This window comes from Aythya fuligula, chromosome 5, assembly GCF_009819795.1.
Source record: "Aythya fuligula isolate bAytFul2 chromosome 5, bAytFul2.pri, whole genome shotgun sequence".
Lineage (NCBI taxonomy): Eukaryota > Metazoa > Chordata > Aves > Anseriformes > Anatidae > Aythya > Aythya fuligula.
The window spans coordinates 1-57,910 of NC_045563.1; the positions used below are offsets into that span (position 1 = coordinate 1).

General features: G+C 44.5%; 1 protein-coding gene, 1 long non-coding RNA gene and 1 pseudogene across 3 annotated transcripts; all 3 read right to left on the reverse strand.

Moving 5' to 3' along the window:
• Nucleotides 1-9,530: 9,530 nt before the first annotated feature.
• LOC116489976 lies at nucleotides 9,531-12,469 on the reverse strand. Of its 2 annotated transcripts, none has more exons than XR_004253325.1 (4): nucleotides 12,411-12,469; nucleotides 10,096-10,136; nucleotides 9,777-9,830; nucleotides 9,531-9,676 (listed from the first exon to the last, which is right to left on the reverse strand). It is a non-coding gene; the product is annotated as an uncharacterized LOC116489976 (long non-coding RNA). The 2 variants fall into 2 exon arrangements; XR_004253324.1 differs by lacking the exon at nucleotides 12,411-12,469 and adding an exon at nucleotides 11,585-11,635.
• A 5,108-nt stretch (nucleotides 12,470-17,577) lies between these two features.
• LOC116489440 lies at nucleotides 17,578-22,081 on the reverse strand. The gene is given in 2 exon segments (XM_032187837.1): nucleotides 17,578-17,617; nucleotides 18,786-22,081. Coding segments are annotated over 2 exon segments (3,336 nt in total).
• Nucleotides 22,082-26,165: 4,084 nt separating this feature from the next.
• LOC116489345 lies at nucleotides 26,166-45,648 on the reverse strand (annotated as a pseudogene).
• Between the last annotated feature and the right edge of the window lie 12,262 nt (nucleotides 45,649-57,910).

Here is a 57,910-nt window from a genome sequence, read left to right on the forward strand (position 1 = left end):
GAAACTCGAGCCAATTTATATCCTCTAAAAGAAAAAGGAGGGGATGGGAGGCACAAGATAAACCGAGAATTAGAGATTCCAGCCCCACTGCCTCCCTATATTCCACCACCCCCACCTGCAGCCCCTCCAACTCCCGGGCTTCCTAATCTGCAACCCCGGGGAGACTCTGATAGCAACTCTGATTCTAGCACTCAGGGACCAGTGACTAGGAATATGTGGCAGTCCCCATTAACTCCGGGGACGTCTGAGATTTTAAGAAAGAGACAGGAGGAGGGTAAGTGATCTTTAATGGCAACTGGCATAATGTTTGCAGCTGCTGAGGAATAATTCTAACTGGAATAATAACTGTACATTGTATATTGTATATATAAAAGCCCGGGCATTTTTGTTAAAGTGTTCTTTTATACATATGTTAATATGTAAATATAAGAACTGCCATTGAGGTGTATGTCTAAGGGAACAAAATTTGCCCAGGCATATTATCGGCTCATCAGGTTTAAATGTCCCCAGTGTAATTGTCTACAGGCAGTTAATTTACAGTGGTTTGATTTTACTTGTGTATCTGTATATTGTGGATTTTGGAGGGATTGGGATTGACTAGTAAAGAGCTTCTAGGAAAACGGTGGAATATTAACCACTGTAGATTACAATAGGAAAAGTTCAAAGCAAAGAAATCCCGAGGAAAAGCCTCCTAGGATGTATACTAACACATTGGAGGGATATAGTGGGGTGAGAGGGTACAGAAAGTAAAAGAACTCTTATCAAATATTGTAATCAGTGGTGGCCACTTTATAAACTAGAGGATGGAGCGGAGTGGCCCCTAAATGGAACTACTAATTATAACACCATATGACAGTCAATGTTTTTGTGGAGAGAAGGAAAACAGGATGAAATGTTGTATATTGATGTTGTTTCATCATCTTGGAGGGAAAAGGTATGGAATTAAGTTGGCCCCTGACTGAGCCTTTGATGTCGGCATTAGAAAAGTAAAGGCTAGAGAAAGATAAAGGAAGTGTTAAAAGGTTTGTGGAAAGTGTTAAAGGTATTCGAAGTTGAATGAGCAGGGAAAGGTGATGTAGGTATTATCTAAGTAACAGTCTAGAAGTTTTGGTATATTTGCATATTTGCTGTGGTGTTTGTTCAGTTTCCCAAGCATCAGGGAGGGGGGAACAGCCTGCTCCACGAGGGGCCTCTCCAGCGGCCGCAGAGGGGCTTCGGCTCCAGCGCCTGGAGCGCCTCCTCCCCCTCCTTCTGCACTGACTTTGGTGTCTGCGGGGGGGTTTCTTGCTCTCCCAACTGCTGTTGAGCAGCAGGTTTGTGTTTGTTTCTTTGTTTGTTTGTTTTCGTGGACGTGCTCTCACAGAGGCACGGACTGTGTTGCTATGGCTTGGCTCTGGGCAGCAGTGGGCCCCTTTAGGGCCAGATGAAATTGTCCCTTATCTACCACGGGGAGGTTTCTGTTTTTGTTTTGTTTTGCTTTGTTTTGTTTTTTCACGGGGGCTGCCACTGCAGTTTCGCACCCCCACACCCCTCACACCCCCCGAACCTTGCCATCAAACCCAATACACTGGGGCAGCTAAGTCATTACTGACTTGTAAAGTATCAGGGATTAAATTAACTAATGAAACCCTAAATGTGATGGGGGTAGAAGGGACTGGGATAACAGTGCCACTTTTGGGGGATACCAAGCTGAGACTAGGGGATAAAATGATCGCGGGGCAATTATTGTATGTATCCAAGGCAGAGACTAACTTGTTGGGAAGGGATTTGATGATTAAATTGGGCATTCAAATAGTAAATTGTTAGACTGGAATAACAGTGTTATTAATGGAGTGCTCTCTGGCCCTGAGAGCAAATATACATGTATATTCACCTCTGACTGGAAAGACCCTGAAATGGGGGCGGAAGCAACAATATAGGTGGACAATATTACCTCAGGGATTTACAGGGCCACCTATCTGGGTAAATTCTAAAAAAAGATTTTGGAGCAATTACAACCTCCCAAGGAGGTATTAATGTTATAAATATGTGGATCATTTTAAGGAAAATCGATACTCCCTGATGGGAGAGAAATGTTGAATAAAGTGATAATGAGGCAAATATTAACTGTTTTACATCAGAAGAATCATTGGGAGGTGCAAGCAATGTGTGATGTTGTTCTAAGAAAGCATGTCTGTGTAGAAATATATACTTTAGGGAAGCATACATGCAGAGGATGTACTACTATATGTCAAAGGGTAAATAAAAAGGTCTTCTGTAACCTATCTAGAGGGGGACGGGAGCCAGGGGTTTGACCTTTCCAAAGTATACAGGTAGACTTTACTGAGTTACATGTTTGTCCTAATCGACCACGTGACTGAATGGGTGTAAAGCTTTACTGCAAGGATTAAAGCAGGCCTTAGAGATTGAGTGGGATTTTCACAGCCCCTGGCACCCCTCCTCTTCTGGAAAGGTAGAGCGAATGAATGGTGAAATTAAGAAACAACTAACAAAACTTATGCTGGAAACTAAGGCTTCTTGGGTAAAATGCTTACCTCTTGCACTGTTAAACATATGGACACAGCCCAGAACTGATATAGGAATTTCTCCTTTTGAAATGCTATATGGTATGCCCTATGACTCGGAATTGCCACTTGATCACCCTCAATTCTAATTAAGACTTGGAAAGAGACTTCTTTAACACCACGATGGGGAAGGCCCCTATGTTGTTTTGCTTACCACAGAAACGGCTATTCGAACTGCGGAGAAAGGATGGACGCATGCCGGCCGAGTGAAAGGACCTATCCGGGAACGTAAATGGGAGGCAGCTCCAGGCCCTGACGACTTGAAGCTGACGCTAAGACGGACTCGATAAGTATTGTGTATTATCTGTGTATCGTGGGAAGGGGAGGAGGCCCTGTTTCGAAGGCTCCCTAGTAGGTTCCCCTGAAGAACACTGCTGCTGCCAAGAAGAACCGATACCTTGTAGTTCGCTGCAACCGAACTGACAAGCGAGGCAGAGAAGTGAAAACGGTGGGGGACTGAGGGGCCGACAATTTAGATGGGCTCCGACCACCTCCTACGATACATGGGAGTCAGTATCATCGTTTTGGTCAGCTATGGGTCTGCGCATCCCCACCAGCCTTTTAAATGGAGCTTAATCAGATGGGAGGATCAATTCATCATCCAGCAAACAACGACAGCGGGTACTCCCAGTTTCCGCATCACATTATGTGACCTGGCGTCAGTGCAGCCATGCTTTAACCTATCAGGATTTTATTTCTGCCCAAGTTCTAACCCAGGAAAGGGGTACTGTAATTATCCAAACACATATTATTGTGCATACTGGGGGGTGTGAAACCATTGCTACGGACTGGACACTCGGGGCTGGTCGGAATACATTCTTACAAGTGGGATATGGGCCGCAAGGTTGTAACTGACAAGTGGATCCCCGTTACAGGTGGCAAGGGCATGGTATAGGGTATACAGGAACCTTCCATGGAAATAAAGAAATTTGCAAGATACTAGCTGGGTACTAGGAAAATGTCAGATTTTACGAACACAGAACAGATAGGGGAGGACTCATACTAATAAAAAGGAGGATGCTGATAGGCCCCAGGCAGTAGGAACAAATGAGGTATTGTCAGAAAATGTCCAGGGAATCCAGCCTGTGGAAAATACTACAGTGCAACCCTCAGCAGCCCTATGAGCTCAGGTAAAGCCAAGAATGATAACATAGATGAGAATAACATATGGGGGGGGGTCATGAATGCTAGCTACCAATTATTAAACAAAACAAACCCAAATGTAACAAAACACTGTTGATTATGCTTTAGTATAAGGCCTTCATATTATGATACTATTGGGGATCCTGGGGAGCCCATCTGCACAAACAAGAACAGCCCTCTACATTGCAGTTGGGGAAAAGACATGAGGGTAACACTAACACAAGTCACTGGAGGTGGTAGGTGTGTGGGCACGGTTCCTAGTGGGAAGTGTCACCTATGTAATACCATGGAGAATGGAAAACAATCAACCGAGTGGCTAATCCCAGCCAACAACGCTAGGTGGGTTTGTTCGTGAGTGGGCGTAACTCTTTGTCTATCACTAAAACACTTTAATGCGTCTCGTGATTTTTGTATACAGGTGATAATTATACCAAGGATTCTATACCACCCTGAGGATTGTATGTATACCCAGCACACAGTGGCAAGTTATCATCTGGAAAGACGGGAACCATTCACGGCTCTAACTTTGGCCACCCTAATAATCCTGGGAGGAGCTGGAGTGGGGACCAGGGTAGCCTCATTGGTTAAACAAAATCAAGAATTTACTTCCTTACGTGTTGCTGCGGACGAGGACCTGACCCAAACTGAACAATCCATCTCGGCCCTGGAAAATCTATCAGGTCACTTCAGAGGTAGTGTTACAAAATCGTAGGGGATTAGATTTGGTATTTTTCAACAGGACGGGCTGTTTGCAGCCCTGAAAGAGGAATGCTGTGTATGCTGATCACACTGGAGTGGTAAGAGATACAATGGCAAGACCCAGGGAAGGGTTAGAAAAAAGGAAACGGGAGAATGAAGCCCAACAGAGCTGGTACGAATCTTGGTTTAATTATTCACCTTGGCTTACTACTTTATTATCAACAATAGCAGGACCTTTGTTGTTATTAATAATAGCACTAACTTTTGGACCATGTATTTTTAATAAATTGATTGCGATTGTAAAGGGATGTTTAGAAGCGGCACATCTAATGCTCATACATGCCAAATACGAGCCAATAAGTACCAACAAAGGAATCAAGGAAACATTAGTTCTTAGTAGCCAGGCATTGCAGAGATTCAATGAACAAAATGAGTAACTAAAAGAAAAAGGAGGGATTGTAATACACAATAAATGTTTGTTCATTGTCTTTTGTATTATAAAAACAAGGAGTTCTGTTTGAGGAATGGGAGTTGTGAAAACTCCTTTGCTAGACACTATGAAAATTCTTTTGCTTAATGTAACAAAATAGAGAACTCCCTCCCCTTCTCTCCTTCTGCATCTCAGTAGCCTCTTTTGTTAAAAAGAACACTGCTGCAAAGTTCATGTAACTATCTCCTGATAAGTTGTTAAACTAGTGTATCAACATCCTGCCTTCCTGTCTCACGCTGGGCCAACATGACCAAATAAAGAAAGAAGTTGAACCACAACGCTGAGGAAGACTACGGCCTTCATCTTCACGACCACCAGAGGGACAGAGACGACCCCCTAGCAACAGTGCGCGCAGTCGCAGAATACACCAGGATGTGCTGCGTAATCCTGAAATCACCAAGATATAAAAAGGGACCGTGGGGGGGGTGAGGTGCGCGCCGTTGGTGGAGCCGAGACTTCCCCGGCCGCCCAGCGCTGTTTTGCTTGCTGTTGCTTACTCAATAAATTCCTTTCTATTATTAATGCAATGCTCTCTGAAAATTAATTAAGGGGGCAACTTATAACAGGCCCGGGCGGCGCCGCGCCGAAATGGGCCCGGGCGGCGCCGCGCCGAAATGGGCCCGGGCGGCGCCGCGCCGAAATGGGCCCGGGCGGCGCCGCGCCGAAATGGGCCCGGGCGGCGCCGCGCCGAAATGGGCCCGGGCGGCGCCGCGCCGAAATGGGCCCGGGCGGCGCCGCGCCGAAATGGGCCCGGGCGGCGCCGCGCCGAAATGGGCCCGGGCGGCGCCGCGCCGAAATGGGCCCGAACAGACTTATTCTTCAGTGATGAAGAAGGTGACCCTGCTCAGTCTCTTGGCAGTACTGCACTTACGCGGTCAAGGAACCATGCTCAACTGTTTCCCAAATACAACTACCTAGCAACACCTCATAAACATACTTCTAATATGTCAATTCAAGGACATCAAGACTAGAAGGCTGCAAGGTCTAAAGACTCAACAGACAGCAAACACACAGGCAAAAGCTCCAGAAATACAATAAACTGTCCCTAAACCTGAAACAGAATACCCCTTACATGCCCACTGCTGCCATTTTCAGATACACGCTCACACAGGGAGCTTCAATGATACATTTCTCCTAAACCATGCTCCATCACTTTGCCACCAAGGTTGTGACTTTGATAAGATTTGACATAAAGGCAAAGACTCACAGAAAACCCCGTAATTCTGCAAAAATCATAAGGGACCCAGAAACACAAAGCAAACACACAAAGTAACATCACCATACTATCCGTAACACTGCTATAACTACTACTCACCTGAGGAAGAGCTGCATGCAATACAGGCACCTACTACTAGATTGCTTTACAATGACAGATCCTACCAGTTGCCACCTCAAAAAGATAGGAGTACTGGTTTCTACTTGAAAACGCATCAGTCCATAGACTGACCCACCTAAAGAACCCTCCAAACAACTGAAGGAAAACCAAAGCACTTACCCTAAAGTGCAGCCCAGGCAGAAGGAGCTCTCTCATGGCATACCTGCAACTCAGTTACCATTAGGTCCCACCTGGAACCTGAAGCCAATCACCTGGGAAAGTGCAGGGGGAAAGCACAAAAAAGCAGAAAGAGGAGGAGCAGCAGCTGTGGTTTTATTAACTTCTTTATATGGCTTAGCTCAACAGCATGCAGAGCGCAGACAAGAGAACTGGGGTGTTTCTAGAAACAAAAATCCCCATGCTTTTGCTACAGCTTTGAATATTGAAAGGAAAATACAAACAAGCAAGTAACTCCTTTTTTTTTTTCCACCTGGAATTACCTCAATCTTTCATTTACAAAGAAAAATCTAGGAGCAGAATAGATTACATGCCAAAAGAAGAATTCGATTCCATTCCACTCGCAGGAGAAATCACTTACTTCAGCAGGCTATCTGAGAACCAAAAGGCTATGCTGATGTGTTAAAACACACTACAGGACACTGGGGCCGGGCCCTCCGCTGCACCCACTTAAAACCCATCCCTACACTCACCAAGGTGCAACCCCAACCCGAACACAGACGCAGCATTTCAGCCTCAACACAGTTTCCAGAACTGCTGGAAAGCAAGCTTCATCCTCAGCGAGGCGTGCCCAGGCTACACAGGACAGGGCTGCGGGCAACTCTTTGCCTACCGAAGAAGACTGCCATCAGCACCTGCTTTGTTCCGATTCTAAAGACTAACATCACAGCCCACGTCGCCTGGGACACCTGATAAACAGAAGAGAAAGCAGCCATACCGTTTTCAAGCCCTCCCTGCACGTGTCGCTCCTCGATGATCTGCAACCTCTTCTCAAATCCTCAACCGCTTCTGTGGAGAGCCTGCCATGGCACCTGCAAAGCAAGACCCTTCGCAGTCACCTCGTGCTACTTGGCAGTTCTGCTCCAATCCAGCTCACAAACAGCCCGCCCTTCCCGTGCTGCTCTTCAGAGTGCAGCTTGGCCCCACTCAGCCTGTGCGACACACCTGTGAAACAAAAAGAAAAGCATAGGCTGAAGCAGCATCCAAAGACACAGCACAGATAGGACAGTTACTCTCATCTGCTCCCTAACCTCTGCCCCCTCACCTGCCCTCGAGGAAGATGCTTCCATCTGCTCTCTTAGGCCAGCTACAACACACCTCTGAAATACAAACAGGATTTTTACTGTACTTTGTGCAGTTAAGTAACTGCAGTGACAACTGCACCACTAAAGTAACTGCTAGATCTGCTCATCGCTCACCTTGCTAAAAGAAGCTGTGGTCAAGTCCTGTGTTGTACACTGTGTTGCAGCTTTAGCAAATGAAAACGGTCACAAGATAATCATTCAGCTGCCAGCATTAGCACCCATCCCTCAACAACAGAAGGGACCCCATTTACAAATTATTGTTTCAAAACAGCAGCCCCCTTACCTCAGCACCTCAGAAGTAGATCAAGCCAGTCACTGAGCTGCCTACCGAGTGCTGAACAGTTCCAGAAGGAGCTCTTTCCTGTGAGCAGTTCCTACTAAGGTACACACTCTACTGGGGACAGGAAAGATATAAAAATAAAAGTTTCAAAACCCCGTATCTGTAAGCTTTCATGATTCAACAGTGCACCGTTCAAGCATTATGGGAGCAGCTGCTCGCAAGCAGCTCAACTCTGCCAAATCCACATCTACCAACCTCCAGAGATGACTGTGCCAGCTGCCCGTCAGTACGCGCCCAGAGGCGGACCGGATGTCTTTGCCAATACAGTCCGGACAATGTATTAGTACACCCATGCACTGCCACGTTAGCTGTCATCACTAACTGCCAGGCAGGACAGCTCCAGACCAAACACATACACACACAGCCACGCCACAAACACTACAAACAAAACACACAACACAAGGCGCAAGAAAAAGTGACCCCCGGAGGGAAGCCCTATGGCAACAGCAAGTCACAACAGGTGCTCTGCACCAGACCCAAGGAGAGACTCAAATGTCACGACACGCGACTGGAAGACACTGCCAGAACTGGGGTGATGGAGGCCTAAAAAGCCTTCCTTCAAGACAAGAGACCAGAAGGATGGGGACTGAAAACCCCATATGATTCAAAGATTGAAGCCGAAATTCCTTTAAGCGGTATATTCTTTATTGCAGCGCTGGATGCACGGGGGGATCTCTCCACCTATCGTGCATACCCAAAGCAGAAAGCAGTCTTGAATTTATACAATCAATCTATCAATATTCTACCGGCGCCTATACATATTCATTGCCTACCCCCGCCTTCCCTCGCTTCTCATGCTAATTAGCCTTTTGGCACCTTGCGCCTGAGCAGAGCCTCCCAAGAACTGTGGGCAGGGGCCTTTGGGACGTGGGCAGGGGTCTTTGGGAGGAAGACCCCGAGTCTTCCTCACATTGTACTTTTCACCTTTGGTCAGGAATCCACTGAGTTGGCATGTTTCTTAATCGCAAGAGCTGGCTGTTGCTAATTCTTCCCTTTGTTGTCTCTTTATAATGAATTCCAACGTCCAGTTTTGAGATTTATAGTCCTTACATTTGTTTCTCTGTCCGTCTGCCGCTTCCTTATCGTGAGTTCCGGTGTCTTGTTTCGAGATACACAGTCCTTGTCTGGGGACTGTCCTTGCCTCCCCAATACCTCCTTAATCACATAAGACGACGCTTAGGAAATCAATTCCCAAGCAAGAGCTCCTGATGCGGCCCAGATGACTTCCACAAGAGCGAGGATGGAAACAGATGCGATCTCAAACCGAATATGACGCACGAGACCTGAAACAGAACTGCACTTCAAGCAGCGACTGCAAGACAAGAAGTGCTCGGATCAGAGCCACGATGACAAAACAAGCACTGAGGCCCTTCAGCACCGCTACCAAGTCGCCTGTCTGGTCAGTCCAGTGTAAAAAGCTAGAAGGATATCAAGACCCGAGAAGCACAGAACAGACATTGCAGAAGCAACACTACAGGACAGACGAACAGAAGGAAACTGTCCTGCCTGGCGCACGCACTCACGCTACAAAATAATCCCGCTGCTTCTATTAGCCTGGTGACCCGGCCACAAGCAGCCTGAACGTGACCCAGCCTGAACCACCCTCACCGTGGCACCAAGTCTATTCAGCCAGCATGGCATCCATGCTCCTCTGGCTCCCAGCTCCCATTAGCCACCCCAGATATGCAAATACCAGGTGCCCCCCAACTTAGCTCTCAGGTTGCTGCATGGTAAATTCCCTCCGCCTCAAGAAATACACAGGCACTGGTCGTCATCTTAGTCAATTGCCAGGCTCATCATCAGCTGCAAAAACAGAGTACCAGCATTCACTAGCATGCCGGTCATGATGCCCACCTTCTCCACAACGCTGACTACTGCTGATGCAACATACAACTATGCTCACCTGTTCCTCTCCAAATCCAAGCTCCAACACTGCAACCAGTATCATCCACACCACCTGGGAAAACAAAGGGATTAAATGATCGTTGCGTTCACAACACATCACCCAGTGGTGGTTTTTTTGTTGTTGTTTTTGTTATTGTTGTTTTTTGTGTGTGTGTTTCCTGTATTTATTTATTTTTTAGTCTGCTTTAGCTCAACGGCATGCAGAGTGCAGACAAGAAAACTGGGGTGTTTCTAGAAGCAACAATCCCCACGCTTTTGCTGTAGCTTTGAATATTAAAAGGACAATACGACCCAGCAAGTAATTGGAACTTTCTTACCTGGAATTAGCTCAAACTTTTCTTCACGTTGAAAGAAAAATCTAGGAGCAGAACACATTATACACCAACAAAATTGAGTCCATTTTGTAATACACAATAAATGTTTGTTCATTGTCTTTTGTATTATAAAAACAAGGAGTTCTGTTTGAGGAACGGGAGTTGTGAAAACTCCCTGCTGAAGTAAGGAGCTGTATAATGCTTTGCTAGACACTATGAAAATTCTTTTGCTTAATGTAACAAAAAAGAGAACCCCCTCCCCTTCTCTCCTTCTGCATCTCAGTTGCCTCTTTTGTTCAAAGACACTGCTGCAAAGTTCATGTAACCATCTCCTGATAAGTTGCTAAACTAGTGTATCAACATCCTGCATTCCTGTCTCACGCTGGGCCAACATGACCAAATAAAAAAAAGAAGTTGAACCACAACGCGGAGGAAGACTACGGCCTTCATCTTCACGACCACCAGAGGGACAGAGACGACCCCCTAGCAACAGTGCGCGCAGTCGCAGAATATACCAGGATGTGCTGCGTAATCCCAGAATTACCAAGATATAAAAAGGGACCCTGGCGGGGGTGAGGTGCGCGCCGTTGGTGGAGCCGAGACTCCCCGGCCGCCCAGCGCTGTTTTGCTTGCTGTTGCTTACTCAATAAATTCCTTTCTATTATTAATGCAATGCTCTCTGAAAATTAATTAAGGGGGCAACTTATAACACATTTCATCCCCAGAAAAAAAATTACATGCTCTCATCCCCTCCTGTACCTCAGCTGCTTGCCTACCCCACGTGGCACACGCTTCCATCTGTTCTCTTTACCCACTTATAGCACCTCTAAAAGGCAAACTGGAATTTTACTCTATTGGCTGTAGGAAAATAACTGCAGTGACAACCGCGCCCCAAACTGAGCCAGCAGCCCCTACTAAACATCCCTCTACTAAGTGAATTCCAAGCACTTAAAATCCAGAAATCCATAGACTCCAGCCTGCCTAAACAACCCTGCAACGGACAGAAGGAAAAACAAAGCACTGCCCCCAAAGAGCAGCCCAGGCAGAAGGAGCTCTCTGATGGCATGCCTGGGGCTCATATAGCATTTAGCCCCGCCCAGCACCCAAACCCAATCACCTGGGAAAGGGGAGGGGCAAAGCACATGAAAGTAGGAAGAGAGCAAAAGGAGCAGCTGTGTTTTGTTTTGTTTTCCTTTCCTTTCCTTTCCTTTGTTTTTTAAAATCTGTTTTATCTCAAAAACATTCAGAGAGCAGACAAGAGACCTGTGGTGTTTCTAGAAGCAAAAATCCCCTTTTGCTTTTGCTGCAGCTTTTAATGTTGAACTGATAACGGCACCAAGCAAGTAACTGAAACTTCTTCAACTGGAATTAGTTTAAACACGCTCACCGTCATCTGCAAACACAGAGAACCAGCATTCACTAGCCCTAACCCTAACCCCAACCCTCACCCTAAACTCTAACCCTAGCCCCAGCCCTAGTCCCTAAGCCCAACCCTGGTTCCCGAGAACTTCATTTCCAGGCGTGCTCTGGGCGCTCAACATGGCCTCCCGGAGGTCCGGAGTCCCAGAACTACATTTCCCGGCATGCTCCGGGCACCCAACATGGCCTCCTGGAAGTTCGGAGTCCCAGAACTACATCTCCCGGCATGCTCCGGGCAGTCAACACGGCCTACCGGAAGCCTGGTGCCGGAAAACTACACCTACCAGAATTCCCTGGACAGCCAGCACGGCCAATCAGAGGCCGAGTTTTCGAGAACTACATTTAACAGCACTCACTGTAACCCTAGCCCTTCCCGCCCTTACACAAAAAAGCCTCAAGCCCTATCCCTAAACATCCTCGAAACCCCTACGGACCTAACCCAAACTATTTACCACACTAAACCCCTGAAGTCCTATGCCTAAAACCCCTAACCCAATAAATTAAGACGCTCAAATCCCAAACCCGCAAAATTGAGATGCTCAAATCCCAAACCCAAAAAAATAGGACGCTCAAATCCCAAACCCCCTTCCAAAAAAGAAAAAGAAAAATCAAGAAAAAAAAAAATCAAACAAAACAAAAACAACAAAAGGGGTAGATCTGGTGGCATCTGCCCTGTAACCCTGCAAAAATCACGAGGGACCTAGAACAACAAAGCAAACGCACAAAGTAACATTGACATCCTATCCATAAATGTGCTATAACAATTAATCACCTCCAAAGAGCTTCAAGCAATAAATGCACATACTACTAGATCGGTTTCCTCTAAAAGATCGTACCAGACCCTGACCCACCAAAAGAACCCTGCATGTAGCTAACAGAAGCATCAACAAAGCACTGACCCCAAAGAGCAGCCCGGGCAGAAGGAGCTCTCTGATGCCGTGCCTGGGGCTCCTATACCATTTGGCCCTGCCCAGCACCCAAACCCAATCACCTGGGAAAGGGGAGGGGGCAAACCACAAGAAAGAGAGCAGGAGCAGCAGCAGCTGTGTTCTTTTATTTATTTATGTATTTGTTTGTTTTTGTGCCTATCCCTAGTTTACAGCATGCAGAGTGCAGACAAAAGAACTGGGGTGTTTCTAGAAGCAAAATTTACCGTATTTATGCCTCAGCTTTGAACATAGAAAGGACAATACAACCAAGAAAGTAAATGAAATATTTTCCACGGGAATTAGCTCAAACTTTAGTGTTAGGTCAGAGGTTGGACTCAATGATCTTGAGGTCTCTTCCAACCTAGAAGATCTGTGATTCTGTGTGATTTACATATGAAGAAAAATCTAGGAGCGTAGGAAATTACACATCAAAAAAAACAACGACGTAATAAGCAACGCGCATGCACGGCCCCACGGCCGCCTGCAGTACTCGTTTTCCACCAGCAGGAGGCGGCAGAGGGCGCCCCCGGGCCCCACCGCGCATGCGTCCCCCTCGGCCGCCTGCAGTACTCGTTCTCCACCAGCAGGTGGCGGCAGAGGGCGCCCCCGGCGTCACTGCGCATGCGCGCCCCCCGGCCGCCTGCAATACCCGATTAAAACCAGCAGGTGGCGGCAGAGGGCGCCCGCGGGCGCCACCGCGCATGCGCGCCCCCCCGGCCGCCTGCAGTACCCCTTTCCCATCAGCAGGCGGCGGCAGAGGGCGCCCGCGGGCGTCACCGCGCATGCGCGGCCCCCGGCCGCCTGCAGTACCCCTTTACCACCAGCAGGTGGCGGCAGAGGGCGCCACCGGACCCCACCGCGCATGCGTGCACCCCGGCCGCCTGCAGTACTCGTTCTCCACCAGCAGGTGGCGGCAGAGGGCGCCCGCCGGCGTCACGGCGCATGCGCGGCACCCGGGCGCCTGCAGTACCCGAATAACAGCAGCAGGTGGCGGTAGAGGGCGCCCGCCGGCGCCACCGCGCATGCGCGCCCCTCGGCCGCCTGCAGTACCCTTTTCCCAACAGCAGGTGGCGGCAGAGGGCGCCCCCCGGACGCCCAACGCGCATGCGCGCCCCCCGGCCCCCTGCAGTACCCTTTTCCCAACAGCAGGTGGCGGCAGAGGGCGCCCCCCGGACGCCCACCGCGCATGCGCGCCCCCCGGCCGCCTGCAGTACTCGTTCTCCACCAGCAGGTGGCGGCAGAGGGCGCCCGCGGGAGGCCTTGTCGGGCGGATCACAGCTCGCCTACTGTGCCATTCGGAGCTTGTGGCTGTATTTTTTCCAACCCACACCCCGCGGGGCAGCTTGTCTTACAAAGAATTCTCTCTGTTAATATTCTCTTTAAGGCGGGCACGAAGCATCCACTGCTCTTCTAAGCAAGCAACCTTCCTTCTGTGCTCCCTTCGGGATGCAGGACTATGTGCACTCAGATTTATTCCACTCAGTTTTCTTCCCCTTTTCATTGGCACAGTCTCCAAGGACGCCTGGCTTTCTTCTCACAGACTCGCGTCCGTTTCAGTGTAAGGCATCTTTTCCCTCCGCTGCTCTAATCCAAATTCAAATTATCCAGATAAAACAATAGCGAGGTAAGAGAGAACTGGCTGAGTTCAAGTCACCATCTTTCTGTAACTAATTTAGCAGACAGCTGTACCACATCAGAGGAGGAGGTTTAGATGCTAACCAGGTCAGGCACATCACGGTCAAGTGAGCGCCCCCGGAATCACTAAAGAAACTTAAGGAAGAATCTACTAGAAGAAAGCTGTCTCCTCTTACCACCACCTATTTAAAAGATAGTGTAGTACAGGCAGTTCTACGTGCATAAAACCACATACACACAGTATACCTGACCCAAGTAAATTCCCTCTGAGAAGTCCACCATTAAGCAAAAGAGGTGTATTGTGGTGACATACAGCTGCCGTGTAATGATCCTGAAGGGATGAATCGCCCTATGTATTCCAAGGTACTCCTGTGGGTTTTTTTTTGTTTGTTTTTTGGTTTATTTTTTTTGTTTTTTTCCCCCCAAGTACGTTCAACGGTACAGATAAGTACGTTCCCGCTAAGAAAAAGAGTTCAGAATTGTTTATAACGAGTTCGTTCCACGTGTCACTTTCTCACTTAACGTAATAATAAAGATACGCTGCTGCTTTTGGATTTCATTTCCTTTGATTTAAAGATCAAATCCGAATTTCCTTAAGTGGTATATTCTTTATTGCAGCGCTGGATGCACGGGGGATCCTTCCGCCTATCGTGCATGTTTGAAGTGACAAACTATCTCGTATTTATACAGCGAAACAATGAATATTCAATCAGCACCTATACATATTCATTACCTAACCCCGCCTACCCTCGCTTCGTATGCTAATCAGCTTATCAGTCCTTGCGCTTGCGCAAAGCCTTCCAAGAATTTGTGGGCCAGGGTCTCCAGGATGTGGGCAGTGGTCTTTGGGAGGAAGGCCGTAGGTCTTCCTCGTAATGCACTTTCTTAATCAGTTGTTTTCCAGGCTGTAAAAATGCTGAGTTGTCTTTCGGTTTAACTGGGGGGTCGGCGGATAACAGGATGTCTCAGTTAACAAGACATAACAGACAGTTGACTCAAGTTATCTCAAGTCTTAGCCTGACTGAGTGTTAACGGATAATGGGGTGTTTTCAAATAACAAAATGCTTAAACGTAACAGAAGGTCTACAGATAACAAGATGTTGTTTACTTTGTCCTTGCTAACTTTTAATCACAAGTTCTATTCTATCCTAAAGTAAGTTTATACAATATCAAACCACAAGCTTTATTCTATCCTAAAGTGAGTTTATACTATATCATTCCCCCCTTTTCTGGAAAATCTAGTAAATTCTTTTACTTAATACGAAAATTTTCTTCCCAGTCTTTATGATATGTACCCCTCAATACCTTACCATGCACATTTGTCAGGGAGGTTAACATGGACATTTGTCGTAACAATTTCCAATTCCAAACAAGTAACACAAAAGACAATATTAAACTTATACCAACTAATATCAATAAAACAATAATTGGGTGACTCAATGTGTTCAAAATTCCAGTTACAGTTGGCGACCATCCAAAAAGTGTATCCCACCAGTTGTGACTTGTGTCCCGTTTTACCCTTTGCAAAACTCTGCTTATTTCCTTTGTATCATGATGGACAGTAATTAGAGTCTTCTCTCCACTTTCCTGAATACCTTTTAAAATTCTAATCAGGTCTTGGTGTCTAACTAGTTGCTTCACTAGTGTGAGGTTCATCCCAATAGGTGTAGGTAGTAACTTATGATACATTGTGTTGTTAGACTTGATCAGCTGGTGGGATACCACTGGTGCCAAATATAGAAAATCACACCCGACGATTCTAACAAAGTTACAAATACAAAAATTAGAATGATTTCTGTTATGGAGAGTTATATTCTCCTTGTCTATTTCTACAAAATCACAAGCAGTTCTTAAACACACGCACCCTTGACCAACATATACAAGCACAGTCTTTAGACTAGTATTTGGATGAATTTCAAAGTGGCAGATACCTTGCTCCGTGTCAAAACATACATCCTGAGCATCAATTGTATTACTTTCACAAATAAATCCTTGTTGTTCCCGTGTAACACATGATTCTAGATTTACAGACTGCCATTTCCCATTCTCCATCCGTGCCCATGTTCTATGCTCCGAAGGATAAAGCACTGTCTTCTCATGGTTTAATCCTAGTGCAAGGATTGGGTGAATAACATGAACTGTAGCATTACGTATAGTAAGCACGAAGGCAGTAGCCATGTTAACAACGGGATCATAAGTAAAATTCACCAGGGTCCACCAAGACTGGAACTTCTTCTCAAAATCATTGGCATTGTCCCAAACTGCTTTTCGGATTTCAGCTGGAAAAATGCCTTCACTTCCTTCCCTAATAATCAAGGCAGCCGTTGCCTGCAACCATAACTGTGCTTGCATACAACTAAGAGCTAAGGATACATTATCTTGAATCACACTAAGTGCATCTATTATTAGTTTGTGATCTTGGTCTTCTGCATTTTCCCATTTCGGTAACACCTTTGAAACTTGCCATTGGCTAGTTCCCAATGCCAATAAGGATGATTGTAAGGGTTGTTTTAATTTTGTCAAATCACTTGTTGCTGTGGCTAGCTTATTCATTAATATTTCTGAATCAATGCCATTTAAAATTCCTAACCCTGTTCCTAGCATTCCAGTTAAGTCTCTCCGTGTCCTGCCCCTGAAATGTACTTGCTTCTGTGACCATATTGTCCAGTCTTCAAATGATGTCCTTAAGAAAGGAGAACAGGCTGGTTGAACTGCTGAGATGTTGATTTGTATTAGCAATTCAACACGCTTGAGTGACCATTCTGGATTAAATAACAATTGCTGTTGGCCCGTGTTCCTTACTACATACGGGCCTGTTTCATAAATTTTGGGTTCCAGTTTGATTAGAGGTGGGGCATGGGTTGTAGAGGGTCTCACTGTTGTAGGAAGTGTCGCATATATTATAAAATTTAACATGAGGCCCTCATCATTATTGACTTTGGACTGTCGGCCATTATTATTATTCCAAAAACAGCTAATTTCTACATCCTCTGTTAATATAAAATTATACCAGCAATCCAATTTACCTGGGCGAATACAACCCTCCTGTTGTTCATTTTTGGAAATTGGTTTAACTAAAATCCCCGTTGCTTTCTCGTCAGTCGTTCCATTAAACATTTGACACCCTATTTTAATTTCATCCCCTATGGTTCTTTGGTGTGTCCACCCTTCCCCTAATTTTCGCCATTCTGATGGTTTATATAAATAGTTACCATTTGTTCGCCAGACGACCATGACTGATAACTTTCCATTAAGATTCTTATCCTCTGTTGTTACGGCTTCAGTCCAAGGCCACCCACCATTCTCTATTATCACAGAGGCATCTTCTTGAATCACAATTACAATTATAAGCCATAAAAACAAAACACTTCTATGAACAAATCTTCTGCCAACCATATTACCAAATACTCCCAACCTTAATGTCCTCATTTTGTTCGAGTAAGCTTTAGTTTCAGTTCGTCGTCACCTGGTGTTACTTTCCAAGGAGCTCCTGGAGCCTTCTTCACTCGGGAATAGTGGATCCAAGCAGCTTGTTCTCTAATCTTGATAGCAGTGTGAGTTGTCAGCAACACTTGATACGGTCCATTCCATTTTTCCTCTAGGGGTTGTCCTGAAAAAGTCTTTATATATATATAGTCCCCAGGCTTAAAGGGGTGGATTGGTTGATCCAACCCTCTAGCCCTGGTCCCTAAAACAAATTTATGTACTTTATTTAATTGTTTTTGAAGTGCAGTTATATAAGCATATAAATATTCTGATCCCAGCTGCGTTAGATCCTCTCCGCTAAACAGAAATTGATATGGCCTTCCATACAAAATTTCAAAGGGGCTCAAATTCTCTTTTACTCTAGGTTTAACTCTAATTCTGAGTAATGCTAAAGGGAGGGATTGAGGCCATGACAAATTAGCCTCTTGTCCAATTTTAGCTATTTGTTGTTTAATTAAATGGTTCATTTTTTCTACCTGTCCACTTGCCTGTGGTCTATAAGGAGTATGCAGTTGCCAATCTATCTTTAAGATCTTACTTATCTGTTGCACCACTTGTGCACAAAAATGTGAACCTCTATCAGAAGACATTGCTACTGGAATCCCGTAGCGTGGTATTATTTCATTTAACAAGACTTTAACCACTTCTCTTGCTTTATTTGTTCGACAGGGAAAAGCTTCAGGCCATCCAGAAAACGTGTCAGTCAAAACCAGTAAATAACGATACCCCCCTTTTCTAGGGAGTTCTGAAAAATCAATTTGCCACTGTTGTCCTGGATAATTTCCTTTACCAATTATTCCAAATTTTATTCTATTCTTAGTATTGGGGTTGTTACGTAAACAGATGCTACATTGTTGAGTTACTTGTTTTATTGTTGTGTATAAATTTCGTCCCACTAATGTCTGACTCATGCTCTTATGCAATGTGTCAGCTCCCCAGTGTGTTTTATTATGTTCTGTAAGAACTATGGGCCATATCAAATTAGAGGGTATTATCACGCGGTTATCTTTTAAATATACCCATCCATCTGGTTTCTTTTTACCTTTCAAATCTTCAATTAATTTTAAGTCTTCTTTTGTATAATTTGGTTTTTGGTTCCTGTACATAGTTTGGATTTTACCGTCTGGTATCAAAGACAATGCCTTCACCTTAATTATTTCAGCTGCCCGTTTAGCCTCCTGATCTGCCAATCGATTTCCAATTTCAAAATCAGCATTCCCCTTTTGGTGTCCCCGACAATGCATGATAGCTACCTTTTCTGGTTGTTTTACTGCCTCTAACAATCTTAAAATCTCTTCAGCATGTTTTATCTGTTTTCCCTGGGCAGTCAACAATCCACGTTCTTTCCAAATTGCTCCATGAGCATGTACCACGCCGAATGCATATTTAGAGTCTGTCCAAATATTTATTTTCCTTCCTGCTGCCAGTTCCAGTGCTCGTGTAAGAGCAATTATCTCTGCTTTCTGGGCGGATGTCCCAGGGGGTAATGGTTTAGACTCGATTACCTGTTGAGCAGTTGTAACAGCATATCCTGCCTTACGTTGTCCTTGTTTTACAAAGCTGCTCCCATCAGTATACCAAGATTCATCAGCATCTTCTAAAGGTTCTTCCTTAAGATCGGGTCGACTAGAATACACAGTCTCCATTGTTTCTATACAATCATGAGTTATAGGTTCATCCAGAGTTCCGCTAAGGAAAGAAGCTGGATTTACGATGTTAGTGACCACAATTTCCACATCATCTTGTTCTACTAATATTGCTTGATATTTTAAAAATCTTTGTGGTGAAAGCCAATGATTTCCTTTTTGTTCCAAAACTGTTGAGACCGTATGGGAGACTAACACTGTCATTTTCTGTCCCATTGTAAACTTCCGAGCTTCTTGTATATTGATAACAACAGCTGCAACAGCTCGAAGGCATCCGGGCCATCCTTTACTTACTTCATCTAGTTGTTTAGAGAAGTAAGCTACTGCTCGTTTATAGGGACCCAGTCTTTGTGCTAGTACTCCCAAAGCTATCCCTTGTCTCTCATGAGAAAACAACCAAAAGGGTTTCGAGAGATCCGGTAATCCCAAAGCCGGAGCTTGCATCAATTCTCGTTTAAGTTGTTTAAAGGCGTTTCGTGCTTCTCCAGTCCAGACTAACTTTGACTGGTTAATCTTTATCAATTCATATAGAGGCTTTACCATTAGTCCATAATTATAAATCCAAAGGCGACACCAACCTGTCATTCCTAGAAAGGTTCGTAGCTCCTTTACCGTTTGGGGTTCTGGAGTCCGGCAAATGACTTCCTTACGTTCAGTTCCTAGTTCTCGCTGACCTCCCGAAATTCCAAATCCCAAGTAGGTCACGTGTTGTTGAACCAGCTGGACTTTCTGTTGAGAGACTCGATATCCATTTAAACCCAGAAAATTAAGGAGACTTATAGTCCATTGAATACAACTCTCTTTAGTCTCGGTAGCTATTAAGAGATCATCTACATATTGTAACAAAGCCCCTTCAGTGTCCGGAGGTATCCAAGTTTCAAGTTCCTTTGCTAATTGGTTTCCAAAAATAGTGGGGCTATTCTTGAATCCTTGTGGTAGCACTGTCCACGTTAACTGTGTCTTTCTGCCTGAGTCAGGGTTTTCCCATTCAAAGGCAAATAGGTTTTGGCTTTCAGTGGCTAAAGGTAGGCAGAAGAAGGCATCTTTTAAATCCAGTACGGTAAACCAGACTTGACTATTCCTTAATTTAGTCAGCAAAGTATAAGGGTTTGCCACTACTGGATGTATATCCTCAGTGATCTTATTTATGGCCCTCAGATCCTGAACTAGCCTATATCTTTTTCCATCTGCCTTTTTAATTGGCAATATGGGTGTATTGTATTCTGATTCGCATTCAATCAATAATCCATACTGTATAAATCTATCAATTATCTCTTTAATTCCTTTCCTATCTTCTATCCTTAAAGGATATTGCTTAACCTTAACAGGTTTCTCTCCTGGCTTTAATTTAATAATTATTGGGGTCACATTTTTAGCTCTTCCAGGAACTTCAGTGGCCCAAACTCCTGGATATACTTGATTTATGATCTCCAAGGGTATTTCACTTTTAGGGTCTGTTTGTATTAGTGCCAAGCTTAACACATTTATTAGTTGTTCTTCTCCTATCCTTAATTCCATTTTCCCCTTTTCAAAGATAATTTCTGCTTCTAATTGTTCTAACAAATCTCGACCTAATAGAGATTTTGGAGATCCAGGCAGGTATAAAAATCTATGTATTCCCATTTGTTTTCCCAATTTATATTTCAATGGTTTTAAGAAAAAGGCTTTTTCCTGTTGGCCAGTGGCTCCCATCACAGTCACAAAGTCTTTATCTTCTGGTATTAGTTTCTGGTTCAGCACTGAGTAAGAAGCTCCCGTGTCTATTAAAAATTCCATCTCCTGTTCCAATTTCCCTAGCTTAAGTTTAACCAGTGGATCTGCTAGGGTAGAGTCCCCCGGTCCCCCTCATTGGTTCGTAATCATTACTAGCTTGTTTCCCTCTTGCCGCTTCGGGCATTCATTTTTCCAATGTCCTACCCCTTTACAATAGGCACACTGCTCAGCCCGCAAAGAGGATCGCATCATCCTTCCCCCCCTTCCCCTGCCTCGAAGAGGCTCTTCCTGTTTTCGCAGGGCTGCCACAGTGGCAGTTGCAATTGTTTCACCTAACTTTTGTCTTTCATTCCCCTCGCGATTTCTAAACACCCTCCAGGCTTCTTCTATTAATCTTTCTAAATGCCTTACATCTGGTTCCTTCATTTTCTGAAGCTTTCTTCTAATATCTTCTGCTGATTGACCTAAAAATAGAGATACTAACTGAAGTCTACCCTCCTCTGAGGAAGGGTCTATAGTGGTAAACTTCTGCATTGCCGCCCTCAGCCTTTCAAGAAATTCTGACGGGGTTTCTGAGATTCCCTGTTTTATTGTATATAGTCTTGACCAATTCACAGACTTTGGTATCGCATTTTCTAAAGCAATCCTAATCCATTCTTGATATCGTTTTAGCATCCTATAATCATTCTCATCATTATAATCCCAATTAGGATCCGCCCTAGGCACATGTACTTCCACTGTGCCGGGCAGAATTCCTGAGGCTACCTGGCTTTGTACCAGCGTTCTAGCAGCTTTAACTATTAACTGTTTTTCAGTTTCTGATAATGCAGCCAACATTATCTCTATATCCCTCCAATCCGGGTCTAAGTTTTTCACAATCAATTCAAACCTTTTAGCCACCGCCTCTGGATCATCTCGATACCCTGTCACTGCCTCTTTCCAAGAGTCTAGTTCATTAGTTGTGAAGGGTACTTTAATTCTAGCAGGTCCGTTAGCTCCCATAGCCTGCCGCAGAGGGGCTTGGATTATCGGTCCTAATTTACTCCGTGTACGAGCAGTTATCGGAGTAAACCCCTTAGATTCTATGTCATTTTCTACTTTTTCAACTTCTATTCCAGTATGTACATCACCAGTCATAGGTGGCAAAACATAATCTTCCATCCTTTCCTCTGGCTCATTTAATTTTAAACATCTCTGCCCAATGCTACATGCCGAACAACACCTCCTTATCTTCCCCGCTCCATTCCTCCTCATATCCTTTTCAATTGATAAGATTAAAGGGTCTTGTGGAGCCAGATTAATGCCACACTCCTTCTGCCATTCTGTGTGGTTTCTCAGAGTAAAAAACATATCCGCATATGAGACTTCATCCCACTTTCCTTCCCTCCTTAAAAATAACATTAATTGCAATAGAGTGTTATAATTCAAAGTCCCATTTCTGGGCCATTTTTCTCCTTCTTCTAATTTGTAAAGAGGCCACCACTGATTACAATATTTTATCAGAGTTTTCTTATTTTCACCTCCACCCGGGACCCCTCCTATATCTTTCCAATGACTTAAAATACAGCCCAATGCACTTTTCTTAGGAATTTCACTGCTTTCTCGCCCCCCCATTTTCTAATTCACAATTTCAGAATATATGTATCACTTACAAAAATGTGGGCACGCAGGTATCTTTCAATAGCAATGTCACAAAACTACTATTATTACCAGGAGATATTGCCAAAGTCACAATAACAATAATCAGAGTCAAATTCCACATGCCATAGGTCAGAAAACCGAAATATGTAACACTGTAACGATATCTTTCTTATAACAACGTCACAAAACTTATTATTATCACCAAGAAAATAGCCAAAATCGCAGTAACAATAACCAGAGTTAAATAACACAATCCATGAGTCAGAAAACCAAAATAGGCAACACAATTCCAGATGGACCTTAAAGCGAGCTCTTTCCTTAAGGTCCCCAAATATACTTATGGTTCTTACCACAAAGTATATACCAAATACTGCCTTGCAGAAGATCACCTTCCGACTTACAGACAGTTCCAGATCCAGATGGACATCAAGGTCCCCAGATATACTTGTGGTATTATCCACAAAGTATATACCAAACACTGTCCTGCAGAAGATCACCTTCCGACTTATCGGACAGTTCCAGACGACCGGTCTACCAGAAAACCAAACCAGAATAAAGAATATACTCACTTACAATGATGGGGTCCTTGTCTGCCTCCGCAGTGATCCGGTGAGTCGAGGAGTCCCTCCGGGAAATCCCGGGGGTACCCTAGGAAGTCCTGTCCCCAGCGGGTCCTGCGGACCGGCAGAGAGGTTGTCCCATCTGGGGTGCCAAATTGATTTAAAGATCAAATCCGAATTTCCTTAAGTGGTATATTCTTTATTGCAGCGCTGGATGCACGGGGGATCCTTCCGCCTATCGTGCATGTTTGAAGTGACAAACTATCTCGTATTTATACAGCGAAACAATGAATATTCAATCAGCACCTATACATATTCATTACCTAACCCCGCCTACCCTCGCTTCGTATGCTAATCAGCTTATCAGTCCTTGCGCTTGCGCAAAGCCTTCCAAGAATTTGTGGGCCAGGGTCTCCAGGATGTGGGCAGTGGTCTTTGGGAGGAAGGCCGTAGGTCTTCCTCGTAATGCACTTTCTTAATCAGTTGTTTTCCAGGCTGTAAAAATGCTGAGTTGTCTTTCGGTTTAACTGGGGGGTCGGCGGATAACAGGATGTCTCAGTTAACAAGACATAACAGACAGTTGACTCAAGTTATCTCAAGTCTTAGCCTGACTGAGTGTTAACGGATAATGGGGTGTTTTCAAATAACAAAATGCTTAAACGTAACAGAAGGTCTACAGATAACAAGATGTTGTTTACTTTGTCCTTGCTAACTTTTAATCACAAGTTCTATTCTATCCTAAAGTAAGTTTATACAATATCAAACCACAAGCTTTATTCTATCCTAAAGTGAGTTTATACTATATCACCTTCTTGAATCTCACTGGTGTAATTCCAATGGTCAAACAACCTCTTCCAGAAAGACCAGCCCACTGCTTCACAGGAGAAGGAAAAGATGTCTCACACGCTGGCTAGTACTAAAAAGAGTAATGGGAAGAGAAGTTCAGGCCATCAACGTAAGTATGTTTCCCTGCCTCTTCTGCTGGCTGGTCAAGTGGAATCCTCAGGACAGCCCCAGTACCTTGTAAAGAGCTTCTTAACGCCAGCACAACTTCAACCTGTCTTTTAAAAGAAAGCTGTTAAAGGAGCAGGAGACTGTTTTTAAATGAGAACAACCGAAAATAAAATTATCTGAAGAGCCACTTACCACTGGCATATTACCGTTTAAAAGGAAAATATTAATTACGTGCAGGTGCTCCAGTCTTCGTTGCATTTTCTGTGATTCACAACATTACCTTTGAACAAAAGAGTAAGAGGAACGGAAGGGAGGATATTAACTCGGGTAACCAAGGATTTGGTAAGCTGGAACTTGGTGTCTTTAACACTTTAGCCTTGGAGCAAAAATGTACGCCCTGTACAGGCTGAGCTGACTGATGAGGCAGGTGCTCCAGGGTACGTGCTACCGGGAGGTAAGTAACAAACACATTCCGCAGCTATTACCAGAAGTGGGGTTTCAGGATATGCAGACTGGTTTCACAAAAAATATTAGCGGTCTGTTGGTGACAGACAATTCGAGGAATTCAGCGCTGCCCATTACAGACTCCTCAGATCAGCACTTAACGAGAATTAATAAAACGGTTTATTTTTTTTTTTTTATATATATATATACACACACACACACACACACCCACCTATGTTCTAAAAAATGTATACAGTTAAAATATCAAATTAGTGATCCGGTAACAACACTGTTCAAAACCAATCTCTTTTGTATGAACATTAAAATAAATGCACACTTTTAAAAGCATTTCTTTTTAGTGCTTCCAAAGCACAGCGTGTGCCAAGGCAAGGCCACCTGAAGAATCTCCGTCCTCCTCACGGGATGAAAGAGAACTGAAGTCAGGGACCTGGGAAGCCTCAGGTGCGCTTTCATAATGTCTGCAGATAAAAACAGAAGAGAGTCTGAGGTAGATTGTTTAGTAACCACCAAGTGGTAACAGTCACAGGGCTGTCTTTAGCTTTCATTAACACAACAGCAGTTTCTTTACTCTCGATCTACGCTGAATCTCAAGTTTAAAGGCATGGCTAGCAGTTCTCGGGAACAAGGCCCTCGTCTCTGTGCTGGCAACATGCAATACTACCAGTGCAGGTGTTTCTGGGAGTTTTGTTTGTTTGTTTGTTTTTTTATTGAAGGGGGGGGGGGGGGGGACACAAAACAGATGGGATCTCTCCACAATGCAGACACTGTGTGCATTTGACAGTGCCCCATTTTAGTGCGATCCACTGCCTATTGCACGTAAAACGGCTAATGACAGTATTCAAGTGAGTAAGTTCTCACCACCTGCAGGAGGGGCAGCAATGGTTATTTTTTTCAGCCTGTTGAGCAAAGAGCACCCTCCACAGGAAAAAAGCCACACCTTTCATAGCACGTCCTTAAGGTTACAGCCCAGCTTCTGCCGATAGAGGTTCGTAAAGTTAAAGCTCTGCTGCTTCTTCTCGGACTCTGACAGTAAGATCACTTGACCGCCAGGATGGCGAGGGCAACAGCTACGTCCTCTTCCACGGCACAGCAAACTCATTCCCGGTCCGTATTCCTCTGGCTGGTACACTATTATCTACCGTTCACCTGATTAACTCTGTTGGGTAGGCTGTTGAACTCTAGCTCCTCTAGCGTTCTCTCTAAGTGCTGTATTAAGACACGATTTTTAAACCTAGGGAAGTAATTTCATTTCTTCTTCCAAAAACAGCAGTTAAATAACTCAGTATTATTTTGCCACGACAAACAGTATTAGCAGAGGCTCTCTGTTTCCAGCATGGAAGAGCTTCCCTCATTTCTGACATCAGAATGGCAAATTTAATTTGATACAGCCACCTTTCCCCAACCCACGCAAATTCTGGGTCTTTCTTCCATAACCACCCGTATCTTTCTATTTCACACTTCAGCTCTAGGTAACGACCATTTACTTCAGAAAATACAACGGCAGTTTGACCGCTGAAACTGTAATAATTTAAGTATGTCAAAACAAAACACTTGTTTTGGAAAAGACTGAGATTTGCTATCATGAACAACGTTAGCGTTTAACTCCGAATCATTCGTATCTATACAAACCTTGCTCCTTCCCTTATAGCAAATTCAATGAAATACTTCTGAGTTTCCATCCGTCCTTGTACGTACCTCCTCAAGAAGAGAGAAGATTTTTTTCACGATCTTAAAGAAGAGATCCAAACAGATATTAGAAACAGATCTTGTAAATGCATTTTCAGTAAATCTCAACAGCCAAAGGAAAAACAACAAAGCCTAGAGTTTCCCATTTCTGCATACAGTAATGCACGTAAGAAAAAAAAGCCAGCATACCAATAATTTGAAGTGATATCGATTAGCTGATATTCAAATGTAACGCTGAATTTTGTTCTCCTAAAAGAGCAGTATCTAGAAACACCTGCCCTTGGAAAATGCAGACTAGGTTTAATCAGCAGAGAAGCCTTGCATCTCCACGAACACGCTGCCATGATCAGCAGTTAATAGAAACAAAGGGATACCGAGCCATGTTTCAACCTAGAGCTGTCATTTTTGAAAGCAGAGGTTTAAGATAACTACTCTTTACAAGATGACCGATCTATGTGGAGCATGAGCACGATTGTCTCGTATAAAGTTTAACAAAAAAAAAAAAAAAAAGTAGCGCAAAAGAATGAACCGGACACCTTAGATGTGAAACAACAGTATTTTTTCATTGGTTTCTGTGTTTTCTTCTCTGAACCAACTATGAAAACACGAATGGTGCTGTGACTAAGCCTGCTTAAGAGTGCTGCAGTAAGGACGGTGAGGATATAAAGTTGGACTGTGAATACATGTACTTACTTTCTTGTTCTTCCACTACTTGTGCACGAGTAATCAAAAATCATTCCAAATCTGAGGTTTTATTTTCAAAACAGATCCTCATTTCAAGAAAAAGTCTGCTGTACCCCTAGCCTATTTTTAATACACTAATAAAGAACTTACTTCTTCCACGTTTGCGAACCTCTTTCACCACTCTGATTTTAATACCAGCATCGCTTCCCTCCAACATTGTAGGTGTTATTTTAAATCAATTTGGCACAGATTCAGAAGTAGACTCCATCACTCGTTTTTGGTCATCTCCAGCCACGCCGTAATTTAGAGGCCCTCGAACAAGTGCATTGGTACCAGGTTTACGATCCAAGCCATCTTTGCATCATTTAAGCAATTGAACTCATCATATAGAGAGTCTAAGTCACCAGGTGACATTTCATCCTCTCCCTTAACAGCTGGAACCGAAGAAGCCATTTGCACAGACAAGCCATCAATTTGCTTTTCCAGCAACTGACAGTTTTCTGCTTTCTTCTCTCCATTACCATCTTGGACAGTACTGATACCAGTGTCTGAAAATTAAGAAGGAGCTTAGTAGTGCATATAACTGCAGGATCAAAAAACACAGAAGGACGTTATTCTGCATCCCTTCTTGTTGAAAGTACTGTGGAGAGAGTTACTCAGCACTGTCAGATCACTTCAGTAGTTTTATTCACCCTTTGACGCAACCACAGGAATACCTCCTTTTGGGCTGCTACCGTCTCATATGACTGTCGTGAAGTTATTTGCTGTATTCCCATTTCAGTGACTAAAGTAAACTAAAGTTTCCCCTCCTTCCCCCAGTTCCAGCAAATTTTTCTTTCGACTCTGCTGCAACAGGTGGGTAAATTACTATTTGTGAGAAATTTAAAATTTTTTTTTTTTTTTTTTTACACACTTTCCTTCCCCACTTCTCCCTTCCCCACTATAGAATACACAAATGAGAATTAAAAGCTGAAATGAAATCCTTGCTACCGCCAAACCATCGTGGTGAAAGGTTTCAGCACTTTTTAGAAACAGTTCCAAATTATTGCTCATTCAGGACTTCGTTACCTATAGCAACAGCCTGTTTGTCTAAGCCGACCAAAGAAATTCAGTCCCAATTAACTCTAAAAAACTTACGTGTCCTTTTGAATTAACACAGAAAGCACGGAGACCTTTTTTTTTTTTCCTGCACACTATGTCCATTTATGACCACACAAGTTCCTGTACTACAACAACTCCAACATACTTTTATTTGTTGGCATGCCTTTGAGGTTCAGATATGGTGACGGAGATCCAGCAGCACAGGGTGGCCCTTTCCCACCAACATGGTTTGTCACAACAGTGACTGTGGCCGTCGCAATAGCGGCGACGTGCTACGCCTTCTCTCTTTAGTGATGCTGGAGTATTGGGCTCTCCAGGACGCTTGATCTTATTCTGAGGCCCAGCAACAAATTTATCTGCTTCATCTATCATCGTACCCTGAAAAGACTTTTTTTTTTTTTTTAATATAAGTAAAAAACAATTGCTTCGTCAATTCACTACCAGAGTATTTGCCTCCGTGTTACAATTCAGTTACTTTTCAAATAGTGATACAGCAGATAGCAAGACTTCTCCTACCTTCTCATCCTGTTTGAACAGACTGCCAAGTGTATGAAGAAGCCTTTTTGGTTGATCTGGATCAATCTCCCGAAGGGGTGAAGGCATCATTTTCAACTACTCCTGATGATTTCCCCTTTGAGCAACAGGAACGCCGTGAAGGCAGTCTGCAGCAGAACAAGGTATCTAAATTTAGTCTACCTTAAGACTAAGGAAATACAAGCCTCGCATGCTTCCATTTCCAGTGTTAGCATTTAAGATCTAGAAATCACTATTTCCTCCCTCTACAAAACAAAGGAAAAGCAAAAGGCAAATAAAGCCCCTCTTTCCTTTCACCATCACTATAAGAACATCTACTGCATCCTGTTGCACAGGAAAGCTCACCCATGAAACTTAATTTTCAAATTCCAAGCACGCACAACATGTTTTGTGACAGAAGGCAGAAATTTCATTCTTTTCCTTCGGAATCTAGGGAAGGACGACTGACCCAAGAAACGATGCAAAGTCTACTTCCTCTCCCACACCGAGGACAGAAACACTACACTTAGGTGAATTAAATAGCTGTACCAGAATATTAATAAATGTGTCCATTTACCTTCATCCTGCCCCACGATATCCCTGCGTGTTTTCAGAAGATTGGTTCTCATTCCGGTTAGCTGATCTAGAAGACTGTGACAAGACATATCATATGCATTTCTGAATGCCCGTGGCTTCAAATCCTAGTTTTATAATAAAACAAGTAACTTTCAGTTAACCCGCGAGTTCTCACGCACAAAGAAATTGCTCTGTGGGCTGTACTACCGTTAACTACTAAAAAAAAAACAAAACAAAACAAAAAATTCCAAAACAACTTCAGACATTCTGAACGTATTCTGAAACAACTTTCTTTCCATCTCTCTGGAAAGAGCTTTCCTCCTATCTGTGACAAAGGAAAAAAAAAAAAAAAAAAAAAAGTTGTGATCGCGGGAGTCGTTACACAAAGCCACACTCTGTGAATTCACTACTACAGTTAAGATCATTTTTAGTCAAAAATACCTCGGCAGCAATGCTATCACTGCAAACATAGCGTTGCCAAAAAAAAAAAAAAATTCAACTCAAGATATAGGAGAGGGCGAGCTAAAAGCACAAATAACATGACCGATGGAGGCTGCAACAACCACCTGGTAGATGGTTGTCCACAGCCCCCGGATTGCATGGTCGTCTTTCCTGACAAACGAATACTGGAAGAACAGAAAAGATACACCGTGTGTCCGCAAAAGCCTTCGGGGAGACTACTGAAAGGAAAACCAAACCAAAAAATAAGGAACAGCAAGTGGCGTATACGTCAGTTTTGTTAACAGAGCACCACTAATGTACCAGGAATTTCCACATTCTTCGCCCCTCCTCTACCTTGAAAATGTCACCCAATTCTGTCAGTGTCTTCACCATCAGCATTTATTTATTTATTTCGTTTTTCACGTGGACATCCGAGGAAAACATTTCGAGTCCCTGTCATCGAGGAAGAAGGGGGGGGGGGGGGGGGGGGGTGGGGGGGAAAAAAGAGAGATGAGGGGGGAAGAAGCACTGCCATTCCTTTCCTCGGTAACGCGAGCAAAAAGCTCAGGCGCTCAGCAACAACGTGCTTTGAAAGATAAAACACAGAAGAAACTGCACAGTCACGTGTATTTGTACCTGCTCATTTATTCATCTGCCAGTGTATTTTAGTACAAACGCTACAGAACATAGAAACCGCAAGGTTACTACTACCTTTTGTGACCGACGCGATCTTTGGCAGGAACAGCTATCGAAAAAGAACCAACAAAATCCCCTTCGTCGACAGCCATCCGAACCTTTATCGTCTAACAGCAGCCCTACAAACATCCCCTGGGATGCTCAACTCCTGAAACTTTCTGTTCAACTTGAGGCAGAACAAGCCCTTACCCTGGGCACCTTCACCCAGCTCTCCACTGCTAGCAGAGTAGCACCCTGATACTGTCCAGGACGCGCTGCAGCAGCCTACTCGCTTACGCGTATTTACTGCAGCCTGGTTCGAGACGCGCACAGAGGGACCCACGAAAAATCCACCCTTTCCTTCAGGGAAGTAAATACATACATACATACGGACGACACGGTAAGGAAGTGATTCAAAGATCGAAGCCGAAATTCCTTTAAGTGGTATATTCTTTATTGCAGCGCTGGATGCACGGGGGATCTCTCCACCTATCGTGCATACCTAAAGCGGAAAGCAGTCTTGAATTTATACAATCAATCTATCAATATTCTACAAGCACCTATACATATGCATTACCTATCCCCGCCTTCCCTCGCTTCTTATGCTAATTAGCCTTTTGGCACCTTGCGCCTGCGTAGAGCCTTCCAAGAATTGTGGGCAGGGGTCTTTGGGACGTGGGCAGGGGTCTTTGGGAGGAAGACCCCGAGTCTTCCTCACAGTGTACTTTTCACCTTTGGTCAAGAATCTGCTGAATTGGCATGTTTCTTAATTGCGAGAGCTGGTTGTTGCCAATTCTTCCGTTTGTTGTATCTTTATAATGAATTCCAATGTCCAGTTTTGAGATTTATAGTCCTTACGTTTGTTTCTCTGTCCGTCTGCCGCTTCCTTATCATGAGTTTCAGTGTCTTGTTTCGAGATATACAGTCCATGTCTGGGGATTGTCCTTGCCTCCCCAATGCCTCCCCAATACCTCCTTAATCAATCCCCCCTTTTCTTTTCCCATGCAAATTCTTTTGCATCAGATACTTTCATTATTTACAGTAACACAACAAAGCAGGCATCTAAACAACATGCACACAAATATTCCTAACCCTACTAATGCGATTAGAGCAATGAACACTTGTTTCAACCATTGAAAATTGGGCAACCAGGAGGTTAACTTATTCCATATTTCACTAAAACTCCATGAAAGATCATCTTTACTGATCTCATGTAGGACCCTTGTCTGCTTCCATATTTCTTCCAGGTCGGTAGAGATCCTTCCACTCTGATCTACATACACACAACAACTTGTGTTTATTACTGTACAGACTCCCCCTTGAGCGGCCAGTAACAAGTCTAGGGCCATCCGATTTTGTAATACTACCTGTGATAAACTAGATATCTCTTCTTGTTGAGCCTTTATAGCATCCAGAGTTTTGTTTTCTAACTTCTCTATAATTGCAGAAATATTAACTATTGCCTTTTCCAATTCACTCACTCCTAACCATGGGATAAACCATCAAACAAAACTATGAAAAGCGGTGTGTCTCTCTATCAATGGATTGTTAATTTTTTGTCTGATTCTCCGCATATGATTTCTCAAGTAGGCTCGAGGCACTACATCATGTACTGTCATATTGGGGACTACCACTCCAAGAGTGCCAGTTCCCTTCCAATTCTCGGGCAAGACCTTACAGGCTGTATCATTGCATAGCCAATACCACCCTTTTCCTTCTGGTACTGGCCAGCTGGTTGAATTTGCCCAACCGCTAGTCGTACTAATATCAATTGTTCAATTACAAGATGTCTGATTTCCCACATAAGTAGTATCCGTATTTATACAATGCTGTTTTCCTATACCCTTAGACGGGTTACACCTTTGTACACATACATAATAGGATTCTAACGGCATGAAGCTACTCACTTCTAGTTCCAAAACTTCTTAATATTTTCGACCCCAAGATGTGTCTTCCCACAAATTAGTCCAAGATAAGTTTGCAGGCAAGGGAATCCCGAATAACGATACACCCTTATTCCCATGCTGTGGCAGATGGGTGCATACCCAACAGTTCGTCTTATTAGTTACTTGAGAAATTGTTTGTATTAAGGTCAGGTGTAAGTTCTCATCCCAAGTTGCCCACCCCGAATCCAAGAACCGCACCCCTGCAATCATTAGGATCTGGAAAACCGTAATTTTGTTGGTCCAATTGGAGTGGTGGTCTATATCCTCGCCGGGACCTTCTTCACCCTTGAATTCTGGATCCAAGCTGCTTGCTTCTTAATCTTAATGGCGGTGTGTGTTGTCAGTAATACTTGGTATGGTTCCGTCCACTTTCCTTCCATTTTTCCTGTAGGGGTTGTCCTGAAAAAGTCTTTATATATATATAATCCCCGAGCTTAAAGGGGTGGATTGGTTGATCCAACCCTCTAGCCCTGGTCCCTAAAACAAATTTATGTACTTTATTTAATTGTTTCTGAAGTTCAGTTATATAAGCATATAAATATTCTGATCCTAACTGCATTAGGTCCTCTCCACTAAATAGAAATTGCTATGGCCTTCCATATAAGATTTTGAAGGGACTCAAATTCCCTTTTATTCTAGGTTTAACTCTAATTCCAAGTAATGCTAAAGGGAGGGATTGAGGCCATGACAAATTAGCTTCTTATCCAATTTTAGCTATTTATTGTTTAATTAAATGGTTCATTTTTTCTACCTGTCCACTTGCCTGTGGTCTATAAGGAGTATGCAGTTGCCAATCTATCTTTAGAATCTTACTTATCTGTTCTACCACTTGTGCACAAAAATGTGAAACTCTATCAGAAGACATTGCTACTAGAATCCCAAAGCATGGTATTATTTCATTTAACAAGACTTTAACCACTTCTCTTGCTTTGTTTGTTCAACAGGGAAAGGCTTCAGGCCTTCCTGAAAACGTGTCAGTCAGAACCAGTAATAATGATATCCCCCTTTTCTAGGGAGTTCTGAAAAATCAATTTGCCACTGTTGCCCCGAATAATTTCCTTTACCGATTATTCCAAACTTTATTCTATTCTTGGTATTGGGGTTATTGTATAAACAAATGCTACATTGTTGAGTTACTTGTTTTATCATATCGTCCCACTGATGTCTGACTCAGGCTCTTATGCAGTGTGCCAGCTCCCCAATGCGTTTTATTGTGTTCTGTAAGAACTATGGGCCATGTCAAACTAGAGGGTATTACTATGTGGTTATCTTTTAAATATACTCATCCATCTGGTTTCATTTTACCTTTCAAATCTTCAATTAATTTTAAGTCTTCTTTTGTATAATTTGGATATAGTTTGGATTTTACCGTCTGGTATCAAAGACAATGCCTTCACCTCAGTTATTTCAGCTGCCTGCTTAGCCTCTGCCAATCGATTTCCAATTTCAAAATCGGTGTTCCCCTTTTGGTGTCCCTGACAATGCATGATAGCTACCTTTTCTGGTTGTTTTACAGCCTCTAACAATTTTAAAATTTCTTCAGCATACTTTGTGTTTTCACTGAGCGGTCAGCAATCCATGTTCTTTCCAAATTGCTCCATGAGCATGTACCACACCGAATGCATATTTAGAATCTGTCCAAATATTTACCCTTTTTCCAGCTGCCAGTTCCAATGCTCTCGTGAGTGCGACTATCTCCGCCTTTTGAGCTGATGTTCCAGGGGGTAAAGGCTTAGACTCAATTACCTGCTGAGTAGTTGTTATAGCATATCCAGCTTTACGTTGTCTTTGCATAACAAAACTGCTCCCATCCGTGAACCAAGTTTCTTCCGCATCTTCCATGGGCTCCTCCTTAAGGTCTGGTCGGCTGGAATACACAGTCTCTATAGTTTCTAAACAATCGTGAATCACAGGTTGTGCTGGAGCATCACTAAGAAAAGAGGCTAGATTCACAATATTAGTTATCACAATTTCCACGTTGTCCTGTTCTACCAATATTGCTCGATATTTCAAAATCATCAATTCTTGTTTAAGTTGTTTAAAGACTTTTTGTGCTTCTCCAGTCCAGACTAACTTTGACTGGTTAATCTTTATCAATTCACATAGAGGCTTTACCAATAGTCCATAATTATAAATCCAAAGGCGACACCAACCTGTCATTCTTAAAAAGGTTTGTAGCTCCTTTACCATTTGAGGTTCTGGAGTCTGGCAAATGACTTCCTTATGTTCAGTTCCTAGTTCTCGTTGTCCTTCCGAAATTTCAAATCCCAGATAGGTCACACTTTGTTGAGCCAGCTGGACTTTCTGTCAAGAGACTTGATATCCATTTAAACCCAGAAAATTAAGACGACTTATAGTCCATTGAATACAACTCCCTTTAGTCTCAGTAGCTATTAAGAGATCATGTACATATTGTAACAAAGCACCTTCAGTGTCCGGAGGCATCCATGTTTCGAGTTTCCTTGCTAATTGGTTTCCAAAAATAGTGGGGCTATTCTTGAATCCTTGAGGTAGTAATGTCTACGTAAGCTGCGTCTTTCTGCCTGAATCGGGATTTTCCCATTCAAAGGCGAATAGGTTTTGGCTTTCTGTGGCTAAGCCTAGGCAGAAGAAGGCGTCTTTTAAATCCAGTACGGTAAACCAGACTTGACTATTCTTTAATTTAGTCAGCAAAGTATAAGGGTTTGCCACTACTGGATGTATATCCTCAGTGATTTTATTTATGGCCCTCAAATCCTGAACTAGCCTATAGCTTTTTCATCTGCCTTTTTAATTGGCAATATGGGTGTATTTTATTCTGATTCGCATTCAATCAATAATCCATACTGTAAAAAATTATTAATTATCTCTTTAATTCCTTTCCTATCTTCTATCCTCAAAGGATATTACTTAACCTTAACGGGTTTCTGTCCTGGCTTTAATTTAATAATTATTAAGGTCACATTTTTAGCTCTTCCAGGGACTTCAGTAGCCCACACTCCTGGACATACTTGATCTGTGATCTCTAAAGGTATTTCACTTTTAGGGTCAGTTTGTATTAGTGCCAAGCTTAACACATTTGTTAGTTGTTCTTCTCCTATTCTTAATTCCATTTTCCCTTTTTCAAAAACAATTTCTGCTCCTACTTGCTCTAATAAATCTCTACCTAAGAGTGCCCATGAGGAGCTAGGCATATATAAAAATCTGTGTATGCCCCATTTTTTCCGTAACTTGTACTTCAAAGGTTCACAAAAATAAGCCTTTTCGGTTACACCTTGTCCTGGTTTCAGTTAGAACAGAGTTAATTTTCTTCCTAGTAGCTGGTAGAATGCTGTGTTTTGGCTTAGGATGAGAAGAGTGCTGATAACACCCCGATGTGTTAATTGTTAAAGAGCAGTGCTTATACCAAGCCAAGGACATCTCAGCTTCTTGCTCTGTCCTGCCAACAGGCAGGCTGGGGGTGCAGTAAGAGCTGGGAGGGGACAGACCCAGGACAGGTGACCCAAACTAGCCAAAGGGGTATTCCATAGCATCTGACATCATGCTAAACAATATATAGGGGTGGCTAGCCGGGGGAGGGGGCCGGACTGCTCGGGGTTAGGCTGGGCATCGGTCAGCGGGTGGTGAGCAATTGCATTGTGCATCACTTGTTTGTACATATTATTAGTAGTGGTACTATTATCATCATTGTATTATTATTATTATTATTATTATTATTAATATTATTTTGTCTTATTAAACTGTCTTCATCTCAACTCACGGACTTCACTTTCCATTTCTCTCCCCCGTCCCAGAGAGGGAGGGGGAGGGTGAGCACACGGCTGTGTGGTGTTTAGCTGCCGGCCGGGTTAAACCACGACACACCTTTTACCCTAACATAATAATTCTGTGAAGGCATTAATGCTTGATTTAGAACTGAGTATGTTGCCCCATATCAATAAGAAATTTCACTTCCATTCCTTCCCTAGCTTCATTATAACCAGTGGAGGATCCGCTAGGGTAGATTCCCCAAGTCCCCATTATTCCTGTTGAAATCAGGGGTCGATTACCCTAGGAAAAGGCTAGTCAATTTGTCCTCCGAAGCCAGGTCCAAACCGTTTTGTTTTATTTATTTATTTATTTTCATTACATTTCAGAGTTGGTCCAAAAATTCCATAGGGGTTTCTTTTAGACCTTGTTGGAAGCATATTCTCAATTCCCAATTCATCCAGGTTTTAGTATTTACTTAACCGTTCATAATTTTCAGGATGATTCGGGTCTTAGTGGGGGTCGGTCAGGGGAATGCAATTGTCCACAGTTCCCTGAGCGGTCCCATCGGCAATCTGAGCTCGCACATGAACTCAGGTTGTTTTAAGAATTAACTGCTTTTCTGTTTCTGTGACAACTCTCTGGGACCCATCATGGTCCCTTTGCCCTAAAGGGCTAACACCCGTGATTTTAAGATCTCTGCCTCGGGCAGAGGCAGAACTATTAACATTCCTACATCCTCTTTCCCTGCTCATTCAACTTCAAACACCTTTAACACTTTCAACAACCCTTTTAACACTTCCTTTATCTTTCTCCAGCCTGTACTTCTCTAATGCCATCATCAAAGGCTCAGTCAGGGGCCAACTTAATTCTGTACCTTTTCCCACCAAGATGCTGAAACATCAGTATACATTTCATCCTGTTCTGCTTCTCAAAAAACAACGTTAACTGTAGCAAAATATTATAGTTTAAAGTTCCATTTAGGGGCCACTTTTCTCCACATTCCAGCTTATAAAGCGGCCACCACTGGTTACGATATTTTATCAATGTTTTCCTGTTCACGCTTCCACCGGCAGATCCTCCGATATCCTTCCAGTGACTTAAAACACATCCTAACACACTTTTCTTTAAAATTTCACTGCTTGTTTGCCCCCCCATTTTCCAGTTTACACTTTCAGAATACACATGTTACTTACAAAAGCGTATCACAAAACGTATCACTCACAAAAATACGGGCACGCAATATCTTTCAGTAGAGATGTCACAAAACTACTATTACCAGCAATATTGCCAAAATCACAATAACAATAGTCAGAGTCAAATTCCACATGCGATAAGTCAGAAAACCAAACTGTGTAACACCGTAACGATATCTTTCTTACAACAATGCCACGAACCTACTATTACCACCAGGAAAATAGCCAAAATCGCAGTAACAATAACCAGAGTTAAATACCATACTCCATGAGTCAGAAAACCGAAATAGACAACACAATTCCAGATGGACCTTAAAGCGAGCTCCTTCCTTAAGGTCCCCAAATATACTTATGGTGCTTACCACAAAGTATATACCAAACACTGCCTCGCAGAAGATCACCTTCTGACTTACAGACAGTTCCAGATACAGATGGACCCCAAGGTCCCCAGATATACTTGTGGTACTAACCACAAAGTATATACCAAATACTGTCCTGCAGAAGTCACCTTCCGACTTACTGGACAGTCCCAGATGACCGGTCTACCAGAAAACCAAACCAGAATAAAGAATATACTCACTTACAATGATGGGGTCCTTGTCTGCCTCCGCAGTGATCCGGTGAGTCGAGGAGTCCCTCCGGGAAATCCCGGGGGTACCCTAGGGAGTCCTGTTCCCAGCGGGTCCTGCGGTCCGGCAGAGAGGTCGTCCCATCTGGGGTGCCAGATTGATTCAAAGATCGAAGCCGAAATTCCTTTAAGTGGTATATTCTTTATTGCAGCGCTGGATGCACGGGGGATCTCTCCACCTATCGTGCATACCTAAAGCGGAAAGCAGTCTTGAATTTATACAATCAATCTATCAATATTCTACAAGCACCTATACATATGCATTACCTATCCCCGCCTTCCCTCGCTTCTTATGCTAATTAGCCTTTTGGCACCTTGCGCCTGCGTAGAGCCTTCCAAGAATTGTGGGCAGGGGTCTTTGGGACGTGGGCAGGGGTCTTTGGGAGGAAGACCCCGAGTCTTCCTCACAGTGTACTTTTCACCTTTGGTCAGGAATCTGCTGAATTGGCAGGTTTCTTAATTGCGAGAGCTGGTTGTTGCCAATCCTTCCGTTTGTTGTATCTTTATAATGAATTCCAATGTCCAGTTTTGAGATTTATAGTCCTTACGTTTGTTTCTCTGTCCGTCTGCCGCTTTCTTATCATGAGTTTCAGTGTCTTGTTTCGAGATATACAGTCCATGTCTGGGGATTGTCCTTGCCTCCCCAATGCCTCCCCAATACCTCCTTAATCAGAAGAAAAGCTGAACACACAGCATGCGGTCCTTTACCGTGGGGCAGATCCAGCATCAGCACAAGGAGCTTTGGGGCACGTGAGCGATCATCTACACCGGCCATCGCGACAAGCCAAACTCACGCACACAAGCCTCGACCTAAAAACACAGAACACACTAAGTTCCTTTATAGCTTATGGAAGTAACAACCAGCATCTTAGATGCAGCTGGATAGTTGGATTGCATCAGCTTAGGGACTGCCTCCTTCAAAACGCACAGGGGGGTGGGGAAACCAGTCTTGGAAACCTGTTGCCTAACAGGAAGGAGACTGTTGTCTTCTCCTCCATAGGTGACGTTCTTCCAAGCATCGTCCTGCTCCTGGATTTTACCAGCCGCGACGGGATGGTCCTACCGGCGTGAGTCGGGAACGCTTCCCACGGGGTTTCTGTGACACTGAAGTAAGTTTTCCGCAGGTACAAGTAACGCAGCACGAGACGGCAAGGAAGCTAAGGCACCGTCTGCAGCACAGCACGTGTGCGATATTGGGCCTGAGGGGACCAGTCAAAGCCTGCAGTAATCGCTGAACAGGTGGGCAAGCAGGGAGCCCTACGGGAAACAAAGCTCACGTTCTGCAAAGCTCTTTTCCCGTCAAGAAGACGGCCTTTTCTATTCAGCGCATTTACTGAACTTTAGGCTACTTCCCATTCGCTTTGGCAAGTTAGCCTTTGCGTAAGCCAAGAGGTTTTAAACTGCCAAGCACCACCGATGGTTCTTGTTCTCCAACAACAGGGAATTTCAATCAGGGCACTCGTTAACAGGAAAGCCTGGCTCTGTTTCACACAAATCACGTACCTAAACCACGGAGACAGGAGTCTGCAGGAAGAACTCTTTAAAAGGTGAACTTAAAGAGAAGGATACTACTCATTTTTCCACAACTTCTGCAAGGACTGCGGCAAAAAAAGGCTGAACCAGGGACGTCTCTATCATCATCCCCTCTAGAATTCAGCAACTCCATACAGTTATGGGGCAAATACCACAGCTGCAGCGCAAGACAAACAAAGACCTCGAAGGTCACGTTTCTGCCTGCGTACCGAGTTCCGCTGGGAAGACCCCCCACCTCTGGAAAGACCCCCAGCCGCTCAACTCCCAAGCAACGTTGCCACGGCCAGTGCTTACGCAGAGTTTTGCTCTCTCTCGCTGCTCAGTACAGGCCCAAGGCCTCCTTTATTGCACACAGTTCAAGCAAAACTCTTGGGACATAACCAATAGACAGACAGACAGAAATTGCCTCTCACGTCTGTCCTCACTGACCGCAACCAGCGTCCTGGAAAGCCCCGCAAGCACCGGTCTATTCCTAGGACAACTCCGAAAGCTGAGGCGGGACAAAGTTTAGCCTCTCGTACCAAAGACTGAGCAACAGACAGAGCCTGACAGGCCAGTTCATTCTAGGTCTAAGAGGCTACTACGACTCGGCAGGCACTACGTGCCTTCCTTCCCTTTGCGCTTCCCAGCGCCGAGCAGCTCGCGCTTCCGCAAATTCAATGAAGCCTTGGAGCCGGGGCTGCAGGAAGCTTACGAGCACGCCTTGATTCCACCCCGAGGTCGCTGCGACTTACCTGGGCAGTCGGGACGGACGGGCTGCTCTCTCTCCTGAGAACCCTGCGACCGCAGCACGCCAGCTGCGGCTTTCCTCGCTTTACCCGGTGCGCCACCTTCGCTCGGCAACAAACCCCGCAGGGGTCCTAGCGGCGGGGAGCTGCTTCTGCCCCGGTGAACCGCAGCACAAGGAGAGAGCCGGCTGTCAGGACGCAGGGAGAGGAAAGCCTCCGAGGCGCGGCGCGGCGCAGCCCAACGATCAAGCGCAGCGAGGACCCGCGCCCGGCCTCAACACCCCCCGCCCCTCCCGGCCCGACGCTCCGAGGAGGCACCCCCGGAGGCTCTCGCTCGCCTCACCGCCGGCAACCGCGCTCGCCGCCAGCGGCAACCTGCGCCTCCCGGCGCGCACGGCCCGGCCCCGGCCCGGCCGCGCAGCCCGGAGCCCACGTGGCCGCCCGGCAGCGCAGAACTACAGCTCCCAGCATGCCTCGGGACGGAGCACTCCAGCCAATCCAGAGGGGCGTCGGCCACGCGCACGCAACGGCACCTCCTCCTGCTGCCCTCTCTGCCCCCCCCCGCCGCCGCAGCCGCAGCCGCCCCCCTCTCCCCTGTCCCCTCTCCCCCAGCCCCTCTCGTGCTCCGAGCATCTCCAGCATTTCAGGAACTGGAACCCTGGAACCGCTGACGTCTGGCACGTGTCAGAAACGTGGCAGGAGACGTACTCTGCTGTCGCAAGGCACTTGCAAAGCCGGCCCGACAGCTGAAGCAGACTCACACAGTCCACCGAGCAACTCGGGGCCCCCACTGCTGTCCACTCACCCTCATGCTTCGTTCAAGCTTCCGTGCCTACGCCCTGAGCTACAAGAAACAAAGAGAGAAGGTCACATCCACAATGGATACGCAAACAGTGCGGCACATGCAGAGGACTCAAACACAGAGACCAGAGCCAGACAAATAAAAAAAAAAAAAACAAACAAACAAGCTGAAGTCCACAAATGCCACAAGGCCATGAATGCATAGCAGCCCCGGCAGGGGTAATGACAGACATACCCTTTGCAGATGAAAAAGGTGACCCTGCTCAGTCTCTTGGTAATACTGCACCAACGCGGTCAAGCCTCTTGTAGCACGTCATCAAGCTGGTTTTAGTCCTCTGGAGAGTTACACAAGTGGGTTGATTCATCTAGAGATTAAAATACAGATCAAACACAGGAGCGTATCATCCCACCATCCCAAAAAAAAAGCGAGCCAGCAACCTCTGCTAAATATCCCTCTATGAAGTGAATTCCAAGCCCTTAGAATTCCAGAAATCCATAGACTCCAGCCTGCCTAGAGAACCCGGCAACTGACTGAAGGAAAAACAAAGCACTTACCCCCAAAGAGCAGCCCAGGCAGAAGGAGCTCTCTGACGGCATACTTGGGGCTCATATACCTTTTGGTCCCACCCAGCACCCAAACCCGATCACCTGGGAAAGGGGAGGGGCAAAGCACATGAAAGTAGAAAGAGGAGGAGCAGCAGCTGTGGTTTATTTACTTATTTATAAGGCTTAGCTCAACAGCATGCAGAGGGCAGACAGGAGAACTGGGGTGTTTCTAGAAGCAACAATCCCCATGCTTTCGCTGCAGCTTTGAATATTGAAAGGACAACACAACCAAGCAAGTAACTGAAGCTTTTTCAGCTCGAATTAGCTCAAACTTTTATTTACGCAGAAAGAAAAATCTAGGAGCAGAACAGATTATACGCCAACAAAATCAATTCCGTTCCACTCTGATTCAAAGATCGAAGCCGAAATTCCTTTAAGTGGTATATTCTTTATTGCAGCGCTGGATGCACGGGGGATCTCTCCACCTATCGTGCATACCTAAAGCGGAAAGCAGTCTTGAATTTATACAATCAATCTATCAATATTCTACAAGCACCTATACATATGCATTACCTATCCCCGCCTTCCCTCGCTTCTTATGCTAATTAGCCTTTTGGCACCTTGCGCCTGCGTAGAGCCTTCCAAGAATTGTGGGCAGGGGTCTTTGGGACATGGGCAGGGGTCTCTGGGAGGAAGACCCCGAGTCTTCCTCACAGTGTACTTTTCACCTTTGGTCAAGAATCTGCTGAATTGGCATGTTTCTTAATTGCGAGAGCTGGTTGTTGCCAATTCTTCCGTTTGTTGTATCTTTATAATGAATTCCAATGTCCAGTTTTGAGATTTATAGTCCTTACGTTTGTTTCTCTGTCCGTCTGCCGCTTCCTTATCATGAGTTTCAGTGTCTTGTTTCGAGATATACAGTCCATGTCTGGGGATTGTCCTTGCCTCCCCAATACCTCCTTAATCAACTCGCAGCAAAAATCACTTACTTCAGCAGGCTATCTGAGAACCAAAAGGCTATGCTGATGGGTCAAAACACACTACAGGACACTGGGGCCGGGCCCTCCGCTGCACCCACTTAAAACCCATCCCTACACTCACCAAGGTGCAACCCCAACCCGAACACAGACGCAGCATTTCAGCCTCAACACAGTTTCCAGAACTGCTGGAAAGCAAGCTTCATCCTCAGCGAGGCGTGCTCAGGCTGCACAGGAGGGGGCTTCGGGCACCTCTTTGCCTACCGAAGAAGACCGCCATCAGCACCTGCTTTGTTCCGATCCTAAAGGCTAACATCACAGCCCACGTCGCCTGGGACACCTGATAAACAGAAGAGAAAGCAGCCATACCGTTTTCAAGCCCTCCCTGCACGTGTCGCTCCTCGATGATCTGCAACCTCTTCTCAAATCCTCAACCGCTTCTGTGGAGAGCCTGCCATGGCACCTGCAAAGCAAGACCCTTCGCAGTCACCTCGTGCTACTTGGCAGTTCTGCTCCAATCCAGCTCACAAACAGCCCGCCCTTCCCGTGCTGCTCTTCAGAGTGCAGCTTGGCCCCTCTGAGCCTGTGCGACACACCTGTGAAACAAAAAGAAAAGCATAGGCTGAAGCAGCATCCAAAGCCACAGCACAGCTGGGACAGTTACTCTCATCTGCTCCCTAACCTCTGCTCCCTCACCTGCCCTCGAGGCAGATGCTTCCATCTGCTCTCTTAGGCCAGCTACAACACCCCTGAAATATAAACAGGATTTTTACTGTACTTTGTGCAGTTAAGTAACTGCAGTGACAACTGCACCCCTAAAGTACCTGCTACATCTGTTCATCGCTCACCTTGCCAAAAGCAGCTCCGGTCAAGTCCCGCGTTGTACACTGTGTTTCAGCTTTAACAAATGAAAACGGTCACAAGATAATCATTCAGCTGCCAGCATTAGCACCCATCCCTCAACAACACAAAGGGACCCCGTTTACAATATTATCATTTCAAAACAGCAGCCCCCATACCTCAGCACACCTCAGAAGTAGACCAAGCCAGTCACCGAGCTGCCTACGGAGCGCTGAACAGTTCCGGAAGGAGCTCTTTCCTGCGACAGGTTCCTCCAAAGGTTTACACTCTACTGGGGACAGGAGAGAAATCAAAATAAAAGTTTCAAAAACCCCTTATCTGTAAGCTTTCAAGATTCCACAGACCTCCTCCTCAAGCACACCGTTCAAGCACTATGCGAGCAGCTGCTCACAAGCAGCTCAACTCTTCCCCCCCACACGCACATCTGACAAACACCACAGAGATGACTGTGCCTGCTGCCCTTCAGTACGTGCGCAGAGGCAGACCAGATGTCTTCACCAACACAGTCCGGACAATGTATTAGCACACCCATGCACTGCCACGTTAGCTGTCATCACTAACTGCCAGGCAGGACAGCTCCAGACCAAACACATACACACACAGCCACGCCACAAACACTACAAACAAAACACACAACACAAGGCGCAAGAAAAAGTGACCCCCGGAGGGAAGCCCTATGGCAACAGCAAGTCACAACAGGTGCTCTGCACCAGACCCAAGGAGAGACTCAAATGTCACGACACGCGACTGGAAGACACTGCCAGAACTGGGGTGATGGAGGCCTAAAAAGCCTTCCTTCAAGACAAGAGACCAGAAGGATGGGGACTGAAAACCCCATATGATTCAAAGATTGAAGCCGAAATTCCTTTAAGCGGTATATTCTTTATTGCAGCGCTGGATGCACGGGGGGATCTCTCCACCTATCGTGCATACCCAAAGCAGAAAGCAGTCTTGAATTTATACAATCAATCTATCAATATTCTACCGGCGCCTATACATATTCATTGCCTACCCCCGCCTTCCCTCGCTTCTCATGCTAATTAGCCTTTTGGCACCTTGCGCCTGAGTAGAGCCTCCCAAGAACTGTGGGCAGGGGCCTTTGGGACGTGGGCAGGGGTCTTTGGGAGGAAGACCCCGAGTCTTCCTCACATTGTACTTTTCACCTTTGGTCAGGAATCCGCTGAGTTGGCATGTTTCTTAATCGCAAGAGCTGGCTGTTGCTAATTCTTCCCTTTGTTGTGTCTTTATAATGAATTCCAACGTCCAGTTTTGAGATTTATAGTCCTTACATTTGTTTCTCTGTCCGTCTGCCGCTTCCTTATCGTGAGTTCCGGTGTCTTGTTTCGAGATACACAGTCCTTGTCTGGGGACTGTCCTTGCCTCCCCAATACCTCCTTAATCACATAAGACGACGCTTAGGAAATCAATTCCCAAGCAAGAGCTCCTGATGCGGCCCAGATGACTTCCACAAGAGCGAGGATGGAAACAGATGCGATCTCAAACCGAATATGACGCACGAGACCTGAAACAGAACTGCACTTCAAGCAGCGACTGCAAGACAAGAAGTGCTCGGATCAGAGCCACGATGACAAAACAAGCACTGAGGCCCTTCAGCACCGCTACCAAGTCGCCTGTCTGGTCAGTCCAGTGTAAAAAGCTAGAAGGATATCAAGACCTGAGAAGCACAGAACAGACATTGCAGAAGCAACACTACAGGACAGACGAACAGAAGGAAACTGTCCTGCCTGGCGCACGCACTCACGCTACAAAATAATCCCGCTGCTTCTATTAGCCTGGTGACCCGGCCACAAGCAGCCTGAACGTGACCCAGCCTGAACCACCCTCGCAGCGGCACCAAGTATTTTCAGCCAGCTGGCTCCACGCTGCTCTGGCTCCCAGCTCCCATTAGCCACCCCAGATATGCAAATACCAGGTGCCCCCCAACTTAGCTCTCAGGTTGCTGCATGGTAAATTCCCTCCGCCTCAAGAAATACACAGGCACTGGTCGTCATCTTAGTCAATTGCCAGGCTCATCATCAGCTGCAAAAACAGAGTACCAGCATTCACGAGCATGCCGGTCATGATGCCCACCTTCTCCACAACGCTGACTACTGCTGATGCAACATACAACTATGCTCACCTGTTCCTCTCCAAATCCAAGCTCCAACAGTGCAACCAGTATCATCCACACCACCTGGGAAAACAAAGGGATTAAATGATCGTTGCGTTCACAACACATCACCCAATGGTGTGGTTTTTTGTTGTTGTTGTTTTTGTTATTGTTGTTTTTTGTGTGTGTGTTTCCTGTATTTATTTATTTTTTAGTCTGCTTTAGCTCAACGGCATGCAGAGTGCAGACAAGAAAACTGGGGTGTTTCTAGAAGCCACAATCCCCACGCTTTTGCTGTAGCTTTGAATATTAAAAGGACAATACGACCCAGCAAGTAACTGGAACTTTCTTACCTGGAATTAGCTCAAACTTTTCTTCACCTTGAAAGAAAAATCTAGGAGCAGAACACATTATACACCAACAAAATTGAGTCCATTTCATCCCCAGAAAAAAAATCACATGCTCTCATCCCCTCCTGTACCTCAGCCGCTTGCCTACCCCACGTGGCACACGCTTCCATCTGTTCTCTTTACCCACTTATAGCACCTCTAAAAGGCAAACTGGAATTTTACTCTATTGGCTGTAGGAAAATAACTGCAGTGACAACCGCGCCCCAAACTGAGCCAGCAGCCCCTACTAAACATCCCTCTACTAAGTGAATTCCAAGCACTTAAAATCCAGAAATCCATAGACTCCAGCCTGCCTAAACAACCCTGCAACGGACAGAAGGAAAAACAAAGCACTGCCCCCAAAGAGCAGCCCAGGCAGAAGGAGCTCTCTGATGGCATGCCTGGGGCTCATATAGCATTTAGCCCCGCCCAGCACCCAAACCCAATCACCTGGGAAAGGGGAGGGGCAAAGCACATGAAAGTAGGAAGAGAGCAAAAGGAGCAGCTGTGTTTTGTTTTGTTTTCCTTTCCTTTCCTTTCCTTTGTTTTTTAAAATCTGTTTTATCTCAAAAACATTCAGAGAGCAGACAAGAGACCTGTGGTGTTTCTAGAAGCAAAAATCCCCTTTTGCTTTTGCTGCAGCTTTTAATGTTGAACTGATAACGGCACCAAGCAAGTAACTGAAACTTCTTCAACTGGAATTAGTTTAAACACGCTCACCGTCATCTGCAAACACAGAGAACCAGCATTCACTAGCCCTAACCCTAACCCCAACCCTCACCCTCACCCTAAACTCTAACCCTAGCCCCAGCCCTAGTCCCTAACCCCAACCCTGGTTCCTGAGAACTACATTTCCCGGCATGCTCCGGGCACCCAACATGGCCTCCCGGAGGTCCGGAGTCCCAGAACTACATCTCCCGGCATGCTCCGGGCAGTCAACACGGCCTACCGGAAGCCTGGTGCCGGAAAACTACACCTACCAGAATTCCCTGGACAGCCAGCACGGCCAATCAGAGGCCGAGTTTTCGAGAACTACATTTAACAGCACTCACTGTAACCCTAGCCCTTCCCGCCCTTACACAAAAAAGCCTCAAGCCCTATCCCTAAACATCCTCGAAACCCCTACGGACCTAACCCAAACTATTTACCACACTAAACCCCTGAAGTCCTATGCCTAAAACCCCTAACCCAATAAATTAAGACGCTCAAATCCCAAACCCGCAAAATTGAGATGCTCAAATCCCAAACCCAAAAAAATAGGACGCTCAAATCCCAAACCCCCTTCCAAAAAAGAAAAAGAAAAATCAAGAAAAAAAAAATCAAACAAAACAAAAACAACAAAAGGGGTAGATCTGGTGGCATCTGCCCTGTAACCCTGCAAAAATCACGAGGGACCTAGAACAACAAAGCAAACGCACAAAATAACATTGACATCCTATCCATAAATGTGCTATAACAATTAATCACCTCCAAAGAGCTTCAAGCAATAAATGCACATACTACTAGATCGGTTTCCTCTAAAAGATCGTACCAGACCCTGACCCACCAAAAGAACCCTGCATGTAGCTAACAGAAGCATCAACAAAGCACTGACCCCAAAGAGCAGCCCGGGCAGAAGGAGCTCTCTGATGCCGTGCCTGGGGCTCCTATACCATTTGGCCCTGCCCAGCACCCAAACCCAATCACCTGGGAAAGGGGAGGGGGCAAACCACAAGAAAGAGAGCAGGAGCAGCAGCAGCTGTGTTCTTTTATTTATTTATGTATTTGTTTGTTTTTGTGCCTATCCCTAGTTTACAGCATGCAGAGTGCAGACAAAAGAACTGGGGTGTTTCTAGAAGCAAAATTTACCGTATTTATGCCTCAGCTTTGAACATAGAAAGGACAATACAACCAAGAAAGTAAATGAAATATTTTCCACGGGAATTAGCTCAAACTTTAGTGTTAGGTCAGAGGTTGGACTCAATGATCTTGAGGTCTCTTCCAACCTAGAAGATCTGTGATTCTGTGTGATTTACATATGAAGAAAAATCTAGGAGCGTAGGAAATTACACATCAAAAAAAACAACGACGTAATAAGCAACGCGCATGCACGGCCCCACGGCCGCCTGCAGTACTCGTTTTCCACCAGCAGGAGGCGGCAGAGGGCGCCCCCGGGCCCCACCGCGCATGCGTCCCCCTCGGCCGCCTGCAGTACTCGTTCTCCACCAGCAGGTGGCGGCAGAGGGCGCCCCCGGCGTCACTGCGCATGCGCGCCCCCCGGCCGCCTGCAATACCCGATTAAAACCAGCAGGTGGCGGCAGAGGGCGCCCGCGGGCATCACCGCGCATGCGCGCCCCCCCGGCCGCCTGCAGTACCCCTTTCCCATCAGCAGGCGGCGGCAGAGGGCGCCCGCGGGCGTCACCGCGCATGCGCGGCCCCCGGCCGCCTGCAGTACCCCTTTACCACCAGCAGGTGGCGGCAGAGGGCGCCACCGGACCCCACCGCGCATGCGTGCACCCCGGCCGCCTGCAGTACTCGTTCTCCACCAGCAGGTGGCGGCAGAGGGCGCCCGCCGGCGTCACGGCGCATGCGCGGCACCCGGGCGCCTGCAGTACCCGAATAACAGCAGCAGGTGGCGGTAGAGGGCGCCCGCCGGACGCCCAACGCGCATGCGCGCCCCCCGGCCGCCTGCAGTACCCTTTTCCCAACAGCAGGTGGCGGCAGAGGGCGCCCCCCGGACGCCCAACGCGCATGCGCGCCCCCCGGCCGCCTGCAGTACCCTTTTCCCAACAGCAGGTGGCGGCAGAGGGCGCCCCCCGGACGCCCACCGCGCATGCGCGCCCCTCGGCCGCCTGCAGTACTCGTTCTCCACCAGCAGGTGGCGGCAGAGGGCGCCCGCGGGAGGCCTTGTCGGGCGGATCACAGCTCGCCTACTGTGCCATTCGGAGCTTGTGGCTGTATTTTTTCCAACCCACACCCCGCGGGGCAGCTTGTCTTACAAAGAATTCTCTCTGTTAATATTCTCTTTAAGGCGGGCACGAAGCATCCACTGCTCTTCTAAGCAAGCAACCTTCCTTCTGTGCTCCCTTCGGGATGCAGGACTATGTGCACTCAGATTTATTCCACTCAGTTTTCTTCCCCTTTTCATTGGCACAGTCTCCAAGGACGCCTGGCTTTCTTCTCACAGACTCGCGTCCGTTTCAGTGTAAGGCATCTTTTCCCTCCGCTGCTCTAATCCAAATTCAAATTATCCAGATAAAACAATAGCGAGGTAAGAGAGAACTGGCTGAGTTCAAGTCACCATCTTTCTGTAACTAATTTAGCAGACAGCTGTACCACATCAGAGGAGGAGGTTTAGATGCTAACCAGGTCAGGCACATCACGGTCAAGTGAGCGCCCCCGGAATCACTAAAGAAACTTAAGTAAGAATCTACTAGAAGAAAGCTGTCTCCTCTTACCACCACCTATTTAAAAGATAGTGTAGTACAGGCAGTTCTACGTGCATAAAACCACATACACACAGTATACCTGACCCAAGTAAATTCCCTCTGAGAAGTCCACCATTAAGCAAAAGAGGTGTATTGTGGTGACATACAGCTGCCGTGTAATGATCCTGAAGGGATGAATCGCCCTATGTATTCCAAGGTACTCCTGTGGTTTTTTTTTGTTTGTTTGTTTGTTTTTTGGTTTATTTTTTTTGTTTTTTTCCCCCCAAGTACGTTCAACGGTACAGATAAGTACGTTCCCGCTAAGAAAAAGAGTTCAGAATTGTTTATAACGAGTTCGTTCCACGTGTCACTTTCTCACTTAACGTAATAATAAAGATACGCTGCTGCTTTTGGATTTCATTTCCTTTGATTTAAAGATCAAATCCGAATTTCCTTAAGTGGTATATTCTTTATTGCAGCGCTGGATGCACGGGGGATCCTTCCGCCTATCGTGCATGTTTGAAGTGACAAACTATCTCGTATTTATACAGCGAAACAATGAATATTCAATCAGCACCTATACATATTCATTACCTAACCCCGCCTACCCTCGCTTCGTATGCTAATCAGCTTATCAGTCCTTGCGCTTGCGCAAAGCCTTCCAAGAATTTGTGGGCCAGGGTCTCCAGGATGTGGGCAGTGGTCTTTGGGAGGAAGGCCGTAGGTCTTCCTCGTAATGCACTTTCTTAATCAGTTGTTTTCCAGGCTGTAAAAATGCTGAGTTGTCTTTCGGTTTAACTGGGGGGTCGGCGGATAACAGGATGTCTCAGTTAACAAGACATAACAGACAGTTGACTCAAGTTATCTCAAGTCTTAGCCTGACTGAGTGTTAACGGATAATGGGGTGTTTTCAAATAACAAAATGCTTAAACGTAACAGAAGGTCTACAGATAACAAGATGTTGTTTACTTTGTCCTTGCTAACTTTTAATCACAAGTTCTATTCTATCCTAAAGTAAGTTTATACAATATCAAACCACAAGCTTTATTCTATCCTAAAGTGAGTTTATACTATATCATTCCCCCCTTTTCTGGAAAATCTAGTAAATTCTTTTACTTAATACGAAAATTTTCTTCCCAGTCTTTATGATATGTACCCCTCAATACCTTACCATGCACATTTGTCAGGGAGGTTAACATGGACATTTGTCGTAACAATTTCCAATTCCAAACAAGTAACACAAAAGACAATATTAAACTTATACCAACTAATATCAATAAAACAATAATTGGGTGACTCAATGTGTTCAAAATTCCAGTTACAGTTGGCGACCATCCAAAAAGTGTATCCCACCAGTTGTGACTTGTGTCCCGTTTTACCCTTTGCAAAACTCTGCTTATTTCCTTTGTATCATGATGGACAGTAATTAGAGTCTTCTCTCCACTTTCCTGAATACCTTTTAAAATTCTAATCAGGTCTTGGTGTCTAACTAGTTGCTTCACTAGTGTGAGGTTCATCCCAATAGGTGTAGGTAGTAACTTATGATACATTGTGTTGTTAGACTTGATCAGCTGGTGGGATACCACTGGTGCCAAATATAGAAAATCACACCCGACGATTCTAACAAAGTTACAAATACAAAAATTAGAATGATTTCTGTTATGGAGAGTTATATTCTCCTTGTCTATTTCTACAAAATCACAAGCAGTTCTTAAACACACGCACCCTTGACCAACATATACAAGCACAGTCTTTAGACTAGTATTTGGATGAATTTCAAAGTGGCAGATACCTTGCTCCGTGTCAAAACATACATCCTGAGCATCAATTGTATTACTTTCACAAATAAATCCTTGTTGTTCCCGTGTAACACATGATTCTAGATTTACAGACTGCCATTTCCCATTCTCCATCCGTGCCCATGTTCTATGCTCCGAAGGATAAAGCACTGTCTTCTCATGGTTTAATCCTAGTGCAAGGATTGGGTGAATAACATGAACTGTAGCATTACGTATAGTAAGCACGAAGGCAGTAGCCATGTTAACAACGGGATCATAAGTAAAATTCACCAGGGTCCACCAAGACTGGAACTTCTTCTCAAAATCATTGGCATTGTCCCAAACTGCTTTTCGGATTTCAGCTGGAAAAATGCCTTCACTTCCTTCCCTAATAATCAAGGCAGCCGTTGCCTGCAACCATAACTGTGCTTGCATACAACTAAGAGCTAAGGATACATTATCTTGAATCACACTAAGTGCATCTATTATTAGTTTGTGATCTTGGTCTTCTGCATTTTCCCATTTCGGTAACACCTTTGAAACTTGCCATTGGCTAGTTCCCAATGCCAATAAGGATGATTGTAAGGGTTGTTTTAATTTTGTCAAATCACTTGTTGCTGTGGCTAGCTTATTCATTAATATTTCTGAATCAATGCCATTTAAAATTCCTAACCCTGTTCCTAGCATTCCAGTTAAGTCTCTCCGTGTCCTGCCCCTGAAATGTACTTGCTTCTGTGACCATATTGTCCAGTCTTCAAATGATGTCCTTAAGAAAGGAGAACAGGCTGGTTGAACTGCTGAGATGTTGATTTGTATTAGCAATTCAACACGCTTGAGTGACCATTCTGGATTAAATAACAATTGCTGTTGGCCCGTGTTCCTTACTACATACGGGCCTGTTTCATAAATTTTGGGTTCCAGTTTGATTAGAGGTGGGGCATGGGTTGTAGAGGGTCTCACTGTTGTAGGAAGTGTCGCATATATTATAAAATTTAACATGAGGCCCTCATCATTATTGACTTTGGACTGTCGGCCATTATTATTATTCCAAAACCAGCTAATTTCTACATCCTCTGTTAATATAAAATTATACCAGCAATCCAATTTACCTGGGCGAATACAACCCTCCTGTTGTTCATTTTTGGAAATTGGTTTAACTAAAATCCCCGTTGCTTTCTCGTCAGTCGTTCCATTAAACATTTGACACCCTATTTTAATTTCATCCCCTATGGTTCTTTGGTGTGTCCACCCTTCCCCTAATTTTCGCCATTCTGATGGTTTATATAAATAGTTACCATTTGTTCGCCAGACGACCATGACTGATAACTTTCCATTAAGATTCTTATCCTCTGTTGTTACGGCTTCAGTCCAAGGCCACCCACCATTCTCTATTATCACAGAGGCATCTTCTTGAATCACAATTACAATTATAAGCCATAAAAACAAAACACTTCTATGAACAAATCTTCTGCCAACCATATTACCAAATACTCCCAACCTTAATGTCCTCATTTTGTTCGAGTAAGCTTTAGTTTCAGTTCGTCGTCACCTGGTGTTACTTTCCAAGGAGCTCCTGGAGCCTTCTTCACTCGGGAATAGTGGATCCAAGCAGCTTGTTCTCTAATCTTGATAGCAGTGTGAGTTGTCAGCAACACTTGATACGGTCCATTCCATTTTTCCTCTAGGGGTTGTCCTGAAAAAGTCTTTATATATATATAGTCCCCAGGCTTAAAGGGGTGGATTGGTTGATCCAACCCTCTAGCCCTGGTCCCTAAAACAAATTTATGTACTTTATTTAATTGTTTTTGAAGTGCAGTTATATAAGCATATAAATATTCTGATCCCAGCTGCGTTAGATCCTCTCCGCTAAACAGAAATTGATATGGCCTTCCATACAAAATTTCAAAGGGGCTCAAATTCTCTTTACTCTAGGTTTAACTCTAATTCTGAGTAATGCTAAAGGGAGGGATTGAGGCCATGACAAATTAGCCTCTTGTCCAATTTTAGCTATTTGTTGTTTAATTAAATGGTTCATTTTTTCTACCTGTCCACTTGCCTGTGGTCTATAAGGAGTATGCAGTTGCCAATCTATCTTTAAGATCTTACTTATCTGTTGCACCACTTGTGCACAAAAATGTGAACCTCTATCAGAAGACATTGCTACTGGAATCCCGTAGCGTGGTATTATTTCATTTAACAAGACTTTAACCACTTCTCTTGCTTTATTTGTTCGACAGGGAAAAGCTTCAGGCCATCCAGAAAACGTGTCAGTCAAAACCAGTAAATAACGATACCCCCCTTTTCTAGGGAGTTCTGAAAAATCAATTTGCCACTGTTGTCCTGGATAATTTCCTTTACCAATTATTCCAAATTTTATTCTATTCTTAGTATTGGGGTTGTTACGTAAACAGATGCTACATTGTTGAGTTACTTGTTTTATTGTTGTGTATAAATTTCGTCCCACTAATGTCTGACTCATGCTCTTATGCAATGTGTCAGCTCCCCAGTGTGTTTTATTATGTTCTGTAAGAACTATGGGCCATATCAAATTAGAGGGTATTATCACGCGGTTATCTTTTAAATATACCCATCCATCTGGTTTCTTTTTACCTTTCAAATCTTCAATTAATTTTAAGTCTTCTTTTGTATAATTTGGTTTTTGGTTCCTGTACATAGTTTGGATTTTACCGTCTGGTATCAAAGACAATGCCTTCACCTTAATTATTTCAGCTGCCCGTTTAGCCTCCTGATCTGCCAATCGATTTCCAATTTCAAAATCAGCATTCCCCTTTTGGTGTCCCCGACAATGCATGATAGCTACCTTTTCTGGTTGTTTTACTGCCTCTAACAATCTTAAAATCTCTTCAGCATGTTTTATCTGTTTTCCCTGGGCAGTCAACAATCCACGTTCTTTCCAAATTGCTCCATGAGCATGTACCACGCCGAATGCATATTTAGAGTCTGTCCAAATATTTATTTTCCTTCCTGCTGCCAGTTCCAGTGCTCGTGTAAGAGCAATTATCTCTGCTTTCTGGGCGGATGTCCCAGGGGGTAATGGTTTAGACTCGATTACCTGTTGAGCAGTTGTAACAGCATATCCTGCCTTACGTTGTCCTTGTTTTACAAAGCTGCTCCCATCAGTATACCAAGATTCATCAGCATCTTCTAAAGGTTCTTCCTTAAGATCGGGTCGACTAGAATACACAGTCTCCATTGTTTCTATACAATCATGAGTTATAGGTTCATCCAGAGTTCCGCTAAGGAAAGAAGCTGGATTTACGATGTTAGTGACCACAATTTCCACATCATCTTGTTCTACTAATATTGCTTGATATTTTAAAAATCTTTGTGGTGAAAGCCAATGATTTCCTTTTTGTTCCAAAACTGTTGAGACCGTATGGGAGACTAACACTGTCATTTTCTGTCCCATTGTAAACTTCCGAGCTTCTTGTATATTGATAACAACAGCTGCAACAGCTCGAAGGCATCCGGGCCATCCTTTACTTACTTCATCTAGTTGTTTAGAGAAGTAAGCTACTGCTCGTTTATAGGGACCCAGTCTTTGTGCTAGTACTCCCAAAGCTATCCCTTGTCTCTCATGAGAAAACAACCAAAAGGGTTTCGAGAGATCCGGTAATCCCAAAGCCGGAGCTTGCATCAATTCTCGTTTAAGTTGTTTAAAGGCGTTTCGTGCTTCTCCAGTCCAGACTAACTTTGACTGGTTAATCTTTATCAATTCATATAGAGGCTTTACCATTAGTCCATAATTATAAATCCAAAGGCGACACCAACCTGTCATTCCTAGAAAGGTTCGTAGCTCCTTTACCGTTTGGGGTTCTGGAGTCCGGCAAATGACTTCCTTACGTTCAGTTCCTAGTTCTCGCTGACCTCCCGAAATTCCAAATCCCAAGTAGGTCACGTGTTGTTGAACCAGCTGGACTTTCTGTTGAGAGACTCGATATCCATTTAAACCCAGAAAATTAAGGAGACTTATAGTCCATTGAATACAACTCTCTTTAGTCTCGGTAGCTATTAAGAGATCATCTACATATTGTAACAAAGCCCCTTCAGTGTCCGGAGGTATCCAAGTTTCAAGTTCCTTTGCTAATTGGTTTCCAAAATAGTGGGGCTATTCTTGAATCCTTGTGGTAGCACTGTCCACGTTAACTGTGTCTTTCTGCCTGAGTCAGGGTTTTCCCATTCAAAGGCAAATAGGTTTTGGCTTTCAGTGGCTAAAGGTAGGCAGAAGAAGGCATCTTTTAAATCCAGTACGGTAAACCAGACTTGACTATTCCTTAATTTAGTCAGCAAAGTATAAGGGTTTTGCCACTACTGGATGTATATCCTCAGTGATCTTATTTATGGCCCTCAGATCCTGAACTAGCCTATATCTTTTTCCATCTGCCTTTTTAATTGGCAATATGGGTGTATTGTATTCTGATTCGCATTCAATCAATAATCCATACTGTATAAATCTATCAATTATCTCTTTAATTCCTTTCCTATCTTCTATCCTTAAAGGATATTGCTTAACCTTAACAGGTTTCTCTCCTGGCTTTAATTTAATAATTATTGGGGTCACATTTTTAGCTCTTCCAGGAACTTCAGTGGCCCAAACTCCTGGATATACTTGATTTATGATCTCCAAGGGTATTTCACTTTTAGGGTCTGTTTGTATTAGTGCCAAGCTTAACACATTTATTAGTTGTTCTTCTCCTATCCTTAATTCCATTTTCCCCTTTTCAAAGATAATTTCTGCTTCTAATTGTTCTAACAAATCTCGACCTAATAGAGATTTTGGAGATCCAGGCAGGTATAAAAATCTATGTATTCCCATTTGTTTTCCCAATTTATATTTCAATGGTTTTAAGAAAAAGGCTTTTTCCTGTTGGCCAGTGGCTCCCATCACAGTCACAAAGTCTTTATCTTCTGGTATTAGTTTCTGGTTCAGCACTGAGTAAGAAGCTCCCGTGTCTATTAAAAATTCCATCTCCTGTTCCAATTTCCCTAGCTTAAGTTTAACCAGTGGATCTGCTAGGGTAGAGTCCCCCGGTCCCCCTCATTGGTTCGTAATCATTACTAGCTTGTTTCCCTCTTGCCGCTTCGGGCATTCATTTTTCCAATGTCCTACCCCTTTACAATAGGCACACTGCTCAGCCCGCAAAGAGGATCGCATCATCCTTCCCCCCCTTCCCCTGCCTCGAAGAGGCTCTTCCTGTTTTCGCAGGGCTGCCACAGTGGCAGTTGCAATTGTTTCACCTAACTTTTGTCTTTCATTCCCCTCGCGATTTCTAAACACCCTCCAGGCTTCTTCTATTAATCTTTCTAAATGCCTTACATCTGGTTCCTTCATTTTCTGAAGCTTTCTTCTAATATCTTCTGCTGATTGACCTAAAAATAGAGATACTAACTGAAGTCTACCCTCCTCTGAGGAAGGGTCTATAGTGGTAAACTTCTGCATTGCCGCCCTCAGCCTTTCAAGAAATTCTGACGGGGTTTCTGAGATCCCTGTTTTATTGTATATAGTCTTGACCAATTCACAGACTTTGGTATCGCATTTTCTAAAGCAATCCTAATCCATTCTTGATATCGTTTTAGCATCCTATAATCATTCTCATCATTATAATCCCAATTAGGATCCGCCCTAGGCACATGTACTTCCACTGTGCCGGGCAGAATTCCTGAGGCTACCTGGCTTTGTACCAGCGTTCTAGCAGCTTTAACTATTAACTGTTTTTCAGTTTCTGATAATGCAGCCAACATTATCTCTATATCCCTCCAATCCGGGTCTAAGTTTTTCACAATCAATTCAAACCTTTTAGCCACCGCCTCTGGATCATCTCGATACCCTGTCACTGCCTCTTTCCAAGAGTCTAGTTCATTAGTTGTGAAGGGTACTTTAATTCTAGCAGGTCCGTTAGCTCCCATAGCCTGCCGCAGAGGGGCTTGGATTATCGGTCCTAATTTACTCCGTGTACGAGCAGTTATCGGAGTAAACCCCTTAGATTCTATGTCATTTTCTACTTTTTCAACTTCTATTCCAGTATGTACATCACCAGTCATAGGTGGCAAAACATAATCTTCCATCCTTTCCTCTGGCTCATTTAATTTTAAACATCTCTGCCCAATGCTACATGCCGAACAACACCTCCTTATCTTCCCCGCTCCATTCCTCCTCATATCCTTTTCAATTGATAAGATTAAAGGGTCTTGTGGAGCCAGATTAATGCCACACTCCTTCTCTGCCATTCTGTGTGGTTTCTCAGAGTAAAAACATATCCGCATATGAGACTTCATCCCACTTTCCTTCCTCCTTAAAAATAACATTAATTGCAATAGAGTGTTATAATTCAAAGTCCCATTTCTGGGCCATTTTTCTCCTTCTTCTAATTTGTAAAGAGGCCACCACTGATTACAATATTTTATCAGAGTTTTCTTATTTTCACCTCCACCCGGGACCCCTCCTATATCTTTCCAATGACTTAAAATACAGCCCAATGCACTTTTCTTAGGAATTTCACTGCTTTCTCGCCCCCCCATTTTCTAATTCACAATTTCAGAATATATGTATCACTTACAAAAATGTGGGCACGCAGGTATCTTTCAATAGCAATGTCACAAAACTACTATATTACCAGGAGATATTGCCAAAGTCACAATAACAATAATCAGAGTCAAATTCCACATGCCATAGGTCAGAAAACCGAAATATGTAACACTGTAACGATATCTTCTTATAACAACGTCACAAAACTTATTATTATCACCAAGAAAATAGCCAAAATCGCAGTAACAATAACCAGAGTTAAATAACACAATCCATGAGTCAGAAAACCAAAATAGGCAACACAATTCAGATGGACCTTAAAGCGAGCTCTTTCCTTAAGGTCCCCAAATATACTTATGGTTCTTACCACAAAGTATATACCAAATACTGCCTTGCAGAAGATCACCTTCCGACTTACAGACAGTTCCAGATCCAGATGGACATCAAGGTCCCCAGATATACTTGTGGTATTATCCACAAAGTATATACCAAACACTGTCCTGCAGAAGATCACCTTCCGA